General features: G+C 35.0%; 6 protein-coding genes, 1 long non-coding RNA gene and 1 pseudogene across 9 annotated transcripts; 2 read left to right on the top strand and 6 right to left on the bottom strand.

Moving 5' to 3' along the window:
• The first annotated feature begins 11,299 nt into the window (after positions 1-11,299).
• Positions 11,300-12,625, top strand: LOC110739345. Its single transcript, XM_021919812.1, has 4 exons — positions 11,300-11,647; positions 11,750-11,893; positions 12,023-12,258; positions 12,349-12,625. The coding sequence occupies exons 1-4, from the start codon at positions 11,300-11,302 to the stop codon at positions 12,623-12,625; spliced, it is 1,005 nt and encodes a 334-aa protein (XP_021775504.1).
• LOC110739197 lies at positions 11,760-13,427 on the top strand. The gene is made up of 2 exons (XM_021919654.1): positions 11,760-12,922; positions 12,999-13,427. The coding sequence occupies exons 1-2, from the start codon at positions 12,638-12,640 to the stop codon at positions 13,092-13,094; spliced, it is 381 nt and encodes a 126-aa protein (XP_021775346.1). The 5' UTR covers positions 11,760-12,637; the 3' UTR covers positions 13,095-13,427.
• Positions 13,428-20,008: 6,581 nt separating this feature from the next.
• Positions 20,009-32,958, bottom strand: LOC110739278 (glutathione S-transferase-like). 3 transcript variants are annotated; one of them, XM_021919745.1, is made up of 3 exons: positions 32,720-32,958; positions 20,974-21,022; positions 20,009-20,680 (listed from the first exon to the last, which is right to left on the bottom strand). In XM_021919745.1, exons 1-3 carry the CDS (start codon positions 32,861-32,863, stop codon positions 20,229-20,231), a joined length of 645 nt encoding a protein of 214 aa, XP_021775437.1. In that variant the 5' UTR covers positions 32,864-32,958; the 3' UTR covers positions 20,009-20,228. The 3 variants fall into 3 exon arrangements, with proteins under 3 accessions (XP_021775437.1, XP_021775434.1, XP_021775436.1); XM_021919742.1 differs by lacking the exon at positions 32,720-32,958 and adding an exon at positions 21,114-21,358; XM_021919744.1 differs by lacking the exons at positions 20,009-20,680; positions 20,974-21,022 and adding exons at positions 31,222-31,887; positions 32,279-32,327 and having other exon boundaries at positions 32,720-32,957.
• On the bottom strand, positions 29,606-31,147 carry LOC110739279 (glutathione S-transferase-like). Its single transcript, XM_021919746.1, has one exon. It carries the CDS (start codon positions 30,541-30,543, stop codon positions 30,148-30,150), a length of 396 nt encoding a protein of 131 aa, XP_021775438.1. The 5' UTR covers positions 30,544-31,147; the 3' UTR covers positions 29,606-30,147.
• A 1,286-nt stretch (positions 32,959-34,244) lies between the features above and the next one.
• Positions 34,245-35,933, bottom strand: LOC110739346 (annotated as a pseudogene).
• A 4,579-nt stretch (positions 35,934-40,512) lies between these two features.
• On the bottom strand, positions 40,513-42,415 carry LOC110739280. The gene is made up of 2 exons (XR_002514768.1): positions 41,101-42,415; positions 40,513-40,870 (listed from the first exon to the last, which is right to left on the bottom strand). It is a non-coding gene; the product is annotated as an uncharacterized LOC110739280 (long non-coding RNA).
• An 8,574-nt stretch (positions 42,416-50,989) lies between these two features.
• On the bottom strand, positions 50,990-52,686 carry LOC110739282 (glutathione S-transferase-like). The gene is made up of 3 exons (XM_021919748.1): positions 52,402-52,686; positions 51,807-51,855; positions 50,990-51,588 (listed from the first exon to the last, which is right to left on the bottom strand). The coding sequence occupies exons 1-3, from the start codon at positions 52,546-52,548 to the stop codon at positions 51,140-51,142; spliced, it is 645 nt and encodes a 214-aa protein (XP_021775440.1). The 5' UTR covers positions 52,549-52,686; the 3' UTR covers positions 50,990-51,139.
• Positions 52,687-55,330: 2,644 nt separating this feature from the next.
• LOC110739281 (glutathione S-transferase F13-like) lies at positions 55,331-57,888 on the bottom strand. Its single transcript, XM_021919747.1, has 3 exons — positions 57,640-57,888; positions 57,364-57,412; positions 55,331-56,105 (listed from the first exon to the last, which is right to left on the bottom strand). Exons 1-3 carry the CDS (start codon positions 57,784-57,786, stop codon positions 55,645-55,647), a joined length of 657 nt encoding a protein of 218 aa, XP_021775439.1. The 5' UTR covers positions 57,787-57,888; the 3' UTR covers positions 55,331-55,644.
• Positions 57,889-58,559: the final 671 nt, after the last annotated feature.

Raw genomic sequence — 58,559 nt, forward strand, 5'->3', positions numbered from 1 at the left:
CGAGATATCACCCGACATTCTCCTACATCTAATTTGGCTGTTTATACTTAGGTAGAAGTTACTTTTTTGCGTATGGGGATTTGGTTATGTGAGGTGTGCTACAAAACACATATGCTTCGTTTTAAGTGTCTTCATAGTATGGTTGAGGACGTGTCACCCTCGGATGAAGGAGATGGTATTGTTCGTTTTGTGCTTCGTAATTTCGCTAAGCCGCAAGCTCCTCTTCTCCTGCTCGTATTGGATATGTGGATGGTTTGATGCGAGATTATAACGGTGGTTTTGATGTGTCTCTTCTTGATAATTTGTTCTCTAAGGGGTTTGGCACTATGAAGTCTATCTCCCAAGTGTCGTTTGGGGTTTTCTCGGGTTTCGAAAGGTGCTCTTGATAAGGTGATCTTTAAGCCTGATGAAATTTCTAATTGGGTCTCTTTGTTGGTGTTACCTCTTTGCACCACTAAAACCTTTCGCCCGCGGAGTAGTTGTGAGTCTCGGTCTTCAGTGAAACGTCGGCATCAGGAAGAGCGTATTTCCCGTGCTATTTGTTATTGGAGTGCACCCGGTGGTAGTTTGCAGCTTGTGAGGGAAATTCTGGGAGAGGATTCTCCTACTTTGTCGGTCGTTGATGATGAGGACCTTGATTTGGAATAGCGTAATATCAAGCAATGTCGTAGGAAGATATGCGATGGTTATTACACCGCTACAATCCGGGTTCTTTCTTCTTCAGGCGTTTCCCCTTATAATGAGGGCACTCTTGCGGATTTACAGTTAAAGCACCCTTCTTCTCCAGCTCCATCCTTGCCTGATATACCTGTTGATCACCTTCATCTCGTTACTACTTATGCTGTAGTTTTGGATCGGATTAAGAGTTTTCCACGTGGCACATCTTCTGGTAGGGACGGTTTACGTGCTCAGCACCTTATGGATTGCTTGAGTGGTGGTGTTGTGGTTGTCTCAGATGAGTTAGATTTCGTTGTCATACATGTATTCTAAGAAGATGGCATAATTGTTTCAGCAACTCGACCTAAATTTTATTGTTATCTGACCACAGAATCTTAAAATTCTTGACAGACTAAGGTAGCCAAGTGTCCTTGCAAGGTCATTTGTAACCTCTATATCTGTAAGACTTTCTGAACATAGGGTTGTCTTCATATTATGTTCAATAAACTTGGAGGCATAAGGTTGAGGAATTTGGTAGGCTTTGTCATTCTCTCAAGTTAATTCTTGTAATGAATTGTCTTTGCTAAGGGAAACAATATTGCGACACTTTTTATGCATAGGATTCAACGTGCCAAATAGATTGCGAGTGAGTCTTGTGACTATTGTATGAATAGTATTGGTTATTGTAATCTATCCTTAAAAATTATAGTTTCACTTGGAATATGAAAGGGTTTTTTTCTCAGGAGTAATGTTTAGTCTAGGACTCTAAGGGGATTGGTCTATTAGTAGTTTTCCATGACAATATTAGTTGCTTAGGATTAGCGTAAAGAGAGAGGTGAGGAAAGTGGCAATGTTTATATATAGATGAGAGCAGTTGGAGGGGAGGTGTAATCAAAAAATTATGGGGAGTTATTTTACTTGCCTAGCTTTTTATCCAGAGCCACATGAAGGTCTAGGATTGTAGCCACCTTTTCTTTAGCAAATCACATCAAATTATGATCATCTTTCATTCTCCCTTTATTCTCTTCTTCCTCATTTCTATAATTCAACTTTCAAATACATTAAAGCCTAGAGGTGTGCCCCTGATATGATGTTGTTTTCTAGCTATTACTTTATTTCACTTTAAATAGCACATATTATCATATTGGCTTCACTCTATTCACTTTGAAACCGCTTAATTAAATGTAGTAACTTTTATATGAACCTATTGTCCCTGACATGACCCTCATAACAACTTTGTCGAATTCACATTTCCTGAAATTTTAAAAGTGTAAAAATATAAAGGTATATATCCTATTCCTTGATTTACAATGATGGACAGGATATACAAGCTCGAGGTTGGTTGACATCATACTCCACTGTTTTTACTACGTCCATGATGATATTGTTTCTGCCCTTGAGATCATGACAAAGCTACAGCGTGAAATTTTATTCAAATATTAAACAAGTAGCAGGTACTTTTTCGAGTTCAGTAAACTAATTAGTTGTGTTAATATTAAACATGTTTAAGCATGATTCCAGCAGCCACAGATGATTTTTGTAACTATTAAAACACTTGCTAGATGAAGCTGATAATATTTGTTAAGTTCAGTAGTATATATCATTTTCCAATTAGCAGCTTTCTATTTAGAAACGTGACATGTGTAAAGAGGCAGTAAAGAAATCTCCTCCTGGGAAAGCTTTGGGGAACCTCATCCCTTTCTAACTCTCTCTACTATTTTTGCCACTTCTTGAACTCAGTGTTCCTAAATCCTGTGTTCACTAAAACTACAAGAAAAACTTTGAAATAAAACACTTAGCCACTCAGGTGGTGTCCTAAATCTTGTTGACTTGTTGTAACCCCTATTTAGTGTTATAGGTTAATAGCCTTTCATGCAAGGGAAACCACATAACAACCCTTGCTTGAGGTTTCTGGTTTTGTGCAAGACTGCGAGTGTTTCTTTTCTTTTTTTCTTTTTTTTATTAACTTGATTTTAGTTTTATTTTTCCTTTGTTTTAGCTTACATTTTTGTAGGTTTTTTTTTATAATTGTAGAATTGTTCAGTGCTATGGCTTCTTCGGTTGCTGTTGATTCTACTAATGCTATTAATTCTACCAATGCTAAAGATTCTACGATCCTACCTTTGGAAAGGAAAATGTACGAGTTTTCTTATTTGCTCATTTTATGTTTTCTTGGTCAGTATAATGGTTATTTTTTGGATAAACCTTGCTCATTTTATATTTTGTTGCTCATTTATGAAATATCAGGTTTTTGATTTTGTATAGCATATCTGATGAAATATATGTTCTGTTTGAAGTTGCAGTCATTTGTTAAATTAGCAACTAAGTATTTCCTCATTTGACAAATAAGCAACTAACTATTTGCTTTTACTAAATGAGCAAAAAATTGATTTCTCATTTCCCAAATGATAAAAGAAATGTTTGCTTATTTTACGAATGAGTAACTAATTATTTGCTCATTTGACAAATGAGCAAACTAATGTTTGCTCATTTGACAAATGAGCAAAGAAATGCTTGCTAATTTAATGAATGATTAAAGAAATGTTTGCTCATTTGACAAATGGAGCAACTAACTATTTGCTCATTTGACAAATGAACATCTAAATTTTTGCTCATTTGACAAATGAGAATCTAAATTTTGCTCATTTGTTAAATTAACAACTAAGTATTTTCTCATTTTCTAAATGAGAAAAATATTGATTGCTCATTTGACAATTGTTCATTAGATAATTTATTAGCCTATGCTTCTCTATTATAACATACTCCAGACCCTCCCTTAAAGTATCCTCTTCACTACACCTCCAAAAAAAAAATCTATGTGATATTTTACTTTTTTTATGATTTTGTATGAGCATGAACTTTATTGAAAAGGAGTGTGCTGCTGATGTTGGTTCATCAGGGCTGTAGTGGCTGTGGAGTCTGAGAAGCTCAGTGCATCTATGAAATTAGAAAACAAGCAGAAGAGATTAATAGAAGAAAGTTCGAGGATCCTAATGGTGAAGTCGGAAGATTGAATTTAGGGGATGTTGTTGATGAAGTGCAAGGATCGAAGTCTGTTGTTTAATATAAGAAAGTTTTTGTTAAGGATGAAGAAGAAAAGGCTGAAGAAAGCTACTTTTTAGTGAAACCTCAGTATTTTACTTGGTAGTGTTAATTTAGATACTTGGTGGTGTTGATTTGGCTTTCTAGGTTTAGGGAAGTAGAGAAAGAATGAATTTTATCAACCTATAAGTAGTTTAGTAATGTTGATTTGAATTGAAATTAGATACTTATTAGTTTGAATCAAAATTAGATCTTTGTTAGTCTTTGAATGATGTAAAAATGGTGTTATATTTGAATCTAAATTGGATCTTTTAGGGAGACATTTGATTATGGTGACTTTTGTGGTGGTTATATTTAAATCGAAATTGGTTTTTTTTTTTTTTAGTTTTTACATGAAATACTTTGTCATTTATACGTAGCGTTTATTTGAAATATTTGCTCATTTTATAAATGAGCAACGAACTATTTGCTCATCTGTCAAGTGAGCAAATAATTGATTGCTCATTTCACAAATGAGCAAAGAAATGCTTGTTGATTTAATGAATGATTAAAATAATGTTTGCTCATTTGACAAATGAGCAACTAACTATTTGCTCATTTGACAAATGAGCAACTAAGTTTTTGCTCATTTGACAAATGAGCAACTAAGTTTTTGCTCATTTGTTAAATTAGCAGCTTAGTATTTCCTTATTTGACAAATGAGCAACTAACTATTTGCTCATTTGCTAAATAAGCAAAAAATTGATTGCTCATTTTTCAAATTATCAAAGAAATGTTTGCTTATTTTACAAATGAGTAACTAATTATTTACTAGTGGTTGCTCATCTCACAAATGAACAAAGAAATGCTTGTTGATTTAATGAATAATTGAAGAAATGTTTGCAAATTTGACAAATGAGCAACTAACTCTTTTGCTCATTTGTACCAACTATATGTTCAATAAATAATAACCAAAGATTCATTTGATTCAATAATAGAATCAATTGTTGCTAGTTTATTCAATAGCTAATTTGCTCAACCTCATAGATGACTAATGAAATCAATCTCATAATAAACAAGACACTCCTACATGTTTAAGAAAATTTGATTGCTCATTTGTGAAATGAGCATATAAGCAACTAATTGATTCTGTTAAGAAATATAAAATGAACAAAATTTCCACAAAATTAAAAACACAAAATTTCTATAAGTTCGATAAATAATAAGGGGATGTGCTAAAAATATTAAATCTTATATGTATATAAAAGTATCATTACACTTTTTTTAGAAAATTTCTAATATCTTGATGACTCAATTCATCACAACCTCTGCATAATCTCTTATTTTTCTGGTTTTGTTCTACAGCCTTTTTTTTTTTCTCCCTTTAGCCTTTTTGCACTTCGACCTCTTGTTTCAACATTTGACACATCAATCTCAGTTCCTTTCTTTTTTAATTTGAAGTCTCTTCATTTGATACATGAACTCATGTCCCTTTATTCTTTGAAAATTTTGAATCACTATTACGTTGTTCGTTGTTGCTAATCAGTTCTGCGGAAAATTACAAAAACCAAGTCAAGAACACAATAAAGTAGAAAATATAGCTTTATTTATATTTGCTCATTTTAAATTCTTTTTGCTAATTTTTATTATGTTTACTCATTTTCATTCTATTTTGCTCAATAACACGGTAAAATAGAAAACATAATAAGAGAAGAGAGGGAGCAGCAGAAGGGTGGCAGGAGCAGTTTGAGGAATGGTAGCAGGGGGAGAGATAAGATAAATAAGGTATCAATTGTATTTGCTCATTTGACAAATGAGCAAATAACTATTTAGGAAGCACAACCCCAACAAAACAAACTATCCTAGTAACAACAATAAGAACGCAACAGTGATACTCAAATTTAAAATTAGAACACAAGAACGATCATACCACAACAACACAGCTTTGGAATGCGATAATAAATCAAAAGTAAACATTAACATGGAACACAGCTTATTTTGCTCATTTGCTCATTTTTATATTTGCTCATTTTTTTTATTGTATTTGCTCATTTTAAGTTTATTTTGCTCAGCCTTCAGTTTATGCTTACACATATCTTAATTTTTCTCTCTACATCAGATCTAATGTCAAACACACATTAGAAGACAAACAAAAGAGCACATAAAGCCATAGACAGATATTAAATCTTCTCTATGATCTCACAAAACAGAAAACTAGCACCAAAAGGAACTAAGGGTACTGCAATACCAGCTCCAATGCTCTATGGCATGAAGTTCAAAGAGAGAAGGGCACAATATAGCTCATCAAAATAGAGAGCATGTCAAGATAAAATGAGAAAAAAACAATAATTATTAAATTACAATGGAAAAAACACCAGAGCAAAGCAAGAAATAACACAAAGTTTTGTACATTAATGATTGATCCACAAAAATGATAGCAGAAACTAGAAGAATTGAAAAGGAGTAAAACTTGATAATGCAACCCTTCACTATGATTTGCAAAACCCAGCATGTGTCGCATTCAATTTAACCTGATGTATCAACATCCTAAACAACTAATCACATCAACACTGTAGCTAAAACCAGGCATTCTCCAAAAATTTCAAAAGATACACCCAATTCTTTTCCCTCTCTTGAAGAATGTGTATTGAATAAATCCTAACATTTGACTAATCCAAACATGAAGAACCGAAAATAATAGAGTAACAATCAATACAACCATAAAAAAGGAACTAAAAGAAACAAAACATTCTCAATACCTCGTGTCAATTGCTTCGGACTGCATTGTCATTTGCTCGTTTTTATATTTGCTAATTATTTTTGTATTTTCTCATTTTAAGTTTATTTTACTCATTTCAATTTTGTTTCTCATGATAAATTTTCTAGGACATATTTAGGTTTGCTCATTTTCAAATTTTCGCTCATTTTATAATTTTTTAAGTTCAAATGATTAAGAAGATTCAATTGGAAAAAATAAGAACATAATAAGAGCATTCAATTGGAAATTTCACAACATGAATAACAAGTTTTAAAGAGAATTCAAAAGTAAATTTGAAAATTATCAGAACATGGAATTCAATAATAAATTAAAAGTTAATTATAAAAGGATTTTTTAACATAAACAGACAAACCTTTGGCCGATTCTCCCATATTGGACTAACCTTTAAATCTGCCCATATTAGACACAAGTTTAACATTTTTCTCCCAAAATGAACCCAAATAACCGGTGACCTGTACAACCGGTCATTTTTCTTTAATTATATTTTTTTTTAATTAAAAATCTTTAATTTTCGTTTTTAAATCAACAAAATAATTATAAAAAAAAAAAAAAAAAAACATCCCCTCACCCCATTGCCAACCACCCCCTTCTCCACCTCTCCTCCCTTTCCGACCATCCCCTCACTCATTCCTCCATCACCTTCCTCCCTCTCATCTGCCATGGATGAACCAACTCAAGCTTCATCTCTCCTCTCAAATTTTATTAAATTTCTTTGATTTCCACCATTGCTTTACGATTATTAAACCAACAACGACTGCAGTCTCCGATGGCCGGCGAAACCAGTGGGCAATGTAGAATTTCCCAACAAATTGAGTTCAAATTCTCATACCACCAATTCCCAATTTTGTTTAATCTTTTGCTAATTGATGCATTTGGCCTTTTCTGATCGGCTTCTTAAACAGGAGATTGCAGGTTTGTCCATTATTTGAAATTATAATTCCAATTTCTCTTTTCTAATAACCCAATTGTTGTATTTAGTATGTTTAGTCGCTCATTTGAAGCTGTTTAATTCATTTGGGTTGTTTGTGATGATTTTCGTAACAAATGCAAAGTTGAAATTGTATTAATTCGGAAATTGTATGCAAATGTCAATATTGATGTACCAATGGTGTTGGGGATGGTGATGAATTTGAATCATGCTACAATTGAATTTTGGCTCTGAATGGCATTGATTATGAATTTGTGATAGTTTACTTATTGCTGGTCAACTAGAAAATAGGATAATTTTTTCTGTCAAAATGAACTCAGATGTTAGACAGAAATGTAGAGAGGATGGTGAAGAGGAAGAGTGTGGAGAAGATCGCCGGATCGGGGCCGGGTTGGCGTTGTAGCTAACTCAGTGTCTACTGGGTTGCAGACTTCAGGCCACTCTGCTGGTGGGCACTCGGCGTGTTAAAGATGGATATACTAATACATGGCTTGAGGGAAAGGGAAAAGGGATTAGGAGGAAAGGGAAATTGAAAAAAAAAAAAAAAATACTTGACCAATGATAAAATCACAAGTGGCGTTTTAACTGATATAACAGGTTGGGTGACTTGTTTGGTCCATTTTGGGAGAAAAAATGCAAACTTCTGTCCAAAATGGAAAGATTTAAAGGTCAGTCCATTCTTGAAAAACCGGGCAAAGATTTGTCCACTCATGTTAAAAAAATCCAAAAAAAAATAAAAATACTTCTTTTCTAATACAACAATTTATTATTTATAGCAAAGAATCCAAAATCAATGACCAATGCAAAGATTATAAATGATAAATAAACTTAAGTTAAGGGCAAGCTGAGGGACTTGTTTGTGAGCACCAGATTCAAAGTCAACGGTAACGAATTCAAAGTCAAGCTCCTTTTCATGAGCGGCAGCCACGACTCGGAGGGTCGGGTCGGGTCGGAGAGTGGGCTTCCATGAACCTTGACCACCATGGCTTAGGCTAATCTGTTTGACTTTTATCGAGCCAGTCAAAGGAGAGAGAAAGATAGGAGAAGATATGATTGAGTAGTCTTCGCCGATGTAGTGAAGTAGTGCATGCTACTCTTGCAAACCTTCATCTATGGTCTTTTATTATGTAATTATGTGGGACCATATTCGACATACACATAAATATAACATGTAATTTCGTACGCTTATTAGTTTGTCGCTTGGTCCAAGACATTTTTTTTACTAAATATTAATGGATTTAGTAATTTAAGGTTTTATATATATATATATATATATATATATATATATATATATATATATATATATATATATATATTTTATTTTTATGGAATTTAGTAATTTACCTTCAGTCATAGAAAATACTATGTTCTTAATCTATTATTACTTTCAACAACAAATACAAAAAAAAGACTATTTTTTTTTTCTGAGTAATAGAATAAATTAGTTTTGGTAAAATCATTAAGATTTTGCATTTTTTAACATTCTTAAAATTTAATTATGAGTACCTTATTTATACTTATATTAAAACTAATACATTATTAATAAGGCATAAATGGTTAATTAAATGTCATAGGAACTTAACTTTTAGGATATTTTAGTTTTTAACACCAGACAAAAGGTTGAAAATGGTTTTTAACACCTTCCAAAAAATTTTTTTTTTTTTTAACACCACATAAAAAATTAAGAATTTGAAGTTACAACCAGTTAACGTTTTTTGTGACGGAAAATTGACGTGGGTCCCAGGAGTTGGTTTTACCTTTAATTTTTACCCAGCAAAACACGTACCTTCTTCATTCATTGAATTCTCACCAACATCTTCATTGAATTCTTTCTAAATCTTCAAGATTTTCACATTGAATTTTCACATTTTACATTTTCACATTGAATTTTCACATTTTAACCTAAATTGTGTGGCTCGGGAGTGGAGTGTAGAAGGGAGAAGAATAGCTCAGCACGGTTGCGTCACTCATGTTCATCAACTAGAAAAGGGCAAAAGTTGCTGGAAATCTGACATCATAGAAGGTATTTTTTTTTAATCTTTTCATAGTAATTTCATCTATTACTGGTGTCAAAATTGCAATTTTTGGCTAAATTAGAGTCAGTTTTGGCAACAGAGTAGGAAACCCTTAAAAAATCAATTTTCTGCAATTGACTTTGCGACTTAGGTTAATTGGCGTCCGTAATTGAAATTATAGATCAATTAAAGTGGTTTATTGTTAATTAAGCTACTATTAACTGTGCATGTGTGATTTGTTTATTAATTTATGTTACTAAGTACCTGAATTGGGTTTCAATTGTTTAGTTACAATTGTTTATGCATAAATGTTGGAATTGGTGCTTTGTAGTGTAAGTTTGAAAATTGGGATGGATTTGTTTATTCATAATGTGCATGTATTGATACATTGTTTATTCACTGGTGGGTAGATAATGGGTGACAATGATGGTATGGTTGACATCTTACTTAGAGAAGGAGGTGCTTTTGTCCCTAAAAGAGTTAGCAAAGACAGACAACTATTGTGTTGGTGTGGTGGTTGGTGTTACTGGTACAGGAAAGTTCAGGTTTCTAAGTTGGATGTGCATTTGATTAAAACAGCTGCAATTCATGGATTTGTTAATGGTGATATGGTTGTGCCTATGCATTACAACTGTTGGTATAGGTAGAAGGGGAAAGCCTTTAACACTGGGAAAAGGGAACTAGTTAACAGTGAAGAAGTTAAGGGCCTTTTGAGGCAGTAAATGCAGAGGGGTATGTTGAAGTCTTTGTAACAGCACAAGTACCTAGTCAGCCCATAAAGGAGGCCCAACCCAATCCACCAAAGACAAATAAAAAGGGCAAGAAGGTAGGAAGTTCAATTACTATGAGTGTTAGGAGGAGCTCTAGGTTTAAGAAGACAAAAACTGAACAAAGGGAGGAGAGTCCACCTAGGGAGATATATGTCATAAAGAAAGGGAAAGAGAAGGTTGTAGAAGTAGGAGCTTCTAGTTTTGCAAATGAAAAGGCTAAGTTGAAAGGGAAAGCCTCAACAAAGGCTAAAGTATTGAGGTTTGATGATGAGGAGGATGATAGAGGTGAAGGATCTGGGTATTCAAGTTCAGATTTGAGTGATGAGGAGCAGGATTGGGAACTTGGTGAAGAAGAATATGATGAAGGGGATGAGGAATGGTATATTGAAGGGTCTAAGGAGATCTTGGACAAGGTGAACAAAAGCCTTAAGGAAAGGTTTGGGGAGTGAAATAGATGAGGGGGTTGTTAAAGATAAGAGGTCAAAGTTGAGGGATGACTTGGATGTTGGAAAACTGAAGGTGGAGCCTGAGACTGATGGTGATTCAGATGATTCAAGGAGTTTGTGCTCCATGGTTTAATGCTGCTGTGGAATTTGACAACCCAATCCCATTGAAGTTAAGTCAGAAATTCAGTAATGCTTCAGTCTTAAGGAGGGCCTTAAGACTTCATGCCATTCAAAACAAGTATGAGTTCTACTTCTTGCATAATGACAGTACAAGGATTACAATTCAGTGTAGGCATAGATGTGATAGTGAGTTCAATAGTTACACCTGTAGAATGCCTGCTTGTACATGTGTGGGGGGAGTAAAGTGTCATTTCAAGGTGTTTGCATCAAAACTTGTTAAGCAGCAAACTTGGCAAATTAAAAGCTTGAAATTAAAACATACCTACTTTAGAGTGAAGAAGAACAAGATGATTAATGTTGAATACATAGCAGAGAGGTATTTAGAAGAGTTTGGGAGTAACCCTGGTTGGAGAATTAAGGAGATTAGGGCTAGGGTTTTGAATGATTTAGGAATTGAAGTGACTTATTTTAAGGCATGGGTAGCTAGGTGTAGGGCAAAACTGATCATTTTTGGTTTAGCTAGGGAGCAGTATGCAAGGGTGTGAGATTATGGGAAAGCTGTGATGAAATATAACCCTGGTTCTGGGTGCAATGTTGTTGTTGATGGTATTGACAGCCCAGAGCCACCCTTGTTCATAAGAATGTTCATTTGTTTAAGGCCACTTAGAGATGGTTTTGCAAAAGGTTGTAGGCCATTAATAGGGTTGGATGGGTGTCACCTCAAAGGTGCCTATCCTGGGCAAATTCTGGTGGCAGTGGCTAAGGATGGGAATAGCAACTTATTTCCTCTAGCTTGGGCTACAGTGGAGATAGAAAACCAAGAAACTTGGGGTTGGTTCTTGGAATCACTTATGGAAATGTTTAAACATGATCAAGGAGCTAGGCTAACCATCATGTCTGACAGGCAAAAGGTATGCTTCTGTTTCTTCCCTCTTAAGTATTTAGGTTCAATTTTTAAGTTTTCATGTGTATGTATATGATTGGCTTATGAGTTTACTTATGTCTGCATTTAGGGTTTAATTACAGCAATGGTTGATGTTGTTCCCAAAGCAGAACAAAGGTTTTGTGTTAGGCATATTTGGGCTAACTTCAAGTTCAAATTTGGTGGATCAACCTTCAAGGAGCTATTTTGGAGTGCAGCCAGGGCTACCACTTATGTAAGTTGGTTTGCTTCAAGGAGCTAACTTATGCTTCATTGTTCTGAATATTAGTATGCTTTTATATGCTTAATTGTCTTGATCTTTTATATGCTTTTATATGCTTTTATACATGTTGTCCTGAACTAGTATGTCATTGCATATTGTCAGTTTGAGTACGAAATTGCCATGGAGTCTATCAAACTCCTTGATGAAGAGGCATATGAGTATTTACTCAACATTCCCACCATTCATTGGTGTAGACATGCATTTACACCAAAGTGCAAGTCCAACATGCTATTGAACAACATTTATGAGACTTTCAATGCAGTAATTAAGCCTACCAGAGATAAACCTATCCTCACCCAAATGGAATGGATGAGGAGGTACATAATGAATAGGAATAATGAAAAGTAGGAGGATTCAAAAAAAATTACAAGCAACTTAGTGCCATATGTGAGGAATGTTCTGGGAAGGATAGACTTTGTGGCTAGGTCCTGTGTGGTGCAACCATCAAGAGGGAATACATTTGAGGTGCAGCTGAAGGATGACCAGGTGTTGGTTGATTTAAAGAAAGAGACCTACACATGTTACCATTGGGAACTCACTAGCATTCCTTGTGTTCATGCTTATGCATGCATATTGGACATGAGGGGTGACATAGAGGCATATGTTGACCCATACTATACCATGGACACATACAGGGCTACTTATGAACCAGTTATCCAACCAATGCCTGGTCCCAAGCACTAGGAGAGAGTCAAAATGAGGGAACCACAACCTCCTTCTTTTAAGGTGCAACCTGGGAGACCAAAGAGCAAAAAAAGGAAGCTTGAGCCAGGAGAATGCTCTATTGCAGGTGGTCAACCAAGCACAACATTGCGGAAGAAGCAATGCAGTCACTGTAAGGGATTTGGGCATTATGCCAAGACCTGCAAACTACCTGCTGCACCAGATACAGATGTGACAAAGTTAGCAGGCAGACCCCCCTTGAACACTCCCTTGGATGGTGGAGGAGAGGAAGAAGAAAGAAATAGAGCTGCAAAAAAGGTAACACAACTCCCCCTTTGTTTTACCTTTATGTATGTTATTCCACTAACTTTTTATTTTTAAATCCATGTCATAGAGTGCAATTGGGGGCAGGAACAAACAACATAGAAAACAAAAAGTTTCTCAAGAACAAGAAGGTTGTCTGCCATTAAACAAGCAAGCACAGTTATAGTCAAGGCAGCTAAACTCAAGTTAGCCTAGCTCAAGTCAACCAAAAACAAAGACAAAGGCTTCCTCAACTCAGCCTGTAACACCCACAGTTCAACAACCACCCCTCCAAACTGGTGTTGTAACAAGGTCCAAGCTGCAAACCTTCAGCTAGTTAAACCTCACTCAGTGATGTACTCATGACTGCTTAGAAAACATTGTGTCTGTTTAATCTATTTTGGTAGTTTTTCTATGGCTTTGATTGCCATTTGCACATTTGGATACATTATTATAGCTTTTGCATGGCTTTGATTGCCATTAAAACAGTTTCAAGTAAGCTTCTTTTGTCAACCTATAGTTGAAGTGCTTAATTCCATTTTCTACAACTTTAATACATGCAAGTGTTTCACATATTTCCCATGTTTGAATCCTTTTCCAATGTTAAAACATTCTCAATTTAACAATTTAGACAAGTCATAAATAGGTTGATTGAAATACATATATATATCACTAAAACCAAACTCATAACACTTCAAGTCATTACAAGAAATTATAACTACTTAATACAGCTTACTATTAAACACCCCTAACCATTAGGAAAACTACACCCATTGATAAACCAATAAAAATGGTCATGCCCACCCAACCAAAACATTTGATTGAAGCATCTTCCCTACATTGCACTCTCTGTTCATTCTCTTCCTGTCAGCGTTCAAGGCCTTGCATCTCATCTTCAAAATATCAACTTCATGAAGTAGGCACCTCCTTTGGCCACTTATTTCATCAACTTCCCTTTTTAATTCATTAACTTCGCCCTTTAGCAACTTCTTATCCAATTAGGATATTGATAACCCCTGTTTGCCAATATGTTCCATCAGGTTGATCAACCCATTCGAAAGCTTTGCAGCCCCTAGTTTCTGTGATTGGGTCATAAAACTTACAAGATATGAACTTCCTGCCTGGATTCTCCCTTGTCCAGCTAGTGAGCTTGACCATTGGCACACCACACTGGAATTTTCTTTCCTTAGAAAGGGAAGAGCTAATAAACGACATAATCTACATAAATTTTAGATCAACAATCACATTTACAGATTTGTACACTAACGAATTAACATTGTCAGCAACAATTTTCAATTTTAATTACCTAATACAAAAAGCCCCAATTTCAATTTGTGATGAACCCTAATTTTGGAATTGGGCAGTTACATGCATACATAACATAATTAAACCATCAATTCGAGTACAAAACAATTGTAAATAATAAACGTAATGAATTTAAACCATAATTACCAAACAACGAACTATATTTCCCCAATTTGATTACACATAATTCGTTGTCATCGTATGAACACACATACCTGTTTCAGCAGCTTCAATCTCTTCCTCTTCTCAAAAATCAAACAATGCTTCAGTAATTTTGGTTTTTTTGGATGCAATGCGATCTGATTCTACTAAATTCGAACAAAGATTTGGTTACAAAAGGGGATAATTGGGGAGAGATTTAAAAAAATTATCCGTTAGAGTGGGCCCCAGTAACAGTTCCGTTAACGGATACAAGATTTTTGTGGAAACTTCAAATTTTTAATTTTTTATGTGGTGTTAAAACAATTTTTTTTTGGAGGTGTTAAAAACCATTTTCAGCCTTTTGTCTGGTGTTAAAATCCAAAATATCCTAACTTTTATGCTCATTTGTAACACAACATTGCACCACATAAGGTCATAAGCAATGGCATCGGGTCTTCGGACGAAAATTGAATTTTATTTAATAGATTAAGAATAGAACCGCAAAGTAATATCAATCATTAAAACTGTTATTAAGAGTTTTATTAATCTTTAGCATAATATGTTACAGATATGAGATATCGGAAAATATATGTGTGATATATTTTCCGTAGATATCATTAAGAGATTAATATGTTTAGGTTGATTTTATGTTGAGATATTATTTAGAGAATATATCTTTAAGATTTATGCTTAGACTAGTATATCTTTTAAACTAGTATAGCTTAGGTTTTGTATAAATATTCTACCTAATGATCAATAATAAACAAGTCATTCTATTTACTTTTCTCCCTCAATTTGTCATTGTATCAGAGCAGGTTAGATTTTAGGAGCGTTTAAAAAAAAATCCCTACCGGTGGGTTAGAAAATTAAACCCATTGGTGGAATTCATGAACATTTTTTTTAGAATTGAATGGCTTGAATTTTTCATTGACCATAATGTCAAATATATAATAGTTACACATCCTAACAATAGAATCAAAAGATATGCTAGTACCCTAGGAAGTTAACTAAAATACAATAGATAATATTTGCCAAAAGATATCCTCACAAAAATATATTATATGATATCTCATTACCCCCCTCAAGCTGGAGCGTGAGGATTGGAAACGCCCAACTTGGAAAGAAGATAATCAAACTGAGATTTGCCGAGAGCCTTGGTGAAGATATCTGCGAGCTGTGAGTTGGTTGGAACATGAGAGGGAGAGATCAAGCCTTCAGTAATTGCATCTCGAACAAAGTGACAATCGACTTCAATGTGCTTCGATAGTTCATGAAAAACCGGCTTCTTAGCTATGTGCAGAGTTGACTCACTATCACAAAATAATTTAATTGCCTTCGGATTTTGAACACCTAGACTCAACAGTAGAGCTTTTAACCATTCAAGTTCACAAGTAATAGCCGCCATGAACCTGTATTCGGCTTCTACCGATGATGTTGACACTATGTGCTGCTTTTTAGTTTTCTATGAAATAGGTGACTTGCCAAGAAACACTAGCCACCCAGACAAAGACCTCCGTGTAAGAGGATAGGTGGCCGAATCTGTGTCACGCCAACCTTGCAGATTTAAGTCACAATCAGAGCTCAAAAGAATACCCTGTCCCGGAGTGCCCTTTAAATAGCGCACTACTCTCAACGCCGCTTCCCAATGTTCACTACGGGGTTCAGATTCTGACTTAAAAAGGATTTTTTATTTTAAAAAAAGGATTTTTTTGTAAATTACCACCCAAAAAATAGTCCAGTTTTGATATATCTAAATAATTTTTTATTTTATATTACCACCCAATAATTTAAATTATTGTTCAGATTACCACCCATTTAGCAATTCTGGTGGAATTTTCGTCAGTGGGCCCCACTTTTTTATTTTTTTCTTCGTCTATTCTCTGGATTTCCTCTCTCCCACCCCGATTTTCTCTCTCCTACCTTCTTCATTGAATCAAAGCAACAACAAATCAACAACAACAACAAATCTGTGTGCTTTTCGTCAACAAATCTGTGTGCTATTCTAATTCCTCATACTTCAAAGCATTACAACAACAACAAAAACCCCAAATCAATCCAACAAAAAAGCAACAACATCAAATCTAGGCATTTCGTCAACTTCAAAGCAAGAACAACAAAAACCCCAAATTAATCCAAATCAAATCAAGCAACAAATAATCCCAACTTAGGGTTCTTAAAATCCCACGATTCAACATCCCCCCACACCCAAAATGTGCCCCACATGGGTCTTCCCCGAAACCCCCCAGTAAGCTCTACGATTAAGGAGTACGTCACCTTCCTTTAGTAAACTAACCTCGTCGTATGTTGAGTTTTACTATACTAAATGAGTTGGCCTATTTGAGTCTGGAAAGCCAGAATTCTGCTAGCGAGTTAAAGGATGAGGATATAGAGCCTATAACTCCTCGTGTTGTTGGGCGGCGTAATCGAACGTACCCAAAGCATTTAACATCGCTGAAAAACCGTGCCAGAGTGGGCTCAGCAGTCAGCCTCCATTCGAATTACGTTAGGGGGTCTTTTGCTTTTGCCAGATCTAGAGAGATACTACGAGGAAATTTCTTTCTTATATAAATCCGTCTCCAACGCGCTAGTAGCTGCCTGCTGAAGGACAGTTAGCCCTACGAAAGTTCTATCCGACCGGCACCGAACGACGCCTAATAGCAGAGGAGCGGTAATGGATCTGACTCGACGCGAGGTTCAAAGTTTCGAGTCTCTTTCGACATCGATAACAGCTTGCCACTATTCTACCTCTACGATTAACACATCCAGGTCGATCTGTGTTCCGAGTTTAGGCAGAAAAATCTCCTCGTGCTCTGCCATAAGAACTTGGAGTCTGTATCATGGTGAAGGTAAGGTAACGCTGCGATTCTTGCTCAAAAAACAAACCGAAAGCGTTCGAGTTATTGGCTCGTTCGATCTGGCAGCATTACTTTGGTCAGCCTATGTTGGTCTGTCAGTTTTGATTTCTATAAGGAAATTCTTAAGGTGATTCCCATTTGGGTTAAGCTTCCTAATCCGTCTCTCAGCCGCCTTTCTTCATCTATACCAGCTGCCACGCACGATCCAATAGGAACGATTTCAGCGCCCCCCATCAAAATCAATCAAAAAAACAACCAAAAATCAATCATACACCAACCAAAATCAAAATCAGATCTAATAAACAAAATCTGGAACATAAATTGAGCTTGAACATTCTCGTAGAAGACGATCAAATTATGGAAACAATCGCTACTCGACTGTTCGATTCCTTGTGATGTTGTGAATCAACTGCTACTTTGAATTAAAACATCCAATTTCTCTCTCTATTCAAAATGTTGACAATTTCGAGCAAACAAAATTGAAAAACCCCAACAACCACCACGGCATCCCCTTCCCCGGCGAACAAACCGTCCCAACCACATCAAATTGCAGCGGCACGCGCAGCCACATCAACCCGCTACCACCAATCAGCACCCCAATTGCAACAATCAGCAGTAGCCCAGAATCTTCAGCGACGTCACATTACAGCAACCTGAATCACCATCGCCACCATTTCGCACATCACAGCCACCATCACCGCTGCAGCAACCACGCCACCGCAGCCCAGCTCTGCTTCTCTACTTCACAGCCCGCACACAGCAAAATCAGGAGATGTGAGGATGAGGAGGAGTAAAAGCGGGAAAAAGAGAGAAATGGGGGCAAGGGGCAACTAGGCAGCAAAGCAAGAGGTAGGCCATTAAAAACCAAAAAGACAAAACTAACCCAGGTGAAATTGGAAATTCAGCCAAGGAAGCAGATTGCAGAAGTATACAAAAATGGAGGAGAGAGAAAGTGGGGGAGATTGGGGTGAGGATTGGGGTGAGGGAGCAATGGTGGGGGTGGTGGTTGGGAAGAAGAAAGGAAGAAGGTAGGAAGAAGAAGAGTGAAATCGGGGAGAGAGAGTGAGAAAGCCAGAAAAAAAAGGAAAAAAAAAAGTGGGGCCCACTGACGGAAATTCCACCGGAATTGCTAAATGGGTGGTAATCTGAGCAATAATTTAATTTATTGGGTGGTAATATAAAATAAAAAATTATTTGGGTGGTTATATCAAAACTGGACTATTTTTGGGTGGTAATTTACAGAAAATCCTAAAAAAAATAAAAAAATTCAGCTCTCTTGTGTCATGAGATAAGATATATGGGCTCTCTTTGTGCTGCGAGACAAGGTTCATGTGTTGGTTCTCCTTGTGCCATGAGACAGGGTTTGTGATATGATTCGAGCATGATTTTGCTCTTCGGGTATGACTTTGGTTTTGCTTTAAAACAAAACCAATAAGAGATTTGAGCGTGGTTTGCTCAGGAAAAACCAAAATACAACGAGTTCGAGAAGAAAAGACATTCTCGTTGTAATGTTATTTTTGCAGGTTCGAAAAGAATGACGTTCCTGCTTGGTTGATGATTGATTGGTTTGAAAAGCAAAACGTTCTCATCATTCAAGAAAAAAAAAATTGAAGGCGACATTAACAGAGTAGTGAAACTCGATCGATTTCAACAAAGTGAAGAATTTCCAATCGCAACGTTCGTATTACTGCCGTTACGATTGCAAGAGGGTGTTACAGATATGAGATATCGGAAAATTGTGTGATATATTTTCTGTAGATATCATTAAGAGAATAATATGTTTAGGTTTATTTTATGTTAAGATATTATTTAGAGAATATATCTTTAAGATTTATGGTTAGACTAGTATATATTTTAAGAAGATTGTTTCCTATCTTATAAGTTTAGATTTTGTATAAATACTCTACCTAATGATCAATAATAAACAAGTCATTCTATTTATTCTTCTCCCTCAATTTGTCATAATACATTAGTCAAATTACTAAAACGTCGCTAGCTTGGTTAAATCCGAAGATAACTTGTACAAAAATTCAAAATTTTATTAATACTAAAAAGGCCGAAAAATAGTTACCTTAGAAAATTAGTTCTAATTGTTTTAAAGGTTTGCAATATTATTGTAGTACATAATTAATTGAATAGTGTGTTATTTTATTTGTTGATGGATTAGTTGATTGTGTTAGATTTTGTGAACTCCTCTGTCTGGAATGATTTCCATTGATCAATATATATAGGGTTATAATATGAGTACCAACCGTGTTGGGATTACTCCATAGATTATTATACAAAATATATCACATATATCCTAAATACAAAATATCTTATTATATATTCTATCAGATTGATTAAAGAAATATTTTTTTCACCACCACCGTCATTTTCAACAACTTTGGGTTGAGCTTGAACATTTAATTGGACAAGCTAAGCTACTTGTCATTTTCTTCCACTTAATTAATGTTTCTACTCTTTCTAGTATATTAGGACTGCAAAACAAGTGGTAACAAACTAACAACTAAAGAAGTGCACGACTTGACTCACTATTTTTCGTTTAAGTAATAGTAAAAGCTTGCACAAAAACAAAATAATGGTTATTGGCTCGAATTAATTTTTTCATTTCTTAATTTTAGTCGCTATATATATGAGAAGTCAATGAAAGACACATAGCTTATGTTATATATTATTCAATTACAATAATAATTACTCTTATTTATTATAGACGATTTAGGTTCATGTATGATAATTAAAATATACATGTAAGTTGTAAGTGAATCAAGGTTTATAATATCGCTAGTGAGACCAGGCATAACCGCATAATGTATTATGATATTATAACACAACAATGATGTGATGTATTTCCAATATAAACTTTTATTACTAACGATAAATTTCTAACTCACAATCACAAACTCGATACACAAGTAGTAAAACGCCAACATAACATAGTAAATGAATACATGATTAGACATAATACAAACAACCATTACAAAGCTAATAATGATGAGGGTTGTAATAATAAGTTCAAATTAATTAAAATCATTTTGCAAGGCCCAAGCCTTTCCCCAAGCAGGCCTAGCCAAGATATCCTTGCACCAAGCACTAACATGAGGGCGTTCATCAACCAATTGCTTCATTTTATTAAGCATCATATATTGAAGTGCAGGCAAATGATAAAGATCAGCCAAAGTAAATGAATCACCGGCTAGGTACTTTGACGTTGCTAATCGGGCCTCGTAAATGTCAAGGACCTTGGCCAACTTAGCTTCGTACTCCTCAACAACCGCGTTGTCAGTTTCCATGCCCAAGTAAAGCTTATAACCTAGCTCATAGTTGAGTTTAGTGGCTACTGGATCGAATTGGTGAGCCTCGACTTCCATCCATACGGATAAGTCAGCGATTTGCTTTCCATCTTTGTTTGAAAAAAGAGGAGTTCCATTTCCATAGTTGAATGCTATGTATTTTGAAATTGCCCTCGATTCTGTTTAAACATAGGTAAGTAAATATTTTATTACAAAATGAATTTTCTAATGTTTGTTCATGGACATAGATTATGATAGAGAATATCCGTAAAATATTCTCCTTCTATGTTTATGATATATTTTGTATGGGTTATCTTTATGATATATTAGGACTCTCAATGCAACCCTATAAATATTAATCAATGAAAATCACTCAAATTCAGGAGTTTATATTATCTAACAAAATAGTACTTAAATTTCATGGGGAATGACAATGTTTGTTTAGTTAAGGATCAACATATTTATATCTTACCAAATAACTTGAGATCTCCATCTTCAAATGCCGGAACTTGACCAAAAGGCTAAAGTTACAACACAAAATAAAAGAATTAATAAGAATGAATTAGAAAACTCCTTTGTAAAGACGAAAGGGAACATCGATAAGCTGCTTACGTTAAGAGAAAGAAAAGGTTGTTGCTTGTGAGCACCGGATTTCATGTCGATGGGAACTAACTCGAAATCGATTTCCTTTTCATGAAGAGTGGCCAAAACACGAAGGGTGGCACCGTGAGGGATTCCATGAACCTTGATTCCCATGTCTATGCCTTTAAACTTAAATGTAAGAGAATACTCAAAGAGATGAATGAAGTTGGCTATAAAAGTGGTTGTTAACAATCTCATCTATACTAAGTAGAATATTTATAGTGTGATCGAGCTTAATTAGTCCCACTAAGATAACTTTCGTTATCATTTCCAATTAAATAAGTTTTTTTACTTTGAATTTTTTTATTTTATATTTACAATAATTGGTCTAGATCTTGAACTTATCTCCCTTAACTACGTCATTGATGATGTAATGTTTTATCGTGTTTGGGATTTGGTTCCACCATATTGTCTAGAGGCATAACATTGTTGTACGAGATGATACCGGCGCCGATAAGGATCAAATTAATTTAATCGGATCTTTATATTTGGATAACTTTATACCGGTTTGTTACCCATTTCAACCTATTTTGCCATTCACATGAAGATTTTCTTTCAACCACGTGAACATTCATCGCCCACTTGACAAAGCACAACCACATAGATTGACACGTGGCACCATCTTGAGGATTTACCTTTACACATTTCAGTTCCAAGGTATGATTTTCTTAACTAAAACACTCGATCTTAAATCACCTTTAAGCTCTCATCGTCTATTTACTGACTTTAACATCAAAGCGATTATTCTCAAACAAACCCCGAGGGCAGTCAATCTACGTTGACTGTGCAAATATTTTGTTAAACGATAAACTAATACTGATCCAAATACAAGTTAGTAGAACTCACCCGGAACAATTTTCCATTGTTATGGTAGCACGACTACTAGTATAGCACTTACAACTTTCAAGCTAAAACTCCTAAACGCTCTCTTCTCTCTCCTCTAACAGAAGAACCACCTCCCCGCAAACCTAGGTGCTCGCCGGAGATCCGGCGCCGCAACCGTTTCTCCGGCGAGTTTCCTCCTTTTTCGCTCCCTCTAAGCCGGCGAGTCTCCGCCCTCCCCTACCTGCTTCCCTTTCCTCTAATCGGTGAAGATCGCAGGCGAGGCTCCGCCCTCCTCTTCTTCTCCTTCTTCTCTTCTCAGCCGTCACCCTCTTTTCTTCTCTTATCCCCTTTTAATCGCAGTCTTGAAGGTGTTGTTGTGACCCTTTCCACGGCTAAGACGTTTTAGAGTAGCCCCTTATTACCCACCTCTGAGAGGGAGGTTCACGGTCAAAGGATTTCGCCGGCGAAACAAGAGGTCTAAGGACTAAGCCTAACGCCGCCGTCATAAAGGTCATTGGTAATTTTGACTGTGACGGAAACGTAAAGTTAGGGTTAGGGTTTCATGGATCCTTGCGCTGGAGGGCTAGGCCTAACGCCACCGTCAGGAGTGGTTCATGACGGAAACGGTGAAATTAGGGTTAGGGTTTTGAGATTCTTTTCTATTATGGTTTCGGATTTGGGTCCGAGAGGGGCTCTCTGATTTGGTCGTCTTACTTAAGTATGTTTTTTCTTCTTGTTTTCAGAGTTTACTTTATTTCTTAAAATTATGTATGGTTTATTTTAGCCTTTCTTGGTTATTGTCCTGTTTTTCTGGTTGTTTTGGCTATAGTTTATTGGATGGTTGTGTGAGGAGGGAGCTTGGATACTTTGTCAAGGGATTTGGTTTTGTTGTTGTGTTGAGAGAGGTAACTTGGGTTGCCGTTGTTTGGGGGATGAACAAGAAGTTGGCCATGGCTAGGGTGTGGTGTGTTTTATGGTGGAATGACTATGGTTGTCATTCTGCTTCTTTCATTGGAGTGATCATCGTGATCATTACTCTTAATTTTTTCTATCCGAAGCAGGCGCCCAAACTTTTTTCTGGGGTTTCTCGAGCCTCGACGTTGTCAAAGCTTTCTTGCCAACAAGAATAGCTTATGAATGAAAGGTCATGTGTCCATGTGATCGGTTTGAAGGCCCTACGTGGTGATAAGTTGATCCCACTAGGGAAGGTTAAACTAGCCATGATCAAACAGTTTCGATACTCTCTGCTCTCTTTATGTTTTGAAGTAGGTATCCGCTCTTTGGCCTGTAAAGAGGTCATGTTTCGCAACTTTTCTGGCCAGCTTCAGTTATGTATTTTGGTGTTTAGTGTCGAAAGTTGGAAAGGCTTAAATGTTAAAAGCCATGTAGTAGTAAGTTTTAGTTTTTATTTCGTATGCTGTAAACTCTGATTTATCATTATAATATGCTTTTGTCAAAAAAAAAAAAAAAAAAAAAAAAGTATAGCACTTACTCTAGCAGTCTAGTATATATACTAGTCTCGATCTAATCCTTTTTATTCTTACTATTTGAAGTCTTTTTGTGAGGAAAAATTTAATCAAAGTGGGATGAATATAATGGAGGATAGAGAAAACGTAGTACACTTAGCTTGTACCATTTTACAAAGTACTAATATTTTGGTGTTGCGTCTCATGTGCAAATTAAATTTTCATGTTTGACAATCGATAACGTGAACCATAGATAATAAACGATCACTATAAAATTTTCATATAAAATGACGATATTTTAAATATATACATTGTTTACATCGTCTAATAACACATATAACATAAAGAGAAGGTATTGAGTGCGGACTGCTGCATGAAAATTTGATGCAGCAGGTTTGATTGATATGTTTCATGTGTTGGCTGATATGTTTTATGTGTTTCATGTATTGGCTTATATGTTTCATGTGTTGGCTGATATAGTATTTGTGTTGGCTAGTATATTCCTTTTGTTGGCTGATATTTTATTTATTTTATTTATTTTATTTTTTAATTTTTGATATGTTTCTTTTGTTGGCTGCTATCAGACATCATTTGGCTAATATGTTTCTTTAGTTGGCTGATATCTTTATTTTGTTGGCTGATATGTATATTTTAATTGTTGGCTTATATATTTCATTTTGTTGGCTGATATGTTTATTTTGTTGGCTTACCTGTGGCTTTTGTTTGCCGATTTCATCCTTTTGTTGGCTGATATGCTTCATTTGTTGGCTGATATGTTCCTTCTGTTGGCTGATAATTAAGTACCTTTTGTTGGCTGATATATTCCTCTTGTTGGCTGATATGTGTCTTTTGTTGGCTGATATATTTCTTTTGATGGGTGATATATACGTTTTTATTAATGTCTGATATGTCTCTAATGTTGACTGATATCAGACATCAATTGGCTGATATGTAACTTTTATTGACTTATATGCGTCATTTGTTATCTAATATGATTAACAACATGTCAACATACAATGTATTTTTATTTGATTTTCTCTCCTCTTTCCCCCTCTTCCTCTCTTTCTTTCTCTCTCCTCTTTCCCCCTTTTGCAAGCCCACATTCCATTGCCACCTTAACCCCTACTTACCACCTCACTAACCCAAGCAGCCACACCTCCCTTGCTCCACCCATTAACTCCCCTGTCCACCGAACCACTGAACCCACGCCACCCCACCGATCCCACCGTCCACCGAACCTACCGCACCCACCAACTTCCTCAAACCCTCCATAATCGACCTCAACTCAATTTTCAAGCTTCTTCTATGGCGATTTCATCAACTTCCTTCACTCAGAATCTCGAACTTCGCACAAAGTTCCATCTCAATTCTAGATCCGCAAATCACTAACCACCGAATTACCAACCACCAGGTCGCCGTCGTTTAAGCCTACGCAAATCGAAACCCTTGTCTTTCGTTTTTGGGGATTTATTTGTTTTAGTTTGTGATTTGTTTTGATTTAGAGGATTTCGTTTTTTCTTAGTATTATTTGGGGATTTAGGGGATATAGATCTGGATTGTGGTTAAATGTGTTTGATTTTGTAGGTGGTGGAAGGATGGAGTGCCGATGTCGCTACTTTCTCGCCGCACGAATTGTTGAGTGCAAAGTGCCACACCTAATAGTAAAGGTGGGCACGGGTCGGGTGGGCCCGCGAGCGGCACGTGCACGGCCCGGCACGAGCCCGCTGCAGGCCCAGCCATGGGCCTTGGGCGTGCCGCAGACACCGATCTGATTTTTTGGCACAAGCCCGCTTCAAGCCCGTCGTGATGGCCCGTGGCACGGCACGAAGGCACGGCCCGCCTGCAACGGTAAAAAACGACTCTTTTTGCCATTTTTTCCGTTGCTCCAACGGCCATAAACGACTCTTTTTCCCCCATTTCTTCCCAAATTCCCTATAAATGCCCAATTCCATTCACTTCCCAAATCACAAATTCACAATCTTCCTCTCTTAATCTCTTATTTCTCTAATAATCCTTAATCTCTTATATTCTCTAATAATTCTCTTAAATTCTCTAAATATTATTTCTTAATATCGGAAAAAATTAAAAGTTCGTAATCGTAATTAGTGGAAAGCGTTGAAGCACGGTTGTAAGATCTAAACTAATCTTCAATTTATTATTGTTGTTATTGTTATTATTATATTTGTTGTTATTAATTATTATTATTATTATTGTTATTATTATTGTTAAAATTGTTGTTATTAAATATTATTGTTGTTATTTTTATTATTACAATTATTGTTATTAATTATTATTATTGTTATTGTTATAATGTTATTATTATAATTGTTGTTATTAATTATTATTATTGTTATTATTATTGTTAAAATTGTTGTTATTAATTATTATTATTATTGTTAATTATTATTGTTAATTACGGCATCGAACAACCAATCATCTAGGGGGAAGGGCCGACTTACCCGTGGTAGTAGTTATAGAGAATCACCTAATCCAACGAGCCCCCAAATTCCGAATCCGACCATTCCAACCAATGACCCCGGTAACATCCCCCAAGGCTTTGAACAATTTAGGCACGATGGTACTTCCGGTTTTCAACCCTACAATATGCCCGGATTTCCACAATTTCCACCACCAAACCAATTTCCACAATTCGGTCAATTCCCACCAAATTACTTTGACCAACAAAATTTTTATTCTAGCCAAGGTAGCCAACAAACCCTAAATGTCTCTGGTTCTACTACTAACCAACCAACCCTCGATTCTACAAACACCCAATTCCCACACACACATGAGGAATGGTTAACGGAGAGTGAGATGGTACTTGTCAAAAGCCGCAAAAGTGAGGTATGGCGTTATTTCCTCCTAAGTAGAGACCACACAAGAGCAAAATGTAAAACATGTGGTCATTCATTCTCCGCAAAATCCACATCGGGGACGGGACACTTAGGTAGACACATGAAAAGTTGTGCAAAACCAGCTAGTGATCCAACCCAGCCAAAAATTTCCCAATTTCATCCACACGGCTTTACCTATAACTATGAGAGGGATAGGGATGAACTAGGGAAAATGATAGTACACGCCGAACAACCTTTTCTTTTTTTCGAAAGTGACCCATTTAACACTTACATTAACAAAGCATTACAACCCCAACATAAAAGAATCTCTAGGAAAACCGTTCGTTCCGCAGCCATGAAAAACTTCCTAGAGTACAAAATGCGGTTACAAGCCGAATTGAGTAACCTTAACTGTGAGTGTCTTTGACTGCCGATTCTTGGGATAGTGGTTATAAATATCACTATTTATGTGTGACTTGCCATTGGGTAGATGATCAATAATGGTTGTTACAAAAACGAATAATCCATTTCAAAATGCTGGAATACCCCCAACCGGTGTTAACATTTCTCACCATTTAATGCAAGCAATAAATGAATACAACCTTCGAGATAAGATGATGTCTATGACATTTGACAATGCAACCGCAATGACATATACTGCTAATTATGTCAAACAAAACTTGACCGATGTAATATTAGATGGTGATGCACTTCATACTAGATGTGTTTGACATGTTCTTAACTTGTGTGTACGGGATGGACTTAGAGTAATGGGTCCATACTATAACAAAATTAGAGTAGCTATTATGTCTATTAATAGCTCAAACATGAGATACCTAGAATGGAAGAGTTTTCTAAGACAACAAAAGATAAGGGCAATAAAAATCAGAACCGATTGCCCAACTAGGTGGAATTCCACCTATGACATGTTAACCAACGCAATTGAGTACAAGAATCCGTTGACAATGTTTTACAACCAAAAATTTCCAAACAATGTTATATATGAGGATGATTGGGCTAAATGTGAACGATATATGCAATTTTTACAGTTATTATATAACATGACGTATTGTTTTTCTTTTGTTTATAATCCTTGTGCTCAAAACTTTCTTTCAAATGCATGTTTACTTGCCCAACTTTTCGTTGATCATTGCAACCAAAGTGATTATGATCAGTATCTTCAAGCAATGGAAACAAAGTGGCGTAAATATTATAGTGAAACTCCTTTGATTTATATTTTTGCTTCCATATTAGATCCTAGGCAAAAGTATGAAAACACATTTATGTTAGTTGACATTTACTTTCAATGCATGCTTCTTGACGATGATGTAGAAAACTATAAGACTAATGTGAAGGATCAGTTTTTTGCTTTATATAGAGTCTATGAAGACAAATATGGCACCGTTCCTCGCTCAGGGCCTTACCAACCATCCAAAAACGTAAGTAAGAAGGCCAAACATTTATTTTCACAAGCTACTAACTTGATTTCAAGGTTTTCAGGTGATTCGTCAATAAGGAGAACGCAAAGCGATGTCTCGGAGTTGCAAATGTACCTGAGTTACGACTTCACCAAGGGCATGGACGACGATGAGATAAACAACCTCGACCTCCTTGCATGGTGGAAACAACAAAGCATGAAGCATCGAACTTTGGCGGCAATGGCACGAGACATTCTTGCTATCCAAGTCTCGTCTGTTGCCTCCGAACGAGCTTTCAGCGCATCCGTAAGGGTTTTAGACGATAGAAGAACAAGTCTAAAACCCGAAACACTTGAAATGTGCGTGTGTTTCAAAGATTGGTTGGATGCGGAAAATCGGTCCCAAGACCGTTCTTACGACGACAACAACGATGAAGGAACCTTCGCTTCCGACCGTTCGGGTTCGGCTAGTTCCCAATCTATGCAACTAGCCGATGACCTTGAAAACGAAGACGAAGACGAAGACGAAGATGCACAAGAAGAAGAAGAAAAAAAATAGATAATTATTGTATATTGTACGATTTTTATCATTATCAATATTATCATTTTACGATCTTTATCATTATCCAATTTTTGCTTAATACCCTTGTACGATTTTTATCATTATTATCATTGTACAATTTTTTCAAGTAATAATAATATGAAGTATGCATTATTAACATCCAAAGTCCAATTTGCTCTTTTTTCGTTAAGTTATAATTCGTAATTTAATATAACAAAAATAAAATTATAATAATTAATAATACAAAAATAAATGTAATAAATTATAAACATTAACCTATAAAGTAATAGTATAAACAAAATATATAAACAAAATAATAAATATAAAAAATAATAAAACATAAATATTACACTTAATTTATTTTAGAAAATAATAATATAAGATTATAAGTTATAAACTATTAATAGATAAATACATTATATATATATATATATATATATATATATATATATATATATATATATATATATATAAAGAAGGAGGAAGGCAGCAGGCCAGCCCGCCAAGCGAGCAGCGTGCCAGCCCAGCAGGCCAGCACGCAGGCCAACACGGCACGAGCCCGAGTGGCACGTGGGCCGTGCCGTGCCGTGGGCAGGCCTGTGACTTTGGGCGGCACGGCACAGCACGACTTCTCAGGCACAGTGGCCCGCGGCGGCACGGCCTGACACGGTGCCCACCTTTACCTAATAGTTTGTGTAACATAAAAACGTTTCATAAATTACGTACTTAGAAAAATATTGTCAAATGTAATATATAAATAATACAACCACCATTCCATCAACCCCCTCTCCCTTCCCTCTTTCATTTTCATACATCATGCAAACCAAATTCAAGTTAACAACTAGAGGGAGACCTCTTGGTCCAGTGGCACAAGAGGTCGCCTATTCTTGAGGTGCGAGTTTCAATCCTCACCAGCGACAAATCCTACCCCCTACCCTCTAGGGCATTCCCAGCTAGGTATCTTGTAATAGGAGCCTTCGGTTGGGGCCCGATTAATCTTACCACGTAAAAAAAGGAAAAAAAAAAATTTTCAAGTTAACTACAACGCAAATTGCTTTCATGGCTTGGCCTATAGTAGTGGTTTACATAATTGTGCTAGGATTTATTCTTTAATATTACATACCTTAGGGCACATTCCTGTAAATTATTGCAACATTTTTAAAGGATCTAACACAATTATTAAGAAGGGGAAAGAGAATGATAGTAAACGTACAATTATGGATTACAATTTTATATATATATATATATATATATATTGAAGAAATGGATTACATTCTTTTTTTTTTCTTCCTTTTTACGAACTATTGCATCACCACCCACAAATCCACAGTATTGTTTTTTTTTTTTTTTTTTTTTTTTTTTTTTTTTTGGTCCCTACATACATCTTTTGTTTATTAATCTTTTTTAAAAACTTTGCATAAAAAAATTTAATTCATGCATACCTTCCGTCGAGCATACAATACCCTATCATTTATTGAATTGTACGTTAATGATTTTGCATTAAAATTGTTATTTCTTACATATAAATTGCAAAAAAAAAAAAAATTAATCCAAATAGCTTTATTAATGCAATAGATTACAACTTACAATCACAACCTCGGTACACAATCAGTAAAACACCAAATTAAAATAATTTAAGAACGAACATACATTAGTTCAACCTCATTTATGCAAAGCCCAAACTTTTTGCCAAGCAGGCCTAGCCAAGATATCCTTACACCAAGCACTAATATGAGGGCGTTCATCGAGCAATTGCTTCACTTTTGTACGCATCATGCAATTAAGTGCAGGCATATGATGAAGATCAGCCAATGTGAAACAATCACCAGCTAGGTACTTCGACGTTGCCAAATGAGCTTCATAAACGTCGAGAATCTTAGCAAACTTAGCTTCATTCTCCTCAACAATCGCGTTGTCTGTTTCCTTGCTGAAATAAGTCTTGTAAAGCCCAAACCTTTTCCCAAGCAGGCCTAGCCAAGATATCCTTACACCAAGCACTAACATGAGGGCATTCATCGATCAATTGCTTCACTTTTGTACGCATTATGTATTGAAGGGCAGGCATATGATCAAGATCAGCCAATGTGAAACATTCACCAGCTAGGTACTTGGACATTGCTAGCCGTGCCTCGTAAACATCAAGGACCTTAGCCAACTTAGCTTCATTCTCCTCAACAATCGCGTTGTCTGTTTCCTTGTCAAAATAACTCGTAAAAAGAAGCTCATGAATGAGTTTAGTGGCTATAGGATCGAATCGGTGAGCCTCGACTTCCATCCACACGGCTATGTTTGCCATTTGGTTTTTGTCTTTATTTAGAAGTTCCTTTGCCTTCGTAGGTGTGTGCTATGTATTTTGTAATTGCCCTTGATTCTGTTTAATGTTAAGTGAAGCTTTAATCAAAATTACATAAATAACAAAACTTTAATCACGAGTTCACAAGATCACAACGTTAATATAAATGAGAGTTATTTGATTTAATTAGTCGCGGATCTATAAATTTCTCTAATTAAGTCGATGCACTATATTAATAAACACTACGTATATACAAATTTCAAAATAAGAAGTCATTCAAATCACATAAATAATAATAATAAAACTTGATTTATGCACTTGAAACTTGAGACTAACTTCATCAACCACTGCCCATTTGAGGCTGCCCAATTGCTTTATTCTACTAGTGTAAGTAATTGTAAAAATTCGCACAAAAATATAAAATAATGGTTCGAATTAGCTTTTTTATTTCTTATTTTTTTGTCGTTATATGAAGGTCAATAAAAAACACATACTTCGTAGCTTATAGGTCTTATAGTATTCAATTAAAATAATAATTACTCTTTTCATTATAGATGACATACATTCATATTTGATCTGATAATTGCAACACACTTGTGAGTTGTATAACATAATCAAGATTTAAAGTATCTCTAGTAAGACCAGATTTTCTTTATTTTGATATTATAACACAAAATGATGTACCGAAAAACCAAAATACTTTTATTAATAACGATAATTTCAACTCACGATCACAAACTCGATACTTTTATTAGTAACGATAATTTTAACTCACGATCACAAACTCGGTACACAATTAGTAAACACAAAGGTAACATAGAATGTAATATTGAACATAATATATATGAACCATTGCATAGCTAATAATCATGAGGGTGGTGATAATAAGTTAAAATTAATTAAAATCATTTTGCAAGGCCCGAGTCTTTCCCCAAGCAGGCCTAGCCAAGATATCCATGCACCAAGCACTAACATGAGGGCGTTCATCGACCAAACGCTTCACTTTATTATACATTATGTATTGAAGTCCAGGCAAATGATGAAGATCAGCCAAAGTAAATGAATCACCTGCTAGGTACTTTGACGTTGCTAATCGTGCCTCGTAAACGTCAAGGACCTTAGCCAACTTAGCTTCATACTCCTCAACAACCGCATTGTCGGTTTCCATGCCCAAGTAAAGCTTGTAACCTAGCTCATAGTTGAGTTTAGTGGCTATTGGATCGAATTGGTGAGCCTCGACTTCCATCCATACGGCTAAGTCTGCCATTTTCTTTCCATCTTTGTACAAAAGGGAAGTTCCATTTTCTTCATAGGTGAATGCTAGGTATTTTGAAATTGCCCTTGATTCTGTTTAAAGATAAGAGGTAATTAAAAATTTTGTTACAAAATGAATTTTTTAACGTGTGCTCACGGACACATAATAACACTTAATTAAATTTCATGTTGAATGATGTTAGTTAAGTTAAGGATCAATAGTTCTCAAAAAAAGTTAAGGATCAATAAATATAATTTATATCTGCGTTTCATATTAGATGACACATTTCATTAAGAAACGTTTGTCAATGCATACTTTCTAATGTATATATTATTGATTACATATATATTAGCAAAAATAATAAAAATTAGATATTTAAAACATAATTGAGAAGACAAATTTAACAAGACCCGACATTTATTATGTAAATAGTGCACGAAATCAAACTATGTGATCAAATTTAAAACGAAGGAAGTATCTTACCAAATAGCTTTAGATCTCCATCTTCAAGTGCCGGAATTTGACCAAATGGCTAAAATTACAAGACATAAATTAATAAGTAAACATAATTTTGGAAACTCCTTTGGAAGGGCAAAACAAAGACTATTCTAATTGACTATTCAACCTTTTAGGCTAAATTTATATATAAAAAAAAAAAATAATAATAATAATAAATAAATAAATAAATAAATAATAAAAAATTGTGCAAATTATATACTTGTATAATGTATTCCATATTCTCATTTTACATGTTCATTTAACAAAAAAATGTAAGAGCTTTAAAGTCAAATGGATTAAGTAAAATCATACAGATCGTAATGTTTTGATATAACAACCAAATTAAACTACGGGGATAAACGAACATTAAGAAAAATATATTGTTTCTTATAGAGGACGAAAGAGAACATAGATAAGGTTGCTTACGTTAAGAGAAAGAAAAGGTTGTTGCTTGTGAGCACCAGTTTTCATGTCAATGGGAACTAACTCGAAATCGATTTCCTTTTCATGAAGAGTGGCCAAAACACGAAGGGTAGCACCGTGAGGGATTCCATGAACCTTGATTCCCATGGCTATGCCTTAAGCTTAAATGTAAGAGAATAACCTAAGAGATGAATGAATTTGGCTATAAAAGTGGTTGTTTACTTAATTTGATGAAATCTCATCTGTACTGAGTAGAATATTTATAGTGTGAGCACTGTGAGCTGAATTAGTTTAATTCAGGTAACTTTCGTTATCATTTCCAATTAAATAAGTTTGTTTACTTTGAATTTTTTGATTTTAAATTAACAATAATTGGTGGAGATCTTGAACTTATCTCTCTTAACAACGTCTGTGATGATGTAATGTGTTTGGGATTTGGTTCGACGAAATTGCCTAGAGGTGGAATATTCTCAATCGTTAAGAAAATTTATATGGTAGCACGACTACTAGTATAGCTCTCACTCTAGCACAATAGTACACATACTAGTCTCTAATCCTTTTTATTCTTTCCATTCAATCAGAGTAGGATGAACATAAAGGATCGTTGCAGGGGTGGTTCTAAACATGTGCAGAGTGGTCGATCGCACAGGGCTTTTAAGTGAAAATACAATTAAAGGGCCCTAATATTTGAAATTTACTTAGACAAAGTAAAGAGAAAACTTGTTAATCAATAATCTGTTCTTCAATTTTATCATAAAATTTATAATTTAGTAAAATATTTTTCCTTAAATAAATGATTTTAGGGCCCAATTTAACAAAATTACACCGGGTCATTTTCAGTGTTAGCATTTGTAGCCCCGCCTCTGTTGCAGTACGTAGTACAATTGTACCTTTTTACGAATTGAACTATTAAAGTTTTGGTGTTGATTATGGTACTTTGTTACCAAGTATTTAAAACATTTAAATTCTCATGTTTGTCAACAAAAAATGTCAATCATAGATAATATTTGACTAAATAAATGAAGTATAATGTAATAAAATGACGATATTTTGAATATTTGCATTTATGCTCTATTCCGTTCACCTCATTTTTGTTGAACTAAAATTACTGAACTCTAATTATTTTTGCTAAATTAAAATTATTTTTAACGAATAAAATTTAATTTTATTTAAGTGAAATTAGCTTTATTAATTTTCTATTAAAATTCTTCTTTAAAGTTGGGAAGAACGGGACCTTACATCATCTAATAACAGATATAACATTATTAAAACATATCATAACTTATGTACTTACGAAAATATTGTCAAATCAGTATATAAATAATACAACCACCAACCTCCTCCCCCCTTTCATTTTCATACATGGCCTCAAAAGTTGTCTTCAATTCTTCATGTAAACCAATTCTAGTCAAACTAACTACAAATTGCTTTCAAGGCCTGGCCAATTGTCGTGGAATACATGATTGTGCTAAGATTTACCCCTTTACCTTAAGGTACATTTCTATAGATCACAGATCATAAACAACTGCATCATTTCTAAATAATCTAACACAATTATTAAGAAAGGGGAAAGAGAATGATAAATGGATAATTACGGATTACACAATACTTTTTTTATTTTTTCTTCATACATACTTCCTCTGTTATTCTTTTTGATAATTTTGCATACAAAGTTATTAATTCATACGTACCTTTTGCTTAAACATACAATACCGTACAATTTATCAATTTTTATTAATTTTGCATAAAAAATTATTACTTGTAATTCATACATATAAATTACAAAAAAAATTCAAAAAGTTTTATTAATGCAATAGATTTCAACTCACAATCACAACCTGGGTACACAATTAGTAAAACACCAACTTAAAATAATTTAAAAACATTAGTTCAACCTCTTTTCTTGCAAAGCCCAAACCTTTTCCCAAGCAGGCCTAGCCAAGATATCCTTACACCAAGCACTAACATGAGGGCGTTCATCGATCAATTGCTTCACTTTTATACGCATTATGTATTGAAGGGCAGGCATATGATCAAGATCAGCCAATGTGAAACATTCACCAGCTAGGTACTTAGACATTGCTAGCCATGCCTCGTAAACATCAAGGACCTTAGCCAACTTAGCTTCATTCTCCTCAACAATCGCGTTGTCTGTTTCCTTGTCAAAATAGCTCGTAAAAAGAAGCTCATGAATAAGTTTAGTGGCTATAGGATCGAATCGGTGAGCCTCGACTTCCAACCACACGGCTATGTTTGCCATTTGGTTTTTGTCTTTACTTAGAAGTTCCTTTGCCTTCGAAGGTGTGTGCTATGTATTTTGTAATTGCCTTGATTCTGTTTAATGTTAGTGAAGCTTTAATCAAAATTACATAAATAACATAACCTTAATTAATCACAAGTTCACAAGTTCACAACGTTCATAATTCATGTTATTGAAAGTTGTTCAATCTGATTAGTGGCAGATCCATTAGTTTTTCTTAGTGGATGCATTATATATATTACTCCGTGATGAATGTAAATAAATTTATTAAAATAATAAGTCATTCCATTCAATTCGCGTGAAAATAATAATAAAAAACAATTAAATGTATGTATTTCACACAACTTGAATTTAACCAATTCAACCACTAGACCACTTGCAACCAAAACATTACATGTTGATGACCTATTTAATTTAAGGTGCATCATATATATCTTACAAAATAACTTGAGATCTCCATCTTCAAATGCTGGAACTTGACCAAATGGCTGAAATAATAAGAAAGAAAAAGAATTTAAAAAGATGTAAGCTATAATCTCCTTTGCAAAGGCATAAAAAATAGTAAATAAAAAATAAATAAAAAAAATAAAAAAACTGAGCCTCACGGTGTGTTTGTATAGAGAAAGGGGAAGGAAAAGAAGGGGAGGGAGGGGACGGAAGGAGTAGGAAGGGAAGGGGAGGGAGGGGATGGAAGAATGATGAATTTTCCTTTCAAATCTCTCCATTCACTACTAGAAATGAGCCATTTTTCGATGGGCAAAATCCATCGGTAAAAGTATAAAAAACCATCGGTATCTCGTTTACCAATGACTGTCATTGAGATTTGGCCATCGGATAACAATACGTCGGAAAAATTGAAAATACCGATGGAAAAGCCATCGGTAAATTTAATACCAATGGTTTTGCCAATGGCAACAAACCATCGCTACCTTTGTAAATACCGATGGCAATAGCCATCGATTTTTTTTTTTCCGATGGTTGAAAGCCATCAATATTTTTCGATTACCGATGGCTTTTGTCCATCGGTAATTTATAAAAAAAAAAGAAAAAAAAAATTAAAACCCCTGCCCCGACCTATCCCGCAACCCAAAACCACCTTCCACCTAAAACCACCGCCATCATAAGCCACCATCCACCATAAATCACTTACCGCCACCACCGTGAAACAACTACCGGCACCCACAACACAAACCACCAACCACCGCAACCCCACCCCACTCCCCCCCCCCCCCCCCCCCCAAAAAAAAAAAAAAAAAAAAAAAAGAGAGATCAACCCGAAAATCAACAACACAAAAGCAACAAAAAAAATCAACACAAAAACTGTTGGATTTCGGGAAAACTCATCAATCTGGAGTGTGTACCATTGATCAATATATATAGAGTTGTACAAGACTCGTACTCCTAGTACGATAAGGATACAGAATATATACAAATATTATCCTAATAATCTGCGACAAATATTATCATAACTATAATATCTATCACACCCCCGCAGTCATAGCGGGAAGAAGTCGTACGCTAAGACTGGATCTAAGATCCAAAATAAGTCACGTAGTAGGCCTTTTGTGAAAATGTCCGCAAACTAATATCTAGAAGGAACATGTAGAACTCGAACTTATCCCAAAGCAACCTTTTCTCGAACAAAATGAATATCCATCTCCACATGTTTGGTGCGTTGGTGTTGGACCGGGTTGCCAGAAAGGTAGATAGCGCTGACATTATCACAATAAACAATAGTAGCCTATCGAAGAGGACAATGTAACTCAAGTAAAAGATTACGTAGCCAACAAGCCTCGGAGACAACACTTGCGACGCCTCGATATTCTACTTCTGCACTCAATTTAGATAAAGTAAATTGACGCTTAGATGACCAAGAAACGTGGTTGTCCCAAAAAAGCAGCAATAACCCGATGTGGAACGACGAGTATCGGGACAACCTCCCCAGTCAGCGTCAGTGTAAGTAATCAATCGATGAGAAGCAGACGGATATAAATGTAAGCCATGATCAATGGTACCTTGAATATAACGCAGAATGCGTTTCAATGCATCATAATGAGATTCCCGGGGATCATGCATAAAAAGACACACATGTTGTACCGCATAAGCAATATCTGGCCCGATGAAAGTGAGATACTGAAGAGCACCTGCTAAACTGCGATACAAAGTAGGATCCCGAAAAGGTGGTCCTGCATCTGCACTAAGTTTGGACTTAGTGTCGACTGGAGTAGCTACATGTTTACAAGAGCCCATACCTACACACTCCAAAATCTCCTATGCATACTTTTCCAGTGAAAGTAGCAAATAAGAGGGAGTACGGGTCACCGCAATCCCAAAAAATAGCTCAGAGGAACTGAGATATGATCCTGCACGCAACCTGTCAGATGACACTACTAGAAAATAGGCTATTTCCGATGGACCAGTTCCGACGGACAGGTAAATCCGTCAGAAAAATCAAAATTTCCAACGGAATATAATTCCGTCAGAATATTTGTAATTTCCGACGAATATTCCGTCGAAAAGCTAAATTTCCGACAGATATTAAATCCGTCGGAAATTTCTGACGGAAATTCTGTCGGAATATTTAATAAAAAAAAAAAATCCCCTTTAACCTACCGGAGCCCCTTTCTCTTTCCTCCGCCTTTTTTCTCTTTCCTCTTCTCTTTCTCTTTCCTCTACTTTTCTCTTTCTTCTACTTCTTCTCTGTTCTTCTTCTTTTCCCCCTTTCTCTGTTCGTCTTCTTTTCCCCCTTTCTCTGTTCTCTCGTCCTCCTCTCCTCTATTCTCACGTCCTCTTCTTCTTTCTACTTTCTCCTTTCTTTCATTCTCACAAAATCACACCTCACGCATGAAAGCTCAAAGGGTTTTAATTTTTTGAACAAAGTAAGGTTTTTGATGTCAAATTCGACCATGAAAACTCTAAATCTAGAGTTTTCATGGTCAAATTTGACCTTTAAAACCCAATTTCAAGCCTATTTCGGGGTTTTGTTGGTGAAATTCAAGGTATGTTCTTTTTTTCTTATTTATTTTGGTTTTTGAATTATTATTTTTTTTATTTTATGATATGTGGTTGAATTGCGGTGGCGGTGGACTGGTGGGTGGTTTAGGAAAACTGCGGTGGTGGTGGGTGGTTTGTATTCGAGTAATTGCGATGGACCGGTGGGTGGTGGGGTAGTCCGCTTAGTTTGGGTTTAGTTTGGGTGGTTTTAGATCTAGGTTTAGTTTTGGTGGTTTTAGATTTGGGTTTAGTTGGGTGGTTTAGATAGATCTGGGTTTAGTTTGGGTGCATTAAGGTTAGGTGGGGTGGGTTCAGTTTGGTTAGGGTTAGGTGGGATGGGTTCGGTTTGGTTAGGATTAGGGTCAGGTTCGGTTAAGATGGGTGGTAGGGTGGTTCGGTGAGAGTTGTAGTAGTGTTGTTAGGGTTGTTGGGGTGGTGGTGGTGCGTTAGGGTTTAGTTTGGGTGCGTTCGGGTTAGGTGGGGTGAAAGTGGGGTTGATAATGGGTTTTTGGGTGGCTGAAGGTGGTGACAGGCCGTGCCGGTGGTGGTGCGGCCTGTTTTTTACCGGCACGGCCTGTTTTTTTTTTTAAGATTGCACCAGTTTCCGACGGATTTGTATTCCGTCGGAAATTTCCGACAGACATTTCTAGTGCCGAAATTCCTCTTTCGACAACCGGTTCCGACGGAAATTCTGTCGGAAAAGGTCGTTTTTCCTACAAAAGGTTTTCCGACAACTGGTTCCGACGCAAATTCAGAAATTCCGTCGAAAAACGATTTTCCGACGGAATTCAGGGTGATTCCGACGGAAAATTGACCTGTTTTCTAGTAGTGTGAGGTCGTTAAAATAATATCATCAACATAAAGAAGCAAATATGCCATATCATCATCTTGTCGGAAAGTAAAAAAAGAAGTGTCACTCTTAGTAACGACAAAACCCAATTTGATCAGAAAGTTCGCAAACCGCTGAAACCAAGCTCTAGGAGCTTGTTTCAAACCATAGAGAACCTTTCGAAGCCGGCAAACATAAGAGGGTGCACGCTGCTCCGATCAACAAAACCTGGGGGTTGATGCATATAAACTGTTTCTTGTAAATCACCATGTAAGAAGGCATTTTTGACATCTAGTTGATGAATCGACCACTTTTTAGTGATGGCTAAACTAAGAACGGTATAAATAGTGGCCGGTTTAACTATCGGACTGAAAGTCTCATCACAGTCCACACCAATTTCCTGCAACCTGCCATTAGATATAAGACGAGCTTTGTGCCTCTCAAGGTTACCATTAGACTTGTATTTATGCTTAAAAAACCACATACAATTAACAATATTCACCCCCGTAGGCCTAGGCACCAAGTCCCAAGTCCCTGTTTTAATCAAATCACTAAATTCATCATTCATCGTCGCATTCCAATTATGGTCATTTAAGGCCTGTTTATATGATTTGGGTAATGGGGATTTATGAGTGATTGGTTTAGTGGTTTGAGTGGTCATGGCATATTTGGGGTTGGGTTTGAAAATACCGTGGCTTAATTAAACGGGTTCGCATTTGGGGGAAGAAATGTTAAATGGTATTGGGTCAGTGTTGCGATGAGGAGAGGTGTGGATCGGTTGGGCTAAGCTGGTAGTGGGCTGCGGTGAGGAGTAGGCTGATTGGGCTGGGCTGGAGGTCGGGCAGCATGTGAGGGTCCAACAAGCCCAAGGCCTGCTGAGCTGGAGACCGGCGCTACTGTTTGGTACACTGGGTTTCCAGCGGGCACTTGTGTGGACTGGTTATTTGGGCCTCGCGTTTTTGGGCTCGGACTGGGTGAAGGAGTGTGTGTGCACTGATGGGTTTAACGCATAAGGTAGTGAGTGAGAAGTGGAGAAGTTTCACTTTCACCTAAGAACTTGTAATCCTTAAGACTGTATTGACCCAAGCTTCGATGAGGAAAATTGGTTTCGTCAAAAGTGACATGACGGGATAGGATGACTTTATTTATAGAGAGATCAAGACACCTATAACCACGATGATTTGGGGGGTAACCCAAAAACACACACGGAGAGGATTTGGGAGCAAGCTTGTGCGGAGTAGTAGCAGATATATTTGGGAAGCATAGACAACCAAAGGTTCTAAGATGATCATAGGATGGAATTATTCCATAAAGAGCCTGGGTCGGGGTTATGCTATTGAGAGTTTTTTGTGGGCAAAATATTGAGAAGATAAGTTGCGGTTTCAAGAGCATAGACCCAATATGGCAGTGGTAGAGAAGCATGGAATAATAGAGTGCGCTTGACAATGTTTACAGTTCGGATCATTCTCTCGACTTTACCATTTTGGGATAAAGTGTGGGGACAAGAGAATCTAAACACCATGCCATTTTTAACACAAAAGAGTTTGAATGGGTCATTGTCAAATTCACGTCCATGATCACTTTGAAAAGACTTTATAGGTCGTTCAAATTGAGTTTGAATATATTGACGGAAATCCAAAAAGGTATTATTAGCTTGAGATATATAAGCCAGGGGGATGGTCCAAACATAGTGAGTATAATCATCAAGCAAAATCAAATAATATTTATGAACATTAATACTACGGATGGGGGATGTCCATATATCGGCATCAATAATGTCAAAAGCACAATTAGTAGTATTATTAGAAGTAAAGAAAGGAAGTCTAGTATGTTTCCCAATTTGACAAGAACTGCAAAAGGTGGAGTCATGCTTCTTATTACAATAAATAAAATTTCTACTCCTAAGAAAGCATAAAAAAGAAGCCCCAGGGTGCCCTAGGCGACTATGCCAAGTGGTTGGTGAAGCGGCTGTGAGGTAGGTGGCTAAGCATGTAGATGGATGGGTATTAGTGATAGGAAAAAGATCCCCCGAACTATTGCATCTCGTTATTATTTTCTCCGTTCGAAGATCCTTCACAGAAAAACCAAAAGGGTCAAACTCAATAGACACCTAATTATCAGAAGTAAATTTTTGAACAGAAATTAGGTTCTTAATAATTTGAGGTGCTAAAAGGACATCTCGAAGAGCTAAATTGGTTGGGGAAAGGGTTTTGTGACCATAACCGGTAATTGGAATACGATGACCATTGCAAACTAAAATATAATTATTATTTCTTAAATTAAATAAGGGCCAGAGATTACTGGAGTTATTGGTCATGTGGGAAGATGCGCCTGAGTCCATATACCATCCATAATTCGGGGGGTGCCAAGGTCATGGTGGACAAGGCGTTCCCGAGATCCGTAGGAGTCATGAGAGGACCATAACCAGTAGGAAGAACCACGTATGCTTGCTGTTGAGCCTGAGGTGCCGAGTTCTATTGGGCTTGACCATTGGAGGCCTACTGCCTAAAGTGAGGAAAGGGGGGGTAGCCCACCTTTGAGTGAAATACCAGGGAGGTGGCCAAGCATATTGGCCTTATTGTGGGTCAGCCCATTGAGGGGCTCCTTGTTGAGGTCCTTGTTGAGTCCCCTGTTGCGAAGTGTTGTGAGGTTGCTTCGCCGAAGGCTGTCCCCTGCCTTTGCCAAGACCATGGCCTAAGCCGCCCTTAGTGCCTCTGCCTAAGCCGCGATCAGAGCCACGACCACCGGAGCCGCCGCTGCCAAGTTGCTGCCAGACGTCGGTGATTGGTGCGATTGACCAGAGGATCCCGAATTCGATTGTTGTGTAATGAAAGATTGGGCCGAATTGGTTTGGTCATTGGAGCACCTTGTTTCCCCAAGAAGAAGACAAGATCTCGGTGTTTCAAAGCTTGGTAGCGGTTCGGTTTGAGCCAGAATCGAAGCCACTATGTCAAAGTCAGTATTGCGAAGACCGGCTATGAGACACATCACGAACATCTTCTCAGAAATCGGGTGGTCAACACTCGCAAGTTGATCTTTGAGGCACTTGAGCTGTTTGCAGTAGGAAGAGATATCCAAGAAAGACGAAAGATGGCAATCTGTAAATTGTTTTTCAAGATAAAGAGCCCGAGTCGCTTTATCGTCTTAAAATATGGCCTTGATTTTGTCCCACACCTGTTGAGTTGTATCACCTTCGCAAAGAACCGTGTCAAGAAGATCGGTCGAGATTGTGCCGTAGATCCACTACTTAACAATGGAGTCAAGCCGCTGCCATAGGGAGTCAGAGATCCCGATTGGACGAGGCGTTTTGGAGCTAATATGATCGAGCACATGCGTGAGCATGAACCTCGAATAGTTCCTCCCAATTTGAGTATTTGGCGGAATTTCGATCAAGAATTAAAGGGATATGATTCTTTATGTTGGTCACGGAAAGGGCTGGGTGAAATTCATTAGTTGGAGGAACAGAATCATTGTTTTGATCATCCTTAGTCATGATGAAAATCGGATATTGCTAATGGAGGAAAAATAGTGCGGAAGCTAGGTGATGTAAGAAACGTTCACAAGTCCACAAAAAAAATGAGAAAGACAAAAAAGATCGTAATTTTTTTTTTTTTTTTTTTTGGGATCAAAACCTAGAGCTGTGATACCATGTTGGATTTCGGGAAAACTCCTCAATCTGGAGTGTGTACCATTGATCAATATATATAGATTTTTACAAGACTCGTACTCCTAGTACGATAAGGATACAGAATATATACAAATATTATCCTAATAATCTGCAACAAATATTATCATAACTATAATATCTACCAAAAACAACAAAAAATTATGAAAAATCAAACATATACCCAAGAATAAGATTTAACCAAACAACCACGAAAATTAAAGAAAAAACAAAAATACATGAAAAATTACTCCAAATTTAAAGCAAAAATTGGTAAAATTCGACCTAAACTCCAAAAAATCAGCAAAACCCACATCAAATTATACACAAAAATTAACCCACAAAAACAACCCAATAAAAAAATCCCACAAAATCAACGAAAATCAACTAAAATGAGCCAAAATCAACTAAAACGAACCAAAATCAGCTAAAATAACCAAAATCAACACAAATAACGAACATACCAAAAACAAAATCAACTAAGTAAAGCAAAAATCAACACGAAATTAACCAAAACTAAACATACCTTTGATTTATTTTTATGGTTCAATTTCATCTACTTAAGGTTTAAATGGATATATTCGACCATAAAAACTCCAGATCTAGAATTTTTATGGTCGAATTTGACCATAAAGACCGCAACAATGTCGGATTACCCATGAAATACCCACGAAATACCCACAAATACCGCCGGATTACCCACATACAAATTCAATAAACTATATCCATTATTATTGTTGGAGAGATAAATTTCTTACTACTTAGTCGTCTCTCCATTTCTCTCCTATCCAAATCTCATCCTTCATCATTTGTTATCTAAATGAAAGATAATAATTCATCTCTCCATTTTCCTTTCCTTCCCTTCATCTCCCGGCCTCCATTTCCTTGCATTCAAACCAAGTGTCAAATTTGATGCATGAAATCATTGATGAAGGTCAATTTTCACATTTAATTTACGAATGATATGGAAAGCCATGAAATCCATGATGCCTCTCTGAGAAAGACTATGATTAGACTCTAGATAAGTGGGATTAGAGGGATTACCATCTCCAAATACCTTCACTTTACAATATTTATACTTATTCAGAGGTTACTCGATCAGGGATTATTTGTCAGGGGTTATACGGTCGGTTAGGAGTTACACGATCGGTCAGGGGTTACTCGGTCGGTCAGGGGTTACTCGATTAGGGGTTACTTGGTCGGTCAGGAGTTACTCGTTCGGTCAAGGGTTACTCGATTAGGTGTTACTTGGTCGGTCATGGGTTACTTGGTCGGTTAGAGGTTACTTGATCAGGGGTTACACGTTCGGTCAATGGTTACTCGATTAAGGGTTCCTTGGTCGATTAGGGGTTACTTGGTCAGTTAGGAGTTACACAGTCAAGGGTTACTCGATCGGTTAGTAGTTACCTCTTAATAAGTAACCCTGGCCACACGGCCAGCCACATATGGGGACTTTTTGTTGTCCTAAATAGTCTGAATACTTGTTCAATTCATCCATACTAGATTAGTTTGAAAGCTTTAATTAGGGTTGTCAAGAACTGACACGGCACAAACCCAACACGAAATAAGCGAGTTTGGGTCAAGAATTCTCAACCCGTTTAAGTAATTAGGTCGACACGAACCTGACACAAAATTTTAAACAGGTCAGATTTGGGTTGAAATTTTCAACCCGAAACCGACACGCATAACCCAATCATATTAATAGGTTGAACGTTAACCCGTTAACCTGAATCCGACATGTTTAAATTATCTATTGAAGTAGTCAAAATAATTGAATTTTTCTATGCCAATCTCACTAACCCTCCTAACTACATAATTTGAATGTACATAAATATTTTAGTAAAAACTTTTGGCGGGCAAATTTTTTGTTTACTCTTTCACTTTAAAGTCATCTATAATCTTGACTTACCCTTAGTAACCCTCTCTCATATCTTATGCAACTTTAATTTGCCTTCACCCTGACCTTCTACTATTTTTTTTTCAATTTTATTTTATAAAATAAAATATGTGTTTTTTTAATTTTAAACATGAATATTAATTAGTTTATAAAGTACTAAACTATATATAATGTCTTGTATGAATTAATAAAATAAGTGGGTAAAAGGTTACCCGGATAACCCATTTAATAAACGGGTTAGGTTTGGGTTAAGGGTTTTCAACCTGTTTAATAAATGGGTTAGATATTGATCAAGAGTTTTATCAACCCATTTAATATTGACATGAATACGAACCCGACATGACACAATCAATTTAACAGCCCTACCTTAAATATCTAAGGTCAACTCTGCTATTATTTTAATACAACTCTTGTTCCAGGCCACGTTCTATCAAAAATTAAAGTATCACTCTCCATCGCATTCAACCCAACTACTAATTAAAAAATAATAATACTCTATATTCTACTACATCGACTTTTTCAACAACAAAAACAAGACACCACTTTCATCTATTTCATCCAATTTTTTTATTAAACAATACAAGTACTTAATAACGTCTCAACAAATTATCAACTCAAACTTTACGCCCAATAAAGAGTTCGAGCTATTTTCAGACAAATGAAGTATAATTTATATCATTCTTTGCATTAAATCATATTGAAATCTTTTGATTAGTAATTAATGTTTTCATATATATATATATAAACCAATTATGGAAAATAACTTAAATAAAAATATTATCTCTATTTCTCATTATTTACAATAAATTAAGAGGTATTATTTGTATGACATAATTTTTTTTTTATTGCAAATAATGACAAACGGGGTAGTAATATATGTAGGCCAATGTGTAGTAGTGTCTTGTATTTGGATAGATGACACACACACGCACACACACACATATTTCACCTTTTATATCTAAAAAATCATTGCAATGGAAATAAATTCTACTCATATCATTGAAGGCAATCAAGAACAATCAATAATTGGGCAACACTAATCTATATTATTACATTTTTAGTTTATAGATTGATGCTCTACATATACAATATCGTCATTCTTTGTTGCTATAGAAAAATGTGTTTGAAGCTAACCAATAGTTGTAGTTTAATCATTTTTGTTTATTGTTTTAAAAGTTTAATTGTAGATAATAGATATATATCAAAAAAAAATACAAAAGGAGATGTCAATTGTCACTACGTCTGACGTGTCTTTTAGTATGCAAATTATTTATGAATATCGAATGTAATAAATTTATCATCTCAATCAAGTGTCTCGGCAAAAGATAATAATTTTGCTTTTACTAAAATAGTGAATTTTTTATTACCTAATTTATAAAAGAAATTAGTTGATATTTTACCTTTCCCTAGAATTAGACATATGATATAATTGTCAAATATAACATTTATTTTATAGTTATACTATTGATGAGTGACATTTATGTCGCTCTTAGGATAGTCTTTTCTAGTAGTTTTAGTAATAATTCAGTTCATTTTAGTATGTTTTTGCTATGATCCTCCTATTTCGAGTATTCTACCTTTGTGGCGCGTAATGTGTATTCATGTGGTTTAGGTAGTCTATACTCCCCTCCCCTTTCGTTGTATCACGCCTTGCCTTCCTGTTCCATGATTGCAGGCGTATGCTGTTGATTCAGAGATGGAAGGGATAAGGGCAAAACAGGAAGAAATCCAAACCAGACGAATGGCGCGGGCGCGCAACCAAAGGAGCGGGCGCGCATCTATAGAGCGCGGGCGCGCTGATGAGCGGGATCAACCATTAAATACCCTCTTTGGAGCGGGCGCGCATTTCTAGGAGCGGCCGCGCCATCATTTAACGCGCGGGTGCGCCACTGTTGGGCGCGGGCGCGCCTCTCTGCTGCTGATTCAAATCCCGATTTCAGCCCAAGTTAAAAGAAAAAAAAAGGCAAAAACGGCTGAGGGGGGAGGAAAAGATAAAAAAAAAACTAGCATAGAAACCCAAGGAGAGAGCTCAAAAATATCAATTTCTAGGTCTTTGTTTTAGAAAAATTTTGTATTGAACAATCATATAGCTTTTAGTGTAATTCTCATTGTCTATCAACATTAGTTTTACTTTTAGTTTTTGAAGAAGTAATTTTGCAACATTGATGTATGGTCAAGCTTAGAGATTGAAGATTGAATGATGTGTGGCTCTTTATTTGGATTTCAATGAAGGTTTTGGTATATTTCTCTATTGTCTCTTGCTTTATGATTAAAGCTTCTACTCTTGTTAATTTAGTTGATAAAAACTTTGTCTTTCTTACCATTTCATTGGTTATAATGTTGCTTAGCATGATTGTAGTTGTAGTTATGACTAGTGAGTAGTTTCTTGTTGCTAGGGGTTTGGTGAAGATATACTTTGAGTTTGATGTATGTTAGGCTAGGTTAATTTGGAATATTTGTGATTAAATCTTCCTTGTGCTTATACTTATTAGTCACTCCATGTTTATGGCCATATGCATGTTGTGGTTGAATGACGTGAACTAAATCGTGACGATAGTGCGATTTAGGAATAGTCATTAGGTGATTGATTATTGCATGACCTTAGCTTGTATGCCTTACGACGATAGTGTGAGCGTATGTTAGCTAGGAAGGCTCTTAATCCCGATAGGTGATTAGAGAGTATTCTTGATATTGCCTTGTATGAGTCGCTTGGGTTACATGTAAACCTATTTTCCGATGCCTAACTTCGTTGAAATCAAAGCATGTTTGATCCTTCCCCCTAGTACCTATTTTAATTGTTGTTCTATCCCCTTTAGTCATTACTTTACCCACCACACTTCTTGATCGAATTAGATTAACATTAGGAGATAAATAGCGGTGCTTAATCGTTTCCCTGTGTTCGACCCTTAACTTGCCTCTATACTCTTTTAGTTGCATGTTTAGGACTACAAATATCATTTGATAGAGGTGTCTTAGTGACGACCTAAAATACCGCCTGGGGGAAGATGTATTTTGTTTGGAAATTGGTGATATTCTACTTTGTTATGAGAATTGGCGACATCTTCTGCTTCACAATTAGGATTTACCACCAAATTTTCATATATACTTATTTTATTTTATTTATTTATTTATTTATTTCTTTCCTCACCCTTACCTCCTAGCCTGCATTACAACCCTAAGTCCTTTTAACTTGGATTGGTTGAGTCACTAGTCGGTGGAGGGAGCTAGATTTCAAGCATATGGAGAGAGCATGACTTGGTAAGATGTCGGGTCACCCTTGTTTCATTTGTTCCGGCTCCTTCGTGGAGTCATGAGATACTACCTTGAAGGGTGGATTTGAATCCAGATGAGGGAACGCGGTAAGAATGTATGGAATGCGGGTGGAGTGGAGCATATTAGAGTTCTCTATGCTTAGAATAACTTATCTTTCAATCAACCATTGGCATCCAAAAATGTGTTTACTCTTAGTACCTAGAAAGATTGTCATCCATCTATGCTTGTTTGTAGTTGATTTTCTTCTTTATTTGCTCCTTTGTTTTGGTTTGTCTTGAGCATGTCGCCAAGAGTTGTGGGTTAAACTCTTTGGAAACCCCCACGAGAGCATACTCGTCCTCATTGGCGACTTTGAGGTTTAAATGGCTTGTTGTTTATGTTAAAAACAACCGTGATTCCTACGAAAGTGAGTTAGTGTAAATTCCTTCCCCCCCTCTTTTTATTTTATTTTATTTTATTTTATTTTATTTTATTTTTATTTATATTGCTTGTGTTTGGATAATCGTTTCTCAATCTTCTTTGCCTTTAGCTTTGCTCGAGGACGAGCAAAGGTCTAGCTTGGGGGAACTATACTCAATAAATTCTTAATTTGTGATAATATATACGCAGTAGTAAAATTTCAGAAACAAAATTGTAATTAATTTGAATATATAGTTATATTAAAATTGAAATATAATATTAGCTAGAGGTATTTAAATAAACAAAAAATTAAGTGATGTTTTAAAGTAATTTCTTCAACATCTATTATATGAATCAATTTATCATTACATTTTTGGCAAAATATTATAATACTCCATTTAAAAGATAATTAAAAAGGAGTTGGAATAACTATTTAGGCAAATGTATATAGAAAAATTATGAACACTTAGTAAAAAGAAATATATTTGTCATAAAAATAATATAAAAAATTTGGAATGATATTATTATAGAAAGAATCAAATATTTAAAAAAAAAAAAAAAAGGGGGGTTAAAAAGGAAAGTGAGTTTTGGAGGGAAAAAACAGCACTATAATGTGACACGTGTCACTTCCGGTATCTGTTTTAGTATTAAGTTATTGATGATTTCAAAGATAATTAAAAAGAAGTTGGAATAACTATTTAGGTAAATGTATATAGAAAAATTATGAACACTTAGTAAAATGGAATATATTTGTCATAAAAATAATATAAAAAATTTGGAATGATATTATTATAGAAAGAATCAAATATTAATAAATAAAAAAATAAATAAAAAAAAAGGGTTAAAAAGGAAAGGTGAGTTTTGGAGGGAAAAAACAGTGTGATACGTGTCACTTCCGGTGTCTGTTTTAGTATTAAGTTATTGATTATTGATTGATTGATGATTGTATACAATCAGTTAGCTAGCTCACTTAAAGCAATCCATTAAAAACTTTGGTTAAGCCTAAAAAAAAAAAAGAAAGTGCTTCACATGAGCATTCATAGGAGGACGAACCATGTAGCTTAGCCTTCTCCTAGGAATTAGCCATGTTATTTTCAATACGTAGAAGCTGGTCATATATTTCAGTAGCTAAATTAGTTGGCAACAAACATAATCTTATTATTATGAACCTAGTTTGAATACAAGCAACTAGTTAATATTAACTAACACGATCTTTTTTTAGTTTCCAACTATTCACCAAACACGGGCACACGGCCTAAGGCGTTAAGGAAGTAAAAGTACAATACGAAAAAACTAAGCAATTGCTTCAACCAAGAAGAGAGAGCAAAAACTAAGGTCATAAGGTTTTACAAGCAACTATCCAATGACAACTCCTGTAGAAGCAGTATTGTCAAAAAAGAATCATCAAAGTTCATAGTTCCCAGAGACCTCCTTGGGAAAATTCTGAATCAGTATATATCCAAAGAATCAAGATGCACCCGAGAGGCCGAGATTGTCATTTTGTGAACAAAGAAAATGCTTTCCGGAAATTCAATGACAAGGGGTGAATAGGGGGTTTGTTATTTAAAATAAATTATATCTAACTTTTTAGATAATCGTGAACTAATATGACTCGACTTGTTAAGACCCAAATTGATACTGATCCACGAAATTGATTTCACCACTCGAATTGTAAATAAAATAAAAAATCAACTAACAATTACACGTGTCAATTTAATATCAAAAAATTGATTCCTTCTAATTTCACACAGATTTCTTGCATGTCAAAATAATTGCAACATTTGTTTTTCACATCCTCCTACTATTGCATAACTTGGGCTATCAATATCTCTGATTTATATGGACAAAAATCTCATGAGATTTTACATAATTATTTTTTGCGCTATATACACTACAAAAAAAATGTCCATATAGAAACGGAATTCTAGCAACAAAATTCAATCCGTTTCTAAATTAGAGATGGAATTAAAAAAATCCTTCTCTAAATTAATTTAGAAACGGAATTAAAAAAATCCGTTTCTAAATTAGAGACAAAATTAAAAAAATTTGTCTCTAAATTAGAAACGGAATTGAAAATCCGTCTCTAAATTAGGAACGGAATTGAAAATACATCTCTAAATTAGAAACGGATTTTTTTCCGTTGCTAAATTTAGAGTCGGATTTTTATTTTTTCCGTTGCTAAATTAGAGGCGGATTTTTTTTTTTTCCGTTGTTGATATGAGCGACGGATTTTTAATTCCGTCTAAATTATTTTCGAAACGAATTATGTAAAATATTACTTTAGGGACGAATTAAATAAACTAAAATCCATCTCTAAACTAGAAACGGATTTTCAGTTTAGAGACGGATTTGAAAATCTGTCTCTAAACTAGATATAGATTTGAAAATCCGTTTCTAAACTAGAGACAAATTATAAATTATGTCTCTAATATTTCTTTCACGTAGCTATTATCAATTACGTGCGTAGAAGTAAACAAATATTATTTAGTATAGTTGGTAAGAGTTTCACTATGTGACTTTGAGGTCACGGGTACGACTCCTACCTATTGCGAATCTTGAGATTGGAGATTCAAGGAACCTTACATGCAAAGCCGAGTCGGGTTGACCCAAGTGAGGTCAAACCGAATAGCATCTACTTTTAGACACAAAATAATTTTTTCTATTGCTAAATTTAGAGGAAATAAAAAATCCGTTGCTAAAACTAGCGACGGAAATAAAAATCTGTTGCTAAGTTCAGCAACGGAAAACAAATACAACATCGCTAATCTCATTTAGCGACAATAGTTTTGCCAACGGAGTAATTTCGTTTCAAAATCTGTCGCTACCTATATTTTGCGACAGAAAAGTTCAATCTAGCAACGGATTTGATCTGTTGCTAAATGTCTATTTTTTTGTAGTAATATTGGTGAGAGTTTAAATTTAAGATCACAACAATTTTTTGGAATGATGGAAGTATATAGCAAAACTCAGGCAATTAGTACTCTTATTAATTAAAATGATAAAGATGGAATACAGAAATTCAATAGCAAAATTATAAAATCAAATCAATACAAACAAACAAGGTAACAAACACAAAATACTGGCTTGGTTCTTGATCTTAAGCTTGCCTAAGCTTGGTTCTGCAAGGCTATTGTCTTAACCCAAGCTGGCCTAGCCAAGATATCTGTGCACCAAGCACTCACATGAGGGCGTTCGTCGAAAATCTTCTTAACTTGGGTGCCCATTAGAAAATGAAGTTGAGGCAAGTGATGAAGATCAGCCAAGGAGAATGTTTCACAACACATATACTTGGACTGACCTAAATGAGCCTCATAAACATCTAGGACCTTAGCCAACTTAGCCTCGTTCTCCTCGACTATAGCCATGTCGACTTCCATGCCAAACATGCCCTTGAACACAAGCTCCCACATCAGTTTGCTAGCTGGTGGGTCGAATTGGTGAGCCTCAACCTCCATCCATACGGCTTGGGACGCCTTTTGCTTCATATCCTCACATACCAATGCATTGCCGTTGCTTCCATAGGCGTATGCTATGTATTTTGTAATTGCTCTTGATTCTGTTTGATATGAAAAAAAATTTAATTAGAAACGTTCTTACTTGACAATATTATTGAATAATGCATATTATTGATTGTTGCTATTGTGCCAAAAATGATCTTTTGTTAACGTTTTGGGCCTTGTGGTGAATGAGACTAAGAAGTTACCTCACTAAAATAGTTATTCAAAAAGTGAACATAACGAAGCCTTAATTAAATATATATACGAGTTGACTTACCAAATAGCTGGAGATCGTCATCTTCAAAAGCTGGTACTTGACCAAATGGCTGAAATTATATGATAAGATAAATAAATTAAAAATTTTACATAATTAGTGTAAAATCACTACAATGATTAGCTATAGCACCCGGTGATCTACTTTTGAGCTGATTATTTGATCAAAATGTTTGACCCAAAAAGTTCTGCTATATTAACATGTATTTGACTACAATACATTATGGTCAATTATTGATCAATGAAACAATCATTGTCAACTATTGTGTACTCCAATCAAAGTAATGCTATAACTAACATACATTTATAAAACGAAAAAAATTAACTTTGATTCTTTGGTGACTTACATATATTTTACCTTAAAAAAGTAAGCTATATAATTCCAATGATTGTGAGATTTCCACAGAACAAATCATTTTCAATCTCAAGTTTATAATTACATCTATTAGATGACATTTTTTTAATGTACGTAATTTTATCACCAAGATGTAAGAAATTGATTCGAAAATTTAAAGTTAAATAACAAAAAAATAACAATACTAGTCAAAAGAATAGTACAGGACTGCAAGTTAACAAATGATGTTAAGTGATAAACTTACGTTAAGGGCAACATAAGGTTGTTGCTTGTGAGCACCAACACTCATGTCGACGTGAACAAATTCAAAATCTAGTTCCTTTTCATTAGCGGCAGCCACGACACGAAGAGTGGCACCGGAGAAAGGGCTTCCATGAATCTTGATCCCCATGGCTTATCTTAGACTAGTAAGAGGAGAAATAGAGAACTTAAGGAGAAGATAGAAATAAATTAGACAACAAAAGAAGAAGATGATGATAGAAGAAGGATTGCTAAGAAACGCTACAATTTGAGGTTGAATTTATAGAACGAGCAAGTCACTACATATATACATTCCACAATTGTTTAATATGGCTTTTTGTTGAATGTGTAGTCGATACATGAATTAACAAGGAACAAACTAGGGGAGTGCACATCTTGACTACGTTCATTTTCGTTGACTTTTGAACGAATCCAAGTGAGGGAAAAAAAACAAAAAAGCTTTTTTTTTTCATTTTTTTTTCCTTCTTATTGATGGTTAATGTTTTGGAGTTTAAACTATATATCTAGTAGGTTTTTATTCTATGTCGTTATAATTTGTAGAGTTGTCAAATCGGATTAATGTTTCATGTGATATTTTATAATAGTTTCAACGAGTTTATTTTGTCCATAATTCCTAAAAAAAGTATTGAATGCATAGAAATTTTGTTTAGGTCATTTTCACTTTTGCCATGAATCATGATAGCTTTCTTGCTCCCGTCATTTTTTTAAGTGTTACACTTTGACCGACACATATTTTTAGGCGAAATAATTAACTTGAAGATAAAAAAATGTATGTGGGTAGTTAGGGTAATTAAAAATTTAGGAAAAATTTACCAATTGCATTCATTTAATATTTGTATTTTGCAAACTATGATTGTAGCCAAAAATACTAATAAATTGTAAATTGCCACCCAAATTAATTTTTCATCGATTTGCGTGCTAAAAATATTCTGTAAAGGATTTAGGGGTTATTTTAGTCCTTAAGAAACCGAATTGAGCTTGGAATTGGCAAAAATTTAACGTGAGTGCCTCGTTTTCACAGTAAAAAAAATTGCACACAAATCTATACATTTTTTGATACGTAAATCGATGCGCTCATGTTAATTTTTTGCCAATTCCGAGCTCAATTCGGACCCTAAAACACTAAAGCGACTCCTAAGACCTTTAAGGAACATTTTCAGCATGTAAATCGAAGAAAAAATTGATTTGGGTGGCAATGAACAAGTTATTAGTAATTTTCGGCTATAATTTTGCAATTTTTTTTTAAATGGCAGAACAAGTCATTAGTAGTTTAGGCTGCAATTTGCGATTTTTTTTAAATGGCTATAATTTGCAAAATACAAACTTTGAATGGCTGCAATTGGAAAATCTTTCCTAAAATTATAAGATATATAGTGAAACTAATATATTTTATTGAAAAAAAAGGAATATGATAAGGCATAGAAATATAATAATAATATAAAAAAATAAAAAAATAAAAAAAGTAGTAGTGGATTAGACTAGTAAAGGTGCTCATAATTCGGTCTGGCCGGAAAAATAGACCGATCGGACCGTGAAAACCGAGTCCAATCTCTAGATCGAGAAATTTTAAAAAGATCTCCAGTCTGGTATAGTTCGGTCTAGTCTATAACCCTTTAAAAATCGGTCTTGAACCTAACCGGTTATTGTTTTAAAAGTATTATCGTTAAAACCTTTATTATCTTTGATTTTTACGTTTTATATGCTACAAATATTTTTATATTATGAGCTATTTCATTTTAGGTGTTCAAAATAGATATTGAATAATCATTTTTCTTATATATATTTTTCTTGTTTTCATATTATGATAAAAAATATTAAAAGTATAGAAAAATAAATCAAGATATATAATTTTTAAACTAGTCCGATCTAAAACTCCTTAAAAATTAGTCTGGTCTTCGATTCTTGAATTTTAAAATTCCGGCCTTTGGTCCAGTCTAATTCAGTCCATGATAATTTGTATGTTATCGTGATTGTTTTTTATGTTAACCAAAAAACACCATTTTGAAATCATGATGAGTAGATAGAAGAAACACCTTAATTCTTAATTGTATCACCCAATTTAAGTTTGATTATACCAAACAAGGCTTGGTCGGAAAAAGTTTATTTGCATATGTGGTTTCAAACTCCATTAAACAAACTTTGTGGTGGGATTCTCTTATTTTTCCCTCCTACAATTAAAGAGTTATATTAGCCCAACTACCCAATCTTTAAATCCTAAGATTAGCCTATTCTTAAATTGGCCCAAATCCGTGGCATTTTATTTATCCTACCCATTAATTAAAATATGTATTTCCATCATTTAATCCAAGCCCAACTCACTCAATGAATTAGCCCACGTTCCCTAACTAAACGACACTAAGCTCCTTAATTAAATTTAGCACAGAGTTTAAATATATTTAAGCTACATTTGGTTTACCTTATCTGATCTGCTTCTTAGATGTGAGGAACTTATTTGTACACTAATCCTTATGATTAAAATAAATAAATAAATAATCAAATAAGCTGTTATTGGATTCAAATTCGTATTAATGTATTCTATCATCTTTCATACTCCATATTTTTCTTATGATCTCCTTTGAATTATTAATTGGGTAAACGCAATGTCAAAATTGAATTGTAATCTTGTGCAATATTAAATTGAAATACAATCCCTTTATGTCATAGTTTGGTAGTTTGATACAAATTGAAGTATGGTATAAGATGTATATACTACGTTTTTTAATGATGTAACCATTTATTGTACTCTTGGTTAAAGAGTGTAAAGTTCGACCACAATTATTCACCAACATGCAATGGAAAAACATAGTTAGGGTCTTGTTAAAGTCGTTTTAATATGTAGTCTCCAAACATAACCTCTAATAAAAATTATAATACGGAAATAAATATATTGATGACGACTATAGATTCATGTTTATTATCCTAAAAAAAAGCAGATGGGTACATCAAAAGCTGGGTACATATGAAATATGAAAATAAAACTATGGTACAATTAATCATTCAACCAAAGTAGGTATATTTATTTATGAAATCAAAGAGAAATAAAAGTAATTAATAACAACATTAAACTATAAATTATATTTAAAAAAAAAAAAAAAAAAGTTTACATTTTACCAAACAAAAATTTGCAACATTCATTAGATCATCTCAACATTACTCACTTAAACAAGTATAAATCAATTGTTCTTAGAAATAATTAAATTCCCCCAAACTTTGTATTATAACTAATTTAATTCTCCCCATATTTCATATTTTCAGAAACTTTCTTAAAAGCCGGTCTAGAAGAAATATCCTCCCACCAAGCCTTAACATTAGGGCGGCTATCAATTAACGTAGCAAAAGGAGTAGTCATGAAATAATGAGTGTAAGGAAGATGATGAAGATCTGCTAAGGTGTAGTAATCCCCAGCTAAGTACTTGGTAGACCTTAGCTTTTCGTCGTAGATGTCAAGTAGTTTACCAAGTTTATCAAGATTATCGTCGATGATTGTTTGATCAGGAGTTTTGCCTTGTATTGGAGCCACAAAGTATTGGTATATGATTGGTTGAATTGCAGGGTTGTATTGATGTGCTTCTACTTCCATCCATACTTTAACTATTGCTGCTTCTTTTAGGTCTCCTTGTCTTAGGAGATCTGTTGTTCCATTGTCCTTGTATTTCTCTGCTATGTATGATGAGATTGCTCGAGATTCTAGTATATGACAATGGAAACAAGATGAGAAGTTAGGATTCAGATTAAATTAGGGATAGATCAAAGTAAGCGTTACGAAAAAAGTAGCTAAAAGTAGTAATATTAAACATCTTGGGTGTGTTCTATTCACTTGATTTACAAATATGAACTTATTTGAGCTTACTAGACCTTATTAGAACTTATTTCGGTTATTGTAAATTGAACTTTGATAACCTTATTAACCCTTATCACAACTTATTTTTCCTAAATTAATTTTATTTGATATGAACTTAATAGTTTGAACTTATTTTTCATAAAATACTTGAAAATAAGTTAAATTGAAAAGAGACAATCATGTTTTACAACGAGTACTCAAATATAAACATCATACCCAAAAAAGCAAAAACAAAAACAATGAAATCGAAAAGGCTATCTATGTGTTCTCAATGTCCTATTATACAGAGTAACTTGTAGTTATGAATGGATAAGTATCATAGTTGGGTTATCAAATCAATTCTTCTTCTTCTTATATCTCTAATGGTGTTTATTTGAAGTTAATTAGGAAAGCTTCTTTGTATTCATAATATTGTAAAAGAAAAGAAAACAAAAGCCAATACTTTCAAGTATGATTAGAGAATAGAGATTTTCAAATAATTAATACATACTCAGTTCTTTAGAAAATATTTGACTACTTAAAATATTTTATGGTACATAAAATGTTATAATTAATATGAAATGTCGAAAGTAATTGATCATTGCTTGTAAGGATTGACACATGTTCATTTTAATACCTTTTGTTGCGCTACATAAGTACTAAACATTTACTATAGACATACAATTCCATACGATAATAGTCTAATAGAGGCATATACAATTGAATAAACATAGAGTAATTTCTTTGCTACATTTATATAATGATGGTAGAGTGCATAAGTTTTACTACATGAATAAAATAATACGAACTATTATATTATATATACTTTGTAGTATTGTTTTACTCATATATGAATAAATTAAATTTAAATGTGTAATTGAATATGAGAAAGAACTTTTCTTTTTTTTATTTTTTTTTTGAAGAAAAAGAAGAAGAAGAAATATGAGAAAGAACTTACATTACTATATACTCCGTTAATACTATGTTTTGAAATAGAGTATATTTATATTTCATTTATCAGAAAAAAAAAAAAAAGGGGGGGGGGGGCATATTTAGATAAATAATTTCAGTTAATAATTTCAAAACACTTCACTTAAAATGGAGTACTTTAGTTGTAAAACTTACCGAACAAAGTAAGATCATCATCTTCAAGCACTGGGATCTGCCCAAATGGCTGCAAATAAAGTGTATAAAACTCATTAAAAAGTTATAATTTTCAAATTAAAATACTAAAATTTATGATAATAGTAATAATGAACTTAACATTATTTCTAGATAAAAATATTAATGAAAAAAATTAGTCATAATGCTAGTGAATGAAAACTAAAATATATATCGATATATTGTAATATTTATAAATATAAATATGTAAATATAAAAGATAGATGAAGAAAGATTTACATTTTTAGAGAGGAAAGGAGGTTGTTTGTGCTCAGCAACAAAGAGATCAACAAGAAGAAGCTCAAACTCAACTTCTTTTTCATGCAAACAAGTCAAAACTGTGGCTGTGCATGTTGATATTGGGAGTCCATACACCTTCACACCCATTATTATTGCCAAAGAGAAAAGAGAGAGTAAGAGAGTGTATAAGAAAGTGAGAGAATATATAATGATAGTATGGAATTTTGATTAGTGTGTATCTACAAGTAAAAGAGTTACTTGTATTATATAATCGGTGCTAGTACATCAGATGTCAATTATTTTAGCTGGTAAAGTATGTATTGAGAATACTATCGTAGAAATTCAAATCTCGTATATATTATAATTATTTTGTACGCATTAATATATAATACCAGCGCGTTTTTTGTGTGGATGGTCACACCGTGTGGCTTGCTGGCACACACAAAAACACTGACCGGATAACCTCTGGCCAAGTTACTCCTGACCGACCGAATAACCCAAGACCAACTAACTCCTGACTGACTGAGTAACCCCTGACTGACCGATTGACCCCTGATTGATCGAGTAACCCCTGACCAAGTAATTCCTGACCAACCAAATAACCCCTGACTAAATAATCCCAGGCTGACCGAATAATCCCTAACTGAATAACCCCTGGCTAACCGAATAACCCCTGACCAAGTAACCCCGGCCACACGATATGACCAGCTACATATGAAACTTTGTTATACAATATAATGTTACTGTTATATAAATAATTGTGTTTAATTAGAAAATTCCCAAGTAACCTAGCTCTCCTTTAAAAAGATAATAATAAACCTTGGTTAGGTTGGTAGATTGCACACCTTAGCAACAATAATTCAAGCATAGGGCTGACTGTTAGAAGGGTATAATGCTTAATTAATTTAAATTAGTACACT

This window comes from Chenopodium quinoa, unplaced genomic scaffold (genome assembly GCF_001683475.1).
Source record: "Chenopodium quinoa cultivar QQ74 unplaced genomic scaffold, ASM168347v1, whole genome shotgun sequence".
In the NCBI taxonomy this organism is placed as follows: Eukaryota; Viridiplantae; Streptophyta; class Magnoliopsida; order Caryophyllales; family Amaranthaceae; genus Chenopodium; species Chenopodium quinoa.

What these genes read in the sequence shown, in the direction of transcription:
- LOC110739278 (XM_021919742.1), bottom strand. Translation starts at nt 21,341, where the DNA reads ATGAGATTGTTAACAACCACTTTTATAGCCAACTTCATTCATCTCTTT. An exon ending in AACCTTTTCTTTCTCTTAAC is followed by an intron (nt 21,023 to 21,113) that starts GTAAGCAGCTTA and finishes TTGTAACTTTAG; the next exon opens with CCTTTTGGTCAAGTTCCGGC. An exon ending in TGGAGATCTCAAGTTATTTG is followed by an intron (nt 20,681 to 20,973) that starts GTAAGATATAAA and finishes ATGTTTAAACAG; the next exon opens with AATCGAGGGCAATTTCAAAA.
- LOC110739281 (XM_021919747.1), bottom strand. Translation starts at nt 57,786, where the DNA reads ATGGGTGTGAAGGTGTATGGACTCCCAATATCAACATGCACAGCCACA. An exon ending in CTCCTTTCCTCTCTAAAAAT is followed by an intron (nt 57,413 to 57,639) that starts GTAAATCTTTCT and finishes CTTTATTTGCAG; the next exon opens with CCATTTGGGCAGATCCCAGT. An exon ending in TGATGATCTTACTTTGTTCG is followed by an intron (nt 56,106 to 57,363) that starts GTAAGTTTTACA and finishes GTCATATACTAG; the next exon opens with AATCTCGAGCAATCTCATCA.
- LOC110739279 (XM_021919746.1), bottom strand. Translation starts at nt 30,543, where the DNA reads ATGGCAAACATAGCCGTGTGGATGGAAGTCGAGGCTCACCGATTCGAT.
- LOC110739197 (XM_021919654.1), top strand. Translation starts at nt 12,638, where the DNA reads ATGAGGGAACCACAACCTCCTTCTTTTAAGGTGCAACCTGGGAGACCA. An exon ending in GAAATAGAGCTGCAAAAAAG is followed by an intron (nt 12,923 to 12,998) that starts GTAACACAACTC and finishes TCCATGTCATAG; the next exon opens with AGTGCAATTGGGGGCAGGAA.
- LOC110739345 (XM_021919812.1), top strand. Translation starts at nt 11,300, where the DNA reads ATGAAATATAACCCTGGTTCTGGGTGCAATGTTGTTGTTGATGGTATT. An exon ending in TCATGTCTGACAGGCAAAAG is followed by an intron (nt 11,648 to 11,749) that starts GTATGCTTCTGT and finishes GTCTGCATTTAG; the next exon opens with GGTTTAATTACAGCAATGGT. An exon ending in CAGCCAGGGCTACCACTTAT is followed by an intron (nt 11,894 to 12,022) that starts GTAAGTTGGTTT and finishes GTCCTGAACTAG; the next exon opens with TATGTCATTGCATATTGTCA.
- LOC110739282 (XM_021919748.1), bottom strand. Translation starts at nt 52,548, where the DNA reads ATGGGGATCAAGATTCATGGAAGCCCTTTCTCCGGTGCCACTCTTCGT. An exon ending in AACCTTATGTTGCCCTTAAC is followed by an intron (nt 51,856 to 52,401) that starts GTAAGTTTATCA and finishes ATATAATTTCAG; the next exon opens with CCATTTGGTCAAGTACCAGC. An exon ending in TGACGATCTCCAGCTATTTG is followed by an intron (nt 51,589 to 51,806) that starts GTAAGTCAACTC and finishes CATATCAAACAG; the next exon opens with AATCAAGAGCAATTACAAAA.